We start from the raw sequence: 72,089 nt of genomic DNA on the forward strand, positions 1-72,089 counted from the left end.
CTTTTATCTTTTCAGTTCAAATTTTGTTCCTACCTGTCAAACCAACTCTATCTATTGAAGTTTTGTATCTATCTATGCAAATTACATACATACATACATTCATACATATATATAGACTATGTTATGTTGAAACCCTAATCATCAAAACCAGCAACCCCAATCCTACATGCGAACATTATGCAAATCATCTTTAGAGGACAGTATAGCCTTGATTATTTTCAAGTTCCATTTTTTGCTGCTCCTTCATTTCCTCAACAAAAAATTAGAGAACCACAAAATAGACAATTGAAACTAAAATAACTAAATCCAAATAAGCAAAGCCTAATCCCATACTCAATAAATGAATGAAGTTGAAATAAACAAAACTAGTCACAAAACCTAGTTGCCCCTCTACTTTCTCCCCCCTCACTCCGCCACTCCCACTACCACTTTACTCTCTGACAGTTTGGACCAATGGTGGAATAGATCTGAGGTCAAAACTTCAAAAAAAAAAGAGGGTAAATTATGTAAATAGTCCATGTATTTTACACGATGGGTTAATTTGGTCCCTGTAATTTTAATTTGCTCGATTTTATCCCTTAATTTAACGGATTGTGTCATTTTAGTCCAATAAATAACAGTTGTTAAATTAATTTAACAAAATGTCAAATAATGTATCAATTTGGTCCATGTAGTTTACACGATATGTCAATTTGGTCCCTATAGTTTCAATTTTCTCAATTTTGACAGGGACTAAATTGGCACATTGTGGAAAATAGAGGGACCAAATTGACACATTGTTTGAATTTCCGTTAAATTAACTTAACAATCGTTATTTATTGGACTAAAATGACACAATCTGTTAAATTAAGGGGCAAAATCGAGCAAATTGAAACTATAGGAACCAAATTGACACATCGTGTAAAGTACAGGAACTACTTGCATAATTTTCCCCCCCCCAAAAAAAAAAGATTTGAGGCGGAGAAGGGAGATTGATGGAAGAGGGACGACTGACGCATATTGATTTTAATAGGAGTCTATTTTTGACTGACGCACTATGATTTTCGACAGATATCAATTGACATCCATTTTCGTACAGTAAAATCGCAACTTCAACAGTTTTGAGATGGAATCATCAATCAAAAAGGTCTGTCTCTAAGAGTGGAGGTGATCGATGACAGAGTCACGACGGTAACAGTGGGACTCATGGGCGGAGTGAGCAAGCGAGAGAGAGAGAGAGAGAGAGAGATAAAGAGATTGGAGGCATGAGAGTGAAAGTGAGAAAGAGATACACACAGCGACGGCAACAAGGCCAGAGGTGGTGCAGTTGTGAGTGGATCAACAACCACCGTGGCTACAGATTTGGATATCATGGAAAAGGCAGAGTCGCGACGGCACTGATACAAGCAATGATAGAGGAGAACGACGGTGGAAAAGAGAGAGTGATTGTTTGGAAATGAGAAAGTGTCATGTGTATGATATATATATATATATATAAAGGGATATTTTGGTCATTTTACTTAAACTTGTATTTTTTGACAAAGTGTTTAAACACCTGAACTTTTAACTAAACAATATTAAAATTTAGACTTTTGAACCAAATGCCTTTATTAAATTTGTTAGAACAATTTGGGGTCCAAACAAATATTTTTGGAAAAATTATGCAAATAGTCCCTATAGTTTACATAATGTGTCAATTTGGTCCCTATAGTTTCAATTTGTTCAATTTTGCCCCTTAATTTAATGGATTGTGTCATTTTAGTCCAATAAATAACGGCTGTTAAGTTAATTTAACGAAAAGTCAAATAATGTGTCAATTTAGTCCATATATTTTTCATAATGTGTCAATTTAGTTCTTCTCAAAATTGAGAAAATTAAAACTACAGGGACCAAATTGACACATCGTGTAAAGTACAAGGACCAAATCAATATATTATTTGACCTTCAGTTAAATTAACTTAACAACCATTATTTATTGGATTAAAATGACACAATCCGTTAAATTAAGAGACAAAATCGAGCAAATTAAAACTACAGAGATCAAATTAACATATCGTATAAATTACAGAGACTATTTATATAATTTCCCCAATATTTTTTTTTCTCATGCAAAAGACACAACCAAAGGTGTCATATATACAACTCTATTACATGATTAAAATCAATCAAAATATGATAGATTGTTAAGCTTTGTACCCACTCAAGTTTGGGTCCCATATAAAAATATATATATATAAATACAAAAAATCATAATAGATATAATATTTGTAACAGAAAAATCATGAATATAGGCTATATATGTTGCCGACATGGCACGCATAAAAGAATTGTTAGAAAAAGTCAAAATTGGTTTTATACCACTTGGGGTTGTGTAAGGTGTTTTGTATAGTTGGCGGCCAATAGCTTTACACATGTTTTGTTTTCTTCTGCTGCAGATAAGCATTTATCTTTTCTTCACTAGTCAATCCCTATCTGCCCAATTATTACTACTCCTAGTAAAATAAGGTTAATTACACTAATATTGCCTTTAAATATTAGAGAACTCGATCCATAAATTTAATTATAGAATTTTTTTCATTACAATAAAAATGAATTTTTATGGTTTTATATCAACGACATACAGTAAATACAAGCTATAATTTTTTACTTTTACGATTTATTCTTTTTGCATATCATAAATAATTTCATAATCACGACATGTCTATTACGTAGGTTGTAAGTGCTAATAACGATAATTTTTTTATAACTTGTAATGTTAGCCGTAAATAATAAAATTTTATATGATGTGCATATTGCATGTCGTCAATACATCAATTATACACAACAGGCATACATCAACTGTTAAAAATATTAAACATTTCACGGCGCACAAAAGGCCAACTATTAAAAATTACACTTTGCACGACGCACAAAAAGTCAACCATTTAAAATATTACACTTTCCACGACATGCAATTGCTATCATAAAAGATAGGACTTAAAAGAAAGAAAAAAAAAGTAGCGCCAAAATGAAAATTTCAAACGCCAAACACCAAAAAAATCATATTAAAATAAAACTAAATATATCAAAACCACCACCACCAAAAAAAAAAAAAACATATTAAAAAAAAAAACAAGTATCCCTCTATTTCTCTCTCTCTCTCTAGCTCTCCATATGTTTCTCTTTTTCTCTAACACTCACACAAGCTCAAACCCTAGGCCACCATTCAAACCACATAGTCTTCAACTACTCCGAACGCGAAGCCCAAAACCTCGAAGATGGTCTCCAAACCCTAAAGCAAATGCGCTCTAATCTCGAATGCCCCATTGCCGATTCTCTCTCTTCCCGCCATGACCTCTTACAAAACTATTTCAAAGCTCTCTACACCGTCAAATCTCGATTCCTTATCTAAGCCAACAAGGACCATGTCAACATCATGAATTTCACCTGGTACGACGCTTTCAAGACCAAATTGAAGGCTTTGCAGCAAAACATCTACCTCGAGAAGGCCTCTGTGTTGTTCAATTTGAGGGTTGTGCAGAGTCAGATTGGATTAACGTTCAATCGGTCCTTAATTGAAGGGAGGAGACAAGGTTCGCATGTGTTTAATATTGTGGCTGGGGCATTCGCATTTTTGAGAGATAATGAGTCCGTGAAGGCGTCGATTGGGGGTTTAGCGACCGTAGATGTGTTGGTGGAGTGTGCCGAGATGTTGGAGAGGCTTATGCTGGCTCAAGCTCAGGAATGTGTTTTTGAGAACTCTATTGCTAAGGGAAGTACTTTTGGGATTCGTGCTAAAATCTCTAGACAGGTTAGTGCTTGTTTAGCTTTCCTGAATTGCTACTATTTGAGTTTTAAGTATTGCAATTGTGATTATATTTCAGTTCAGTGAAATGGTTTTAGATTTAGTGGAAATGTAACCAATATTTCATGGGTTTAATAGCAAATGTGATGGAATTTACTTGGAATTGTAGTAAGTATGCTATAGTTTCAGAATACATAATATAACTAGACTGTTTGCACACTTGATAAGTGATCTATGAAAAGCAACTAATTGAATGAGGAAGGAGGGGGGAATAAAAAAAACACGTGAAAAGTTATTACAATTTGAAATTCAAAATCAAAATATGAGGTAGTTATTATTGTTACTGTTGAAACAATCTTCTGTGTAAAATAAATAACTTAAAACAAATCAAACAAATAAAAATAAATTACTTACAGAATTTATTTTACTGAAATGTAAAAGTACAAAAAGATCAAGTCGAGTGTGCGACACTTTATCCTTAAGACAGATTCGCCTCGCTACAGTGCTTACGGATAAATTGTGTCTATCTCCCAGGATACAATGATCTTCAGAAATTGTAGTAGTACTCCAAACAATTTGTACGGCGAACAAAAGCTTACGTTCTATACTCTCCAAATTCCCTAAAATGATATGAAAAATAAGTTGATGCATGAGAGCAAAAACTGGAAAAAAACCAAGACAATTTCAGATTTTTCAGGATGTTTTGACTGCTGGAAATGGATCTCTATTTATAGGCAACTTGGTAACCATTCAATCTGTCCGAACAGGTACAAATTAAAGTGAACAGGTGCAGAATTCAAACTGGACAGATTTGCTAGCAGTTTTGAATCTGTTCGGTAGTTTTGAACCTATCCAAATTGCTGGCAATTTTATAACTGTTATGAACAGTTTGAATTGGCTGGAATTGGATTGGAAAGGCACTGTTATGAATAGTTTGAAATTGAATTCAAATTTGAATTAATTTTGTCTAGGAAAATTAACTTTTCCGCAAGAATATTTTTAGAAAAAATTCAAATAAATTTTGTCCAAAAAATTAATGTTAGAACCGACCCGACCCAACTCACATCCATAACTCACACCCGACACGGCTCGGCTCAGCTGGGCCGGACAGCAATGGCGCGTACGTAGTGGTTTGAGCCAATATTCAATTTGTCCATAACTCCTCCCTTCTACAAACTTAGGGTGCCCCTTGGGGCCCAATCCAAGTGTTGCCACCTAGAACTTATATACATACACAAGCTCTCTTAAAGTTTCAATGTGGGACAAGCCTTATAAGAAAACTCACATTTTATTCTTTAATTGTCCATTCCATGAACTCGAAAACGACGTCAACTTCCCATTCACTTATAAATGGTTTTGACGAACCGTTTGCACCGTGTGACTTGTCATGCGACAAGAAACACGTCATCTCCCACCCCAAAAGACGAGTGGACCCCATCTAAATTTGGGCTCAAAGTTGGCCCAAAGTAAACGTATAAAAACCAAAATTTCTAACAATTCCCCACATGAATGGAACTTGACGGAGAGAAAATGTAACAACATGATCTAATTACAAAGAGTACAGATATTGAAAATATTCTGCAAATGATAGGTAGCTTTTGACTTTGAACCTTCCCTTGTGAGACACTGTCGGATTTACTAGCTAACCAGTGAACATGATGTCATGAACTGTTTAGCCATTTGTGTAAACCAAGACAACAAAACTCACACAGTATATTACCAGACACAGTTTAGTTCTCACTATTGTGTTCATTTTGGCCCTGAACAACCTGGGTTTCATGAGTACTCTAAAGAATTGTAGCCCTCCACAAATCTCATAGAACCGGCCCAGTTCATACTCATATAGGTGATCCTATTTCGAGTTTTTTAAATACTCCTCTTGAAAGATACCCCTTTAGGTTTTTTCAAGATATAAGTGATCATTAAAAGCATAACTTACCTGAAGTCCCCTGCATACAACACATGTTGCAGATATCACTCTAATCATAGGAATGGATAGAAGATAGACTCCTTTAGTGATTTCTGGCGAGCCACACATAACTTAGTTGTCCCTTTGAACTTTTAGTTCTTGGGATCTCCAGTCATCTAAGTAGGGTTACCCTTATGATGACTCTGATGTAATAGGCTTTAATCACATTCCCTTCGATGAACTTTCCCTCATTTGCTCTCTGGTCAAACTTTTTGTTTAGCGGCCGTTATTTTTCAATTGACCTTCTCAATTAGATATCATTGAGTAGTTAGTGGATCCATTATATTATCTTTTGACAATATTCACAACTAAAAGCAAATGTCTTATGGTGTTAAGTCTTTAATTACATCGAGACTTACTATTACTCTATGTCCCTCCCATTTTCAATTGTAAATAACAACATAGAGTTGTTCCTTAGGAGTTAATAAAACCATTTTTGCTTCTACTCCAACTTTGTCCTATAGAAAGAATTGAGATTCTTTGTAGACCTGTTATCGAAACCGTTATTTTGGTAAAAACCTCCAAGCACCCCCACATTTGAAGCATTCTAGGGAAACTTAATTTCTCTTGTTGATGTATAATAACACAAAAATATTAATACACCCCCACAATTCTGAGGTAAACCAGAATATATTAATTGGCATGCTTGAACTAAATAACAATATGTAAATTGCTTTGTGAATATAATCACAATACTAATTTGTCTAGAATACAATTAAACTTCATAACTTTTTTTGAAATACAAAGGAAAAATGGCTAACATCGGTTGTGGCCACAACACTTTCAAATAATATTTCTTTAGCCATGCATTATTTCTTTTTGGTTTACTGCAACCCTTAATTCCAATCTCAACATGGAATAAAAATATCACTGTATAATGACATTTACATCTTATTTGTCTTATCCAATATTGGTGACTACGTCGACAATCACCAAAGCGTCTTTCACCTATGAAATATTTTAACTGAAGCTATGAAAGATGTGGTTAAAAGACTTCTACTTCTCAGGAAGTTGGAGTTAACTCTACTTTTCCTCCCAAAAATGGCCTGGATAAGATTGTGGATGCTACTCCTGAAATTCCTTCTGCTGATGAAAGTTGAAGTGACCTTTGGAACGATTTGAAGTTTTTTCTTTTCACATTTTGCTTCTTCTCTCTATCTTTTTTTTTCTTTTTTTTTTATTACTTTTCTGTTGTACTGGGGCTCAGTCTTCCTGACGAGCTACCCCCTTAAGTTGGTCAAGATAATTTCTCTTTCTTCTTGCTACTATTTTGTGGGGCCAATTGTGCATTTAATAGAATTTTACTTCTGATATTGCAGTCTGATATGTTTTCCTTCATACTTGTGTTGCTCATATTGTTTGCCCCCGACCGAGCACTGTTGGGTTCATGAGGTCGAATAGATGATCGGTCTTCATGGTTACACTGATCTTTGTAATTAAATGAGAGTGACTTACTTAGGTCCAGGTTGACTTCAAGAAAAACAATTGTTTGCCCCCACTTGGAGCTAAGTAAGATTGGTACTGAAGAACTCGCTCTCTGGAAGAGCTTCTTAAGTTGATGTTGATAGCATAAGTGCCTTTGAATAGGATGGAAAGATGTCATACTCAGGTCCAGGTTGGTACCAAGAAAACAATTGTTTGCCTCCACCTGGAGCTGAGTAAGACTACTGTTGAAAGCTTGATCTTTGAAGGATGTATCCAAGTCTATCCCAACTTTGTTTGGGTGCAGCAGTACTTAGGTGTTGATGTGATGATACTTAAGAAATTCTGTGATTGCCAAGAAAAAAAAGAATTGGGTATCAAAAAATTTGTTAGGGCGGTTTCCACCAAGCAGTTCCACTTGGCTAAGGTCCATTTAGAGGCCGAACATAACTCTACCAAGCAATCCCACGTGGCATGTTCGAATGCTGACCAAAACTAAGTTTCGCTCGGTCGTTCCGAAACTTTTTCCGTGTGGTTAAAACCAAAGCTAAATCTGTTTGGTAAACACCAAAGCTAATTACGTTTATGTTGAAATATGCCCCTGGGGCTTAAGTTATAAAGTCCAAGTTAAGTAATAATCTATTCTGATCACTAAGCTTGTACAAGTACTTGGAAATAAAAGTTCAGAGAAATGGGAAGGCATTCTCATTAAACGAAAGATGGATGCTTTTACACTTGAGAGATAAATGTGAGGTTGATTCTATTGATAGTATTTTTTGAGGTTTGCTACATTCCAAGGTCGAGGTATGGCCTTGCCCTTGATATCCTTCAACTAGTATGCTCCGTTTCCAGCGACGACTGTAACCTTATATGGACCTTTCCAATTAGGTCCTAATTTTCCTTCGCCAAGCACCCTTTTGTGATCCATAACTTTCCTCAAAACCAGTTCTCCAGGTGTGAATTGCCTTGGGAAAACTTTTTGGTTAAAACTCTTGATGAGCTGCTGCTGATATGCTACAAGTCTAATCAGTGCTGCTTCTCTTCAGCTTTCTGCCATATCCAATGCTTGTGCAATAGCTTCCTCATTACTTGCACTTTCAAACAACTCTGATCGGATGGTTGGGAGACCAACTTCAAGTGGGATAACAGTCTCCATTCCATAAGTTAGGGAGTAAGGTGTTTCCCCCGTTAAGCATCGTGCCATGGTTTAGTAAGCCCATAACACATAGGGTAACTCTTCAACCCACTTCCCTTTTGCACTTTCAAGCCGCTTCTTACTCCGTTTATGATGGTTTTGTTCAACGCTTTTGCCTACCCATTACTCTGTGGGTAGCCCGGAGAGGAGTTCCCATATTTGATCCTGAGGTCGGCACAAAATTTTCTGACGATCTTTCCGTCAAACTGTGTTCCATTGTCTACAATCTGTACCCGTGGGATGCCGAAACAAACTGTAGACACCTCATTTTTGACCGCCTTTAAGACTTGGACGCGACTGATGGTTTTGGAAGTTATGCAGTGCAAAGGGTCGATTTCTTCGGCAAGAGGAGAGTCAAATCTCAACTTCATACCCCTTTTGGACCAAAACAATCTTGATCAAAAAATTTTAGACCTTAAAACCCTCTCTTTCAAAAAGTTTTTGAAATAAAGTTTTTACGATGTTCCGAGGCTCGCATTTTGTCAAATGTTGCGCTTTTCGGTAAACCGAGCAAGGACAAAGTGGAAATGAATGAAAGAGAGATGAAATCTTTGAAAAATCTTTCAAAACACCTTGTCTAGGGGTTTGGAGTTGAAGAAAAGAGGAGAAGAGAAACCAAAACTAGTTTGGGAGAAGTTCGGCATGAATCTGGATATGACCAAATCTGTGCGGCTTCACCGAAACGGGCATAACTCTTTGCACAGAAGGAATTTTAATGCGAGGTTGGTGCCATTGGAAAGCTAACTTCTGGGGCTTCAATGTGGTCACATGGAAAACCAGAAAATCAGATGGCCGACCAGCTTTTCTGGTCAAAAGTGGTTCAGCATGAATTTGGGAAGGAGAGAAAACATCTGCGCGGCTTCACCGAAACGGGCATAACTCTTTGCACAAGAGTAATTAAGATATGAGGTCACCACCGTTGGAAAGCTTACTTCCGGAGCTTCATTGTTCACTCAAGAATCTCCTAAGGACAAGTCCGGGTGGGGGAGATATGGTTGGTTGAAGTCCGTTTGGACCAAATCTGCGCGGCTTCACCAAAACTGGCATAACTTTTTGCACAGGAGGAATTTTAATGCAAGGTTTACGGCATTGGAAAGCTAACTTCAAGGGCTTCATGGAAAACCAGTTTTGGGGCTTGAACCTTTTGACCCCTGGTCGGCCGACCAGGGGGAGTGGCCGGCCGGCCACTTGAACTGGCCGGCTTGCTTCTTGCTTTTTGCCCTCTCTGAATACTTTATAGCTGTGCCAGCTGGGGGGCATTTGGTGCATCCTCCTTACACGTATGGAGGATCTTTGAAGATTCCAAGAGAAGCTTTGGCCTCTCTTAGAGAAGAGAGGCCCTCCTATTCATATCTAAGGGTTAGACATTTTTGCTTAAGGCTTATAACCTCCCTCCTCTATTGTCACTATTCCAAGCTCCAAAACCCTAATTTCCTTGGTCCATTTGCACTACAACCCTTAGCACCACACCTCCATCATCCATTCCAGCACCTTGGAAGTCATTTGCAGAGGTTGAAAGCTCACCAACTTGGTCCAAAAGCTGCTAAAGGTCAACTCTTCAAGGGTAAGTATATATTTCCCTTAAACTTGCATTTTTTTACTTCATTACTTAGCTTCACTTGCAAGTATTTATGGGCTTTTTCATAAACTAAAAAGTGTCATATTTTGAGCTCCTCTTCAACTTTGTTTAAGGGCACTTTGCTGTTTGAGGTTATCTACTGCCCCTTACCCTCTATCTCTCTTTTAGGGCTATTTTTGCATCATACTTTAGCCTTACTTGTGAACATTTTCAAATTTGTTATAAACTGGAAAAAGCTTTTTTTTGACCTCCTCTTTAAGTTTTCTTGAGGTCACTTTTATGTTTGGAGTCATCTCCTTCCTTACATGCTTCATTCCTTCATATTTAGGGCTATGCATTAGAGCATTTGCAATGGAGCTGTTTTGGCTTCTTAGCCACTGAAATCCAGAGGATTTTTAGTGGCTTTGATGAGGTTTTGAGCTTTGAAATCATAGAGGGGTGACCCTTTCACCCCTCATTTTCTTTACTAGCATCATTGGCTTTCCAAAGAGGCTCTATTTTGCATATATTGAAGTCACTTTTTGGGCCCAATTTTGTGGGTTTTAAGGTCTGTCCGGGGCCCTTTTGATCATATTTTATGTCTATAATGCATGTGTAGAACAATTCCATTCAAGGCCTTTTGGGGGGGGGCTTTCATCGTATGCTTCCTTGACTGATTTCAGGGCCAATTTTGTGAGTTTTAGGGCTGTCATAATCCATTTCCAGAGTTGGTTTTTCCATGCTTCATGTCTATCTTATATGTGCTTAACAACCCCTTGAATGGCCTTCCAAAGAAGCCCCTCATTTTTGCATGCATTGGCTGCATTTCAGTGATTATTTGGGCATATTTTGGCATGTTTTATTCACTGTTTTTGGCTGGTTTGATGAGTTCTCATTTGTTTCATATACATGCCATGTAAACCATGCTTGCTAGCAGAATTTGCATGCCATTTTAGTCCATCATGTCAGCACTTTTTGACCATGCTCTAAACTAGAAATGTGCATATTTTGGGACTGCCTTGGCTCTGTCTTTTGACTTCATGATCAAATAATGCTTGCTTTGTATACTTGTGGTTCAATGCATGTGCCTAGTATTGAGTTTCGGGGCTTATTCCAAGCATCGAGTGCCATATTTCCATGTTTCAGGATCATTTAGCATCATGTTTTAGTGCTGGAAATTACATGTTCATAGGCCATCTCTCATCCCTTACCATGCTTTGGTAGAGTGGCATTTGATGCCTTAGGTTCGGTCCTCGGTATGCGTGCATATGTGCACGCATTTCGGTCATCTCATTTTCATCTTATGGCCACTGATGTGAGTGTGGCTGAGGTCCACTCATGATTGGTGTAAGTCCATTATGCATTGTGTATGCCTTTCAATTCATAGCATTGCGTATGCTAGGTTGCGTGTTGTAGCTTTGTGTATACCATGTTACATCGTGCATTGTGTATGCCTTTCAATTCATAGCATTGTGTATGCTAGGTTGTATGTTAGCAGCTTTGTGTATGCCATCTCATTTGCATTATGCTTGGGATAGGAGTTAGCCCGAGCACGGGAAACGAGGGACGTTTCGTACTCCGAGTAACGGAACGTGTCTCAATTCCCTGTCGCCGACACTCCGGATTACCCATGATGGAGTTTAGGTCTTGTTGTGTTTATATCTGCATTCATTTCACATCGAGTCGTGCAATTCGACTCCTCGGCCATCATGCATCGATATGCGTGATTGGTGGCACGAGGATCGAGGACTACACTCCCTGAAGAGTAGTCATGCATACATATGTGAAATACTTTGCCATGCCCCTTTGTTGCTCTCTGTTGCAGTAAATCAGAAATCAGCGGCCTTCTGGAGCGTTGCGCAATCTTCCGAAAACAATTGCAAATAGAGGCAAACCGGGGCATCGCAATGGATTTCCACGCCAAGCAACTCAAGCATGCATCTCCCATCATTCGGAACAGAGCTGAGGCAGTCCATAGGCTTGCATGCTAATTTACTCGTTTTCCTAGATTAATTTGTTAATTAATTAGGGTTTTGTAATATTTAATTATTCATTTCGGACTGTACTATTTATTCGAACTGTATTATTCTTTCGAACCCTCCGAGTGAGGGCACAATTGTAATAAGTGTGCGTGAGTGTGATGTATGTCTTCCAACCCCACGTCTTTCTCCCTTTTATTTACCAGCTTATGATTGTTAGATTAGGGCATGTTTCAATTAGCATACAGTATGATAGCATGTTTGCATCCATTCATCTGCCTTCAATACACCGGGCTCGGCGCATCATACTAATTGCATCGTATTTTAGCCTACTTGCGAGTAGCAAACCGTTTTTTAAAACAAACATGAGATGTTTCGTTCCAATTCAGGCGACCCAGTCTATACTTGTATGCTGTGTGCATCACATAATAAATCTAGGCTAATAACCGGAATAAGAACGCATAATGTTTTCAAAACTCGATATCATGGTTAGTAGAGGCCGATCTTTGATCGGGCGAGCGGGGGTGCTCACGAAGTGACCTTCCCCAATCGTACCCAAGTTCCCGAGCCGAGGCAACTTTGGTGATGACGGACACGTGGCCTTAGGCAACGAGTTAGGGTTTCCTAAATTTTCCAAAAATAAAATATTTAGGTGGCGACTCTGTATCTGGCAAAACAGTCCATGTTTGGCACTTTTTTCAAAAAATCTATTTTTTAAAAAAAATGATTTGCCGGATTTGGACTCTTTGACGATTCATCGGTCTTGCATTGCACTCTGCGAGATTAGATACAGGACCGTGATATTGAGTCCTGAACTGTTGTGAGCCCAATGAACAAAACGAGGGGGGGAATTTCCTCCTGGGGCGTTCGGGGACGTCTACACAGACCACAACGTTCCTCATGACAAACTACTTTGTGTTTGTTTCTTTGATGCTTGCCAGTGCTTCAACTTTAACCCACTTGGTGAAATAGTCTGTTGAAGCAATGAAGAACTATCTATTCCCAATGTCCTGTGCCAAAGGTCCAACGATATCCAGACTCCACTAGGCAAAGGGCCATGGGCTGGTGAGTGGAGTAAGAGTTTTGGTTGGCTGATGAATTAGTGGAGCGAACCTTTGACACTTGTCACACTTCTGAACGTACTGCTATACATCTTGTTGCATCTGTGGCCACCAGTACCCATGAGTGAGGGCTCAGTGCGCCAATGACCTTCTACCAACGGGGCACCCACAAATCCCATTGTGAATTTTGTAAAAAACATTTTCGACTAGATTTGGGTGCACACACAACAGATAAGGACTGAGATAAGAGCGTTGGTATAGCTTCCCAAATGGTGAGACCTAAAACCGAGCTGATCTATGTCAAATTTTGGTGGCTTCCTTCTTATCTTCGGGGAGAGTGCCAGATTTCAAAAAAAAATAAATATTAGATCCATCCAGCTCGGCTCTAGGTTATTGTAGAGGACTGGAGATGCAATGCTTGGTTCTGGCACAAATTCAACCCAAACTTTTCTAGCATCTTTGGCATCTATTGATGAGCCGAGGCAGGCCAGAGCATCAGCGTAGATGTTTCTGTCCTGACTGATTCGTTCCACTCGTATGGATTGGAATTTTTTAAGTAGATCCCTTGCCTTGTCTGCATACATGGTCATTCTTTCGTCTCGTGTTTCATAAACCCTAGTGAGTTGGTTAACAACCAACTGAGAATTGCTGAAAACCAAAAGTTGTTCTGCACTAAAGTGTTCGACACTTCGTAAACCAACTAACAGTGCTTCGTATTCCGCTTCATTGCTAGAAGCCTTCCAATCAAGCCTAAGAGCTTGCTCCCAGATAAATCCTTCTAAGGATATAAGTACTACCCCTATCCCCGAGCCTCAGTTATTGGATGATCCGTCGACGTAGAGCTGCCAGATGTTACCAATGAAGAGTTTTCATGCTTCTGAAGTGCATTGCTTTCCTAGTTCGATGGTGCGTGGCACCTGTATCGAGCTGGAGTTTTGATGTTTGGGTGGGAGTGAATTCGGCAACAAAATCAGCCAAGACTTGGGCCTTGGTTACTGTTCTGGGTTGATATCGAATGTCAAACTCACCAAACTCAACTGCCCATTTCACTGTTTAGCTGGAGAAATCAGCTCAGCTGAAAACAGATTTTATGGGGAATTCAGTGAGGACATTTATGGTGTAACCCTGAAAGTAATGTTGTAGGTTCCTTGAGGCAATAAGTAGTGCGTAAGCCAACTTCTCCAAGGGTAGGTACCGTGTCTCGGCGTCTAAGAGAGTCTTGTTAACGTAGTACACCGACCTCTGTTCCTTTTCAACCTCTCGAATCAGCACTGCACTTACGGCGTGATCTAAAACTGCCAAATACATGTACAGTTCTTCTTCTAGCTCTGGAGTGGACATGAGGGGTGGTGTACTGAGATACTTCTTGAGGTTTTGCAGTGCCTCAGTACATTCAACACCCCATTCGAATGTGGCCTTTTTCCTTAGCAGCTGAAAGAAATGTTTCATTCGATCTGAAGACTTACTAATGAACCGATTCACGACGACTGCCATTCCGACTAGCTTCTGTAGCTCCTTAGTCTTTGTTGTTACTTCAAGCTCTTGTATTGCTTTGATTTGGTCCGGATTTTCCTCGATTCCTCTACGAGTCACCATGTACCCCAAGAATTTCCCTATTCCTACCCCGAAAGCACATTTCGAGGCATTAAGGCGAAGCTGATGGTTTTTCAGGATACTAAAAAATTCTCTCAAGTCTATAAGGTGGTTCATAGCAAGCTTGCTTTTTACTACCATGTCATCCATGTAAGCCTCCATAGTCATTCCGAGTTGCTCCTTGAACATTCGAGTGATCATTCGTTGGTAGGTTGCTTCGGCATTCTTGAGGCCGAACGGCATTACTTTATAGCAGTAAGTGCCTCTTGGAGTAATGAATGTTGTTTTCTCTTGATCTGGACCGCACAGTGATATTTGATGATAGCCGCTATAAGCGTCCAGAAAGCTCATACGCTCATGTCCTGCAGTTGAATCTACTAGTTGATCAATACGAGGCAGAGATAAGCTATCCTTGGGACAAGCTCTGTCAAGACAAGTAAAGTCAATGAAGACTCTCCATTTTTCATTCTTCTTTTTTACTACAACTGTGTTGGACAGCCATTGTGGATACTGAATCTCTCGAATTGCCCCCGATGATAGGAGCTTGTCGACCTCGGCAATAACTGCTTCGGTATGCTTAACTAAGGATCTTCGGCTTTTCTGCACAATAGGTCGAGCAGAAGGGTTGATGTTGAGTTTATAGCAAGCAAAATCTGGATCCAACCCTGGAGTATCATACGCTGACCAAGTGAATACCTCCATATTTTCCCTCAACAAATCCAGCAACTGAAGTTTCTCATCAGCGCCTAGCGAGGTACCGATAAGGAAATACTTTTCTGGGTCATCTTCCTTTACTAGGACTTTTTCCAAATCCTCTACTATCTTTTCCGCTAGGGTTCTTCTGATAACCTCCAAGACTGGTTGTTCGACTACTTTAACTGTCTATACTCGATTGCAGAGTTGTTTAGCCTTCATGGCTGTCATGAAATAATGTTTTGATACAACTTCGTCCCCTGAGATCTGCTCTACTCTATGTTCCGTTGGAAAGTGGATAAGCTGGTGGTAGGTTGAGGGGATTGCTTCCATTTGACGAATCCAAGGACGACCTAGTATGGCATTGTAAGGAAAAGGTGTATTGATAACCAGGAATTCTATCTGTAGGGTCTTTGTCCCAGGCACAACTGGCAACACTATCTTGCCAAGTGGCCATTTAGGCTGTGAATTGAAGCCGACCAATAGAGCTGCCGTTGGGGTGAGGTGCTACTCAGAGAGACCAAGCTTCCTGAACAAGTTATAATACAATATATCTGCTACACTACCCTGATCTACCAGGACTCGTTTTACGTCAAATCGTTTCCCAATTCCTACAGTTATAATCAGTGTGTCAGTATGTGGGTGTTGAATACCTTCTAAATCCTTCCTAGTAAATGAAACAGTGCATAAGGTGGACTTTGGTACTGGTTGTACCTTTTTCGGTAGAGGCCCTGCTGACATGACTTGCTGAATCTGCACAGCTTTAGCAATTTCTTCTTGAAGTGCCTCATCGCGCTTGTGGCTGGTTATTCCATGAATTACATTTATCACCAACCGAGGAGGATGCTCAATGTTCAATTCTAGTAGAGGGTTCCCTTGTTCGGCCACTACTTTATCCTGATCAATGTAGTCTCAGAGGTGCCCAGCAGCTACCAAGTCCTCCAGGTGTTGCTTCAATACTCTGCAATTCTGAGTCATATGCCCCATGTCTTGGTGATAGGTGCATCTGAGCTTCTGATTGTGCCGAGTTAGATCTCCTAACAATTTTGGCAACCAAGTAAGGAATGGCTCTCTTTTGATCTTTTCCATAATTCGATAAATTGGTTCCTTGAATACTAGAGATGGCAATCGGAACCCGGCCCAATGGGGACCCGACCCTGAATTGAGCGGTTATTTCCCAAAAAATACCCCCGACGGGCCGAGGACGGTATTAAAAAATATATCCCCGGTGATGTTCGGGCCAAGGACGGGGATACATGTTTCAGTCCCAGACCCGGCCCGACCCCGACCCCGACCCCGATCCCCACCCCGTATAAACCCTGATGTGAAATTACTATTTTGCCCCTCATTATATATAATGCCGTGTAGGGTTTGGTGTAGAAACACTCTGCTTAGTGCTCTCACACACAAAACACGATGTTCTCTCTCTCTCTCTCTCTACGCTGTTGCCAAGAGCTAGGGTTTCGCCTCCACTTCTCTCACACAACAATCAACGGCTGCCGCTCCTCCATCACCGCCGATCCTCCCTCACCGCTGTTCGTACCTCGCCGCCGATTATCCTCTCTCACTGCCGCTCTCTCTCTCTCACACAATGAACGACGTTGCTGCTCTTCCGTCACCACCGATCTGAAGCCACCACCACCACCGATCCCTCCGTTGCCACTGATCTGAAGCCAGGACCATGACCAGGGCAAATCGTGATGCAACCCCCTCTCTCTCTCTGTATATATATATACATATCTGTTGTTGATTGATGCACACATTTTTTTTTCCAAGTTGTTATTTATATTATATATGTTGTTGTCTGTTGTTGATGAACAATATATCTGTTGTGTGTGTGTGTGTGTGTGTTGAACAGATTCGTAATGTATACATACAGATTATTTTTTTTTTTTTTTTGTTCTTGTGTTTGTATGTGTGTTGAACAGATTTTTTGGAGATTTTTCAGGGCCGAGGAAACCCAATCCCCGTTAAGAGACGGGGACATAGGAGGTAAACGGTTCCCCGCCGAGGATCGGGGATGGGGCCAGGGATTTTTTTACTGTCGGGAATCGGGGACGGGGAGGGTCATCCCCGGCCCCGCCCTGCCTCGTTGCCATTTCTATTGAATATAGTCACAATTGTTTCATGGGATTTAGACTTGTCTACTTCATTCACCGTGAGTCCTCGATGTTCCCTTCAATCTGTTCTTTTTTTGTGCCAAGCTGTTTGTTCAGTTGATGCTACCTCGATGGGGATCGGATCATCTTCGAGTCAAGCGTACTGCTCAATCCTGGCACGTAAGTCCATCAGTGCTATGGATGGGCGCTTGGTAAGTGACTGTTTCAGCTTACTTTACGGGCGCAGGCCGTGTTTAAAAGACATTACAGCATCTATTCACTGCAAATGTTTTCCTCTAGATCATTATACTCCTCCCAATACCTTCTAGCATAATTACGCAGCGTTTCCACCTATTCCTTTCGGAGACCGAACAGTGTATTTGGCTCTTTTGGGATCTTAGTGTTGAAGACAAATCTGGCCAAGAAGTCTTCAGAGAGCTGTTTCTAGTCGTAAATTGATCCAGGGAGGAGATGATCGAACCACCGAAGTCCGAATTCTCCCAAGCTGAACGAAAAGACTTTGCACATCAGTGCCTCGTCTTGGCTCTATAAGGACATCATCTACCGATAATGGCTGATATGTGTTAGTGGGTCTGACTTCCCATCGTATGACGTGAACTTTGGCGAAGTGAATTTTTTAGGAGCTCTCATAGCTTGGATTTCTGAGGAGAAAGGAGAGGAGATGAGCCGATCCAATGCTCGATGCTCTCTCTGATGGACAGTACGGTCAAGATGATCCCGCCGTTGCTCATTTTGTCTGTTGCCAATCAACCAAGTATGGAGATCCTGAGGAGGATATTCTGTTTGCTGGTTAGCTGCTTTTTGCCTCTTAGCCCTTCTCCGGCGTGAACCACGGGTGTGGCTGCTCGCTACTTCACTTTGTATCAGGATTGGCAGGCTTTGCTGCCCAGATTCATTTCTGAGGGCCTTCTTCACTAGTGGTTCACGATATGGGCTCTTCTAGCACAAGCGTGAGGGCTCTGCGTCGATCCTCTTCTTCGTCGGGTCGTCTATCATCCTTTTGAGTTGTGCTTTCATTTCCTGTATCTCCATTTCCATGGAATTAATGATTCAATCTCTATAATCCTTCTCTAATAGGAAATTGTGAGAAGAACCTCCAGTGAAGGGCAGTCGATGCTCAACAGATTCAGGAGTTCGGTTGTTGTTTTCGGTCTGTTCTTCCAGAACTATCGAGAGTACCAAGCATTTGTCCTTCGTATTCTCCGTTTGTGGAGTCAATACCGAGAGTGGAATTGTGACAACCCTCGCCACTGTTTACTGATAACACCACTAATTACTGCTAAACTGAGACTGATCATGATAAGTAATTGAATTAATTGAAATTTTGAGTTAATTGATTGAGTGTATTAGTTTAAATGCATGTCTATCTGTTTGTCTGCTAAACTATATGTTCATATGATATGTTTAAACTACAAATTGAAGGCCTTATCGGCGGCCGAATCTAAAATTGATGGATGTTTTATACTAACTGGAATTTATGTGATCTTATGCTATATTTAATTGAAATTTTATTGGGTATGATTAAATTAGATTTAATAATGGTAAATTACAAGAGTTGGCCTTAATCACCAAATTGCCATCTAGTGGATTTATCTAGGCAACCCCTCTCCACTTCATACATGTTGATATAACATTTATTCAGCTCATTTCCTAGAGCAAAACCAACTAGAGAGAGAGAAAATTGGGAGAAAATAGAATTCATCAAAGATTACTTGGAGAATTTGAAGGAGAATTGCATATTGAGCTTCTACATCTTGAACTTAAGACATAAGGTAAAGAATTTCCCTTCTTGATCATGAAATTTAGTAGATTCTTGCATGGTACATGGTAATTGAGTGAGTTGAGTCAAGAATTGGATTAAATTGTTGAATTGGAGCTTGATTCATGCATGCATGTGCATATCTTGAAATTTAGAGTTGTTTTCATGGAAATTATTACATGCATGTCCATATTATTGTTATAATCCATGAATTCATCATGTTTTTGGAAGTTTAGACTCAATTGAGCTTGCATTGAAGCTTTGAATTTGGTTGAGCACTTGCATGTTACATTTGAGTCATGTTCTTGATGTTTATTTGGAAATTGTGTTTAATTAAACTACCTTTGGGCTTTGATTTCTCAAATTGATCTTTGAAACATGTCATATTATGGGTTTAAGGTGTTTTTCCAGAAAATGGGCCCAAGAGGTTGAGTTTTGATGCATTAGAGTTGAGTTTTGAGCTTGAGGTTCAAATCTGGGATTTCCAGAATTTGGACTCACGCTCGAGCGGGGGACTCCACGCTCGAGCGTACAACCTGTGTTCATGCAGTCCGCTCGAGCGGGTAAAGTGATGCTCCAGCGAGAAATGCGTGTATCCAGTACTTTGCATGTGTTTACAGTCCGCTCGAGCGGGAAAATGCACGCTCGAGCAAGGACTTGTGTCTCACGCTCGAGCGGGTATCGAGCGCCCATCAAGCATGAATTTCGTGCATCCAGTACTTTTGTCATGTTTTGCAATCCACTCGAGCGTGGAAAGTGACGCTCGAGCGGGGATCCTTTGTTTGCATGTCCGCTTGAGCGTAGAAACCCACGCTCGAGCGGGACCCCTGTTTTCTAGAAATTCTGAAAAGTGTTTTACAGTGCATCTTTGCATCCTCATTCCATCCTAGGTATTCCTAGGCCTAGTTTAAGGCATCTTAATGAGGATATTGATGTAGAACCACACCGAGGTAATTTAGGGATTAAGTTATTATTTTCCCAACTGTGTAGCTTAGTGTGTGTTCACTCTGTAACTGTGTAGGGTTAGCATCCGAGGACGCGTACTAGCTTATCTGTAGCCCAGAACTCTGTGAGTAACAATGTTGTAAAGATATGTTCAATTGAGATTATTTTCTGAACAATGACTGTACTGCTTTATGAAATGACATTGTTTACTGAATGAATGTTTGTCCTATTTGTGAACTGTATTCGTGGCATCCATAGCAATTTACTGTTACTGAACTGTTACTGCTACTGTTACAGAGATCTCTGTCGGTTCCCATGTTTGGAACTATTACTGATGGCCATCGTTGACTGCTCAGTCTGTTAAGACCTACTGTACTGTTTTGCTATTGGATGTACCACATATGACTATTATAGTTTCTGAATGACTGTTATGGCATGAATTATGAGTCACAAACTGAATGACTGTTATACTGATAAATAACTGTTTTCAATACTGAAAGGACATTCATTCTTAACCTCTTTACGCATTTTTTATTCACTGGATTTTAGCTTACTGTTTATATACATATGTAGGTGTTCATGCACCAGACCGGAGTTAGGAGTGTCGGATTAGCTCTTATTTTGTCAAGCCAACCATCGTGCCTCACCTTGAGGTTCCAAGTGCTGCCAAGCTAAGGCTGCTTCGGGGTGTTTTAGATCTCCCTTTTCTGTCTCTGTTTTGTATCGACTGTATAGACTGTTATTGTATTGTTATGGTAGGGACTTGGTCCCTAACCTGAATGATTGTGTTTGTATGTATATACTGTTTTGTTTCTGAATGTGAATATATATGAAAAGTCTTTTTGCATACAGGCTGTCACAGCTCATTGGACATTTTTTAATTACTGTTTTGGCTTCCGCCAGCCCCTGCACTCTGTATTACTGTTTTACTGTTAAGTAAGCCTTCGGCAATCTCAGATTACTGGCCGGTTAAGGTGCTAAACCCATAGGGGCGGGTTTGGGTCGTGACAGGAATGTCCTCAATTTCCATCGCCGGAATCAAGTGCAGAACTCAGAGATGAAGCCGCTCCACGCTCACAGCACCAATTGTGCGTACCGAATACCGCACTAGATAATTGTGGATCGGAGCTCTGCACTTGATTGGACTATCCAAGAATTAAGACCCTACAACAAGGAGCACCGTTAGAGCTGCCCGGCCGGGGTTGGCCGGATAACCCCTCCGGTGTGGGAATGAGTAATCGGAGAAGGAGGAAGGTGCTCTCTAAGTGTAGAGAGTTGTGTTTTTAGTGAGTAGGGTTTAGTTTAGATCAGTTACCTTCAGTATAAAATGAGTGCAGTTTATATAGGACTCCTTACTTGTTGCCCAAGATGGTTTCATAAAGCTTTAGTACTGTCAAGTTTCCTCTAGCATTGCTCAAGATAGGGGACCGTCTGGTAGTTGATAAAGGGTGTATATACTCATTGTAGTCATGCTGATAACAAACCACATTCTTTTGATTAATCATTTCTGTAATTCTAGGTGTAGGGGACTAGCTGAAATGGCAACTTGCACATGCATGCGTTCACTGCTTCCACGTTTCTCTGATAAGTCCCTTTGGCTCGGTACCGTCATGCCTCAGTTCGGCCCTCTACGAGATTGCTTGCAGAGATGGGCTGGTCTAGTAGGACATCTTTGTATGAGCTCAGCCAATTTTGGTTTGGTCCAAGGATCAAGTCCTCAAGCTCGGCCCAACCCAACATCGTTACTAGACTGACCTTTCCACTGCGAGTTCGGCCCAAGTACTTAAGGACTTGGGTGGATTTTTGATGATGTAATTAGGCCTAACTAGCTAGTCCATTTGTTTACCCAGCTCCTCTGGACTTGAGTCTAATGGATTGAGCTGGCCCAAGGCTTGGATCCGACCCATTTCATATTTAATCCATTCAAACTAGTTCCATTTGAATAATAAAATACATATCACATCAGCAAATATAAAATTATAAGATTTATTAGTTTGTAAAGCGTTGCTCATAATATATACATATATATTGTGTGAGTGATTTTCCGACCACACTGCCAATCAAGCACCCAGCTGGAGAACACTGGCAGAATAGACTAAGCCTGAGCGACCTGCAACAGAAAGAAGAGATCCCGGCAGTGGCTCATCCACCCGGGGGCACTCCGACGATCAAGTCAGTTATCTCTCAAAGATATCAGAAGTGCTCAACTCACTATTTTGAATACAAATTGCATACCTTAGACCCATGGGGGTGCCTCTCTTTTATAGCAAACTCAATCCCAGTCCCAATAGAAGCCTAGCTCTAATGGACTTAGGATTACTGCTAATCTTGGACTCTCAGTAGGATTAGGATAAACTCTCTAAGAGTCTTATCTTAATCCAAACTGAAGTCTTCTCCTATTCTAGGACTCTTGTCCCTTATCCGCTTATCTCGGATTCTGGTATTGCCACAGAATACCTCGGCAGTGCCCCAAATATCTCGGCAAACATGATCTACCCACGTAGCACCTCGACTAACAACCTCGGCCACGTGGACTACCCCAAAAAATATGTCCCCACACATGCAAAACATGATCTGCCCACATATGGGGACATATTTTTTGGGGTAGTCCACGTGGCCGAGGTTGTTAGCCGAGGTGCTACGTGGGCAGATCATGTTTACCGAGATATTTGGGGCACTGCCGAGGTATTCTGCGGCAATACCAGAATCCGAGATAAGCGGATAAGGGACAAGAGTCCTAGAATGGGAGAAGACTTCAGTTTGGATTAAGATAAGACTCTTAGAGAGTTTATCCTAATCCTACTGAGAGTCCAAGATTAGCAGTAATCCTAAGTCCATTAGAGCTAGGCTTCTATTAGGACAAGGATTGAGTTTGCTATAAAAGAGAGGCACTCCCATGGGTCTAAGGTATGCAATTTGTATTCAGAATAGTGAGTTGAGCACTTCTGATATCTTTAAGTGATAACTGACTTGATCGTCGGAGTGCCCCCGGGTGGATAAGCCACCACTGGGATCTCTTCTTTCTGTTGCAGGTCGCTCGGGCTTAATCTATTCTGCCAGTGTTCTCCAGCTGGGTGCTTGATTGGTATCGTGGTCGGAAAATCACTTACACATATATATATATAATTTTATAAACATAAAATTAATATATGATAAGACACCATTTTAAGGATTGTTTTAAAATGCTAGAAATCATATGAAATGACTGAAAAGCACAAAAAACACGAGAACGATATAAAAAGAGAAGATTATTTTGAATTTTTATTATTCAAAAATACTCATCAGTCTCAAAAATAAAATACTAAACATTGTTGGGTGACCAAGTAACAAATTGTGCACGAAATCTGTTAGAAATTGGGCGCCCATGTGGCATGATCCTTAGAACCTTTTGAACCTGAACCTTTTGAACCTTATCCATGTAAGTTTGAATTTGAATTCAAAACTTATTTGGATAACCATTCAGGATATCTATATCTATCATATCAATAGATATGGATAGATGGATAGATAGATATTGGTTATATATCAGATTATATGGTTAATCTAAAGATATACATATATCAGATATACGTTATGTGGTTTTTACCCATAACCTTTTTTTCCCAAACTCTCTCTCTGACTCTCTCCCAGAAAACAACGATCAAGCCATTTTGCACTTTGACTTGTGTGGGTGATACTCATTTTGTAGTATCACTCCACTGTTGGGTTCGTTGACTGATCAGATTTTGGAAACACGTGATTTACCCACGAGGTTGTGTCATTAAGGTATGATCCGAATTATTTTTATCGGCTGCGTTAATTTATAATACTTTATGATTTACATTGGTATCAAAGCCTATATGGGTTTTTTCGTGCTTATTTTTTATACATTAAAATATGTGTATTTTTTTTTATATAAATATATACACATTATATGCATGAAAATTAATGGAGGAGGAAGATGAAGTGCACGGTTTTTTGCATTTCAACTCTCATTGATTGAGAATGTGATACATTTCATTTTTATGTTCATTAAATGTTATTTTTAATGCCATAAATGTTTTTATTGTGAAAAATGGAGTCCGACAGTACAAAAATCGAACCAGAAAACACCGTCGAAGGCGGAGCGTGGGCCTCACGCGCCACCTGACGCCGTGGGAGGCTTCCACGCGCCTCCACGCACTGTCACGCGCTCTCACATGCCTCCACCCGCCTCCACGCGCGCGTTGTTCCGTGCTTTCCACTCACGCGCCCTCCGCGCCACACACGCGCGCCGCGTGCTGAGCCGCGAGCCGAGCCGCGCGCTGAGCCGCGTCGTTTTTCCTCTGCCGGCTTGGCTACTGATGTAAGGGTCTGTTTGTTTTGTTTTTAAATTCAGAATTACGTTAAATGGTCATAATTAATTCGTTATAGCTTTGTTTTAAGCGTGGTTAGTACCGTTAGACTCAGAATTATATTTTCTATCTTTTGTAAAATTTTGAAAATTTTATGAAAATAAAAAGTATTTTTCCTGTGATTATAATTCATTATTTATGCTTTAAAATGCTTCTGGTATTGCATAAATTATTTTCTGGGGTTGAATTTTTTATTGTAGACTTCTGAAATGTTTTTCTATTTACTGGAATAATTTTTTCAGTTTATCAGATTCTGAAATTTTTTATTTCTAATTTAATGTGTGTTTATTAGTTATTTAGAATTTCAAAAAATTTCAGAAGTGATACAGTTTCTGTTATGGCATAATTTGAATATTAAATATAGCATATTATTTTTTTTTAGGGTTTGTAATATGTTGTGATTAGAATAGAATGATTAATTATTTTTTATTTTAATTATGTTATTAAATGTAACATAGCATGTATTGATTGTGAATCTACATTATGATGTTATTGTACGGAATTAGAATTTTTTATCATGCTTTTAGACATGCCATAGTTAGTGGGAGGTTATTCGGTTGAGAGAAATCTTGGTAGATTAACTCCCGAAAACTAATTTTTTGCGCAGAAATTAAATTAAATTTTAGATAATTGTCACCTGTGGCGCAAGAGATGATTACGAGCATAGCAGATTTTCGATCTTGCGACTTGTGTAATATTGTCACTATTTAATTTAGATTTTTGTTGCAAAATTATATTATGCTAATCAAATTAATCCCAATGCGAATTTCTGTCTAAATTGACTTAGCTTATGGAAGTTAATTAGTTGACCTAGACTTAGTAAAGATGTTCAAATGTGAACAATGTAATCCCATTCTTTAGATGAGCAAAAGTCTTGGAGACCTTAGGTCAAGTCTTAATTGAGCCAAAGTAAGGAAACATGACTCAAAGTCGCCGTGGTTTTGTTGCCTTGTTTGGCATAATAAAAACTAATGTGTGCGCTATGGTTAGCGGCACGCTACGTAGTTTTGGTTGGCGAGTTTTGGAGTTATGAAATTAGTAAGCCCTCAATAGATTTGTATATGATCTTGACTATTAAGCTGCACGGATTGACTTTGTAATTTGACTTGTAAATAATGTTACATCATTAGATGAAGTAACATTCAAGAGTCACGTCATCCAAGAAATGCGAGCTTAAATAAATTAGTCATTAAGTGTAAGACGAGTAGCCAGTATGAGCAGTGTTTTGCTCTCTACCCAATTATTGGGAGTGGATGGAGCAAAATTTCATGCACTATAATAGTGTGCGTTGAAATATCACGTGAAGTTAAAAGATTAGCGCTTAGAAGCTGCAAAATCTATTAACACTAAGTGAAAAAATTAGCGCTTAGAAGTTGCAAAATCTATTAACACTATGTGATAAGATTAGCGCTTAGTGACTGCAAAATCTATTAGCATTGCCAACTTGTCTAAGTCTGGACACTTACTGTTTCCACACTTGAGTGTGAGACATGAGGAGGGGCTTCTTTGTATGATTCCTTAGCTAGGCTAACGTTTTTTAATAACGTTTACCACTAAGCGCAAATGTTGCAGCATAATAATGAAAAGGTCAAGGCCGACAAGGTTGTTATGACTCTAAGAATTGACGCATGACTCGTGAGAGCATTGTGTTGAATTAGACTCTTTAGCCTAATTCGGGCTTAAGTTACTTCAGGAGCTGTCATAGTTGATAGCTTATTCTCTCCTTCTTGTGGATAGTAGAATTAATTGCAAGTAACTATGAAGCAAGAAATAGATATGGCAAGAGGAGTATCGTCATCTTTCAACTAGATGCAGTAAAGTGTATGGAGAATAAAATTGACTTGAAGGTGTAGGGGATTAGCACTTACTAATTAAATTTGCGACTTAGGCGCACTTGATATCTCCATGACATCCTTTTTATGATCTAGTGAATAAAATTAGTCGTGAGTCATTACCTAGTTAGGCCTAAATCTTTAAAACTTGTCTTCGAGAACTCACACATTAAGATGATTGGAATTAGTTTATGACATTGGTCATGAACCAATAGCTTATTATACTTAATCACATTAATGAGATGATGACAAGATGGTTTGAGTAGGCCTTCTCGGGCCCACTCGCTTATGACATCCTGCTCTCATGTGAATGTGTAACTTTGTTCGCAATGGGTGCGCACAAGTAAGTAGGAAAGCCGTAGAAGGTCATTTGTTTTGGCGCATTTAGTCCACTATGATATTTGTGACTAGATATGTGTAAGGGTATGATAGCTAAGCCTCAATATTGACACATTTATAGATTACGATACGCATCTGAGTCAAGACTATTTGATCTCCCATAAGTCAAAAGTTTTGAGATGTTTTTTGACATTGCACATATGAGGTTGAGGTTGAGATCAATTAGATAACAGCTTTCGTGCTTTTAGTTTTGACCAAGGTGACGAGTATCTATTTGAGTTATTTTTAGAAAACTCTGTGAAGAGAGATGGATGCTTAGAAAATTGATTATTCCTAGTACTCAACAACACAATGGTGTAGTAGAGATAAGGAATTAAATATTGTTAATGTTAGGTGGATAATGGCGCAAAATGTTTCCCAATTGAAAATTGCACTAGTTTGTTGCCTATATACCTAACTAAGTGCCCTCCATATCAGATTTTACACTCCATTTGAGTAATAGGTTAGCGGAGAGCCATCTATGGGCGATCTGTAACCGTTAAGCAGCTTATCTTTATTTTACTTCTCATAAGATTGCGAAGTTAAGACCTAGGGTTCTATTGCACATTATTGTATGCTGTCTTGTAAACACAAAGGGACGTGTGGCGCATTATTGTATACGGTCATGCAAACCGTCCGGGTCATGTGCATATAGGTAAGCAGCTTTGTGGTAGTGTAACTAAGTCACATAAAGTTTTATTAGTAAAGGTGATGTGAATAGAGTTTTTGGAACTCTATAAGATAGAGAATTCTAAGCATAGCGCTCTATGTAGCCTAGTTGAGAATGGAAAGAAATTTTCAATATCCTAGGGACAGTGGGAGTGATGTGCCTACTAATGGATTACTCCGTTAGAGAAGAATACTCTACATTCTTAGTTGCGTGGTAGCGAATGTGAAAATTTTCCACGTCATCACTGGGTAATTGAGAGGGAAACATTCATGATTGCTCCACAAAATGATAAAGAGCCTAGGATAATGCCTAAGGCTCTAGTCCCCTATTTTTAGAAAGTGGATCAATGTTGCGCAGTTTAAGACAAAGTCTTTGAGGATTAACCATTTTTATAATTTGGCTGACTTTCCATTATGACGCAAAACTGTTATAAAGTTATGCGTAATTTGGATAGTTATTGTTGAGGTATAAGGCTAGCTAGATACCGAAAAGTCGCACCATTGAGGAAAGTGTAGACCATGAAAAGACTTCCTCCTGGGGAGTGAGGTTATTTTGACATAGGCTATGATTGACATAAGTTCGGAACATTCATTTGTGGACATTGTAACCCAACTTTCTCGTTAGAGAATTGGATAAGTAGATCCGTAGGGATTTACCTTCTGCTTTTATGGTCAAAAGTTAGAAGCGCAAAAAGGTTGCTAGTTCCAATAAATCTTTTGCAGCCTAAAATAGTTATCCAAATAGTGGTTCTTAGAATTCGTCAAGCCATGATAGGCCAACGATGATCGATGAAGACCACTGAGGCATGATTAATGGTCCAAAAGAATTTTTTCCTTACTTAGTCATTATGAGCCAGGAATTTATAAGGTTGTCGCCACCTAGGATGGGCAGTCCTCTATTTTAGATATGATGGACATGGGTGATGTAATTTATATGCTCGAATATACGATCCTTAGGGATTGCTTTTGGAGAACTCATGTTTTGTCTTCGATGACTTACATAAGGAATATCCTAGAACGATTCTAGATGCAAAATTGTAAACCCATTGACTTACCTATCGGTAAAAGCCAGAGCCTTAGCTATTGAGTGAATCCTCAGATTGTCTTTGGGAGAAACAAATGACCTATATTCCTTGATCTTTTCTTTGTTGTGGAAGCCTAAAGTACGCTATGTGGGCGTATTCGGCATGATAAGTGTTATCTTTGGTAAATGGTCAACTGAATTGTTTAGACATTGACCGTGCTCATTAGACTGTGGATAAAATGTTTTACTAGTAGTATATTAATTAGCTCCTTGTAAGATTTAATGCGCTAGTTGGGTGCATATGTGCTAGTTGGGCGCATCAAGAATGAACGCAAATTGGTCACCAAAATATCTTTAGAGAGGTTATTGCGCAAGAGGTAGTGATCTTAAATCACTTCATGTGAGGCGCACATGGTGGATTCCGTTGTATATACTTATCGCAAGAGATGCTGATAAGGCTTATATTTGGAATCTAGAATTGCGCAAGCAGTGGTCAAATTTTTTTTTAATCTATCACTTATTTTGAGATGATGGGATGTTGACACTATTATGGTTTGTGTCATAATGATTAGCAGATGATAATGTCAGTAGGCAAGATTGGCTTACTCACACGAGCAATCGCCCTTGGCGCTTGGGAGCGAGCAAGGATGAGACTAGTGGTTTATTTTTATTTGGAGCCAAGAGAGGCTTAAATAATCCACTATATATATCGCCTTGGTTACAACCAAGATGAGGTCGTGTTAAGGATCAAACATGGATATTAGTACTCACTTTCCATGTTGTGCCTGTTATGATTAGCCAAATGCGAGATCTCATTTGGCGCCAAGAAGGCGAGCAAATAGAGAATTTGGGTTAGGCGCTAGAAAGCGACTAGACTTATATCTATACGGTGTATCGAGGATGACGTCACTCTTTTGGAAGAGTTACTCTACCGTAACATGTATTCATACTATATGTGCTTGGCGGCTGAGTAATGAGGTGAGAGAATGGATCCCTGTTTTCTCACCGTGTGAGTCTTACGTGTCATTATTGATATGACTTTCATTTATGTACCCTTTTGTGACTTTTGACTATGTCATAAGGTAAGGGGTTGATGTTCTGCTACTTTGGTATGTTGCCTGAGGTCATGTATGATTCGGCCTTAAAGGACATCACTCGGAAAGCGGTCAATCCTAAACTAAATGGCATGAGGGCAAAGGGAAGATCATCTAGTATTACACCACTGTTGTATATTCACTGCCGGCAACTCACATCGCTCTATATGAGAGGCGGATTGAGTGTGAATATATTACAAGAATTGAGAAGGTCAAACATGCTCTTTGAGGGATTAGAAATGTTTTTTAGACCGGTGTAATTAGATGGGTCTGGGGTATATGAGACACTATTTCTGTTCTTTTTGAGTTGATGTCTCTATGCTGGCTCATTTTGAGTTTCTAGTATAGAGCTCCCACATGCAGGTGTTCTTAGCAGTCGCACGGTGCAGTGGCTAGTATGAGATTGTTTATTTTTTAGAGGAGATTGACATAGAGATGTGGCAGTGTCATGCCAACTCATGTCCGAGTGGGAGATGTTAGAAATTGGGCGCTCATGTGGCATGATCCTTAGAACCTTTTGAACCTGAACCTGAACCTTTTGAACCTTATCCGTGTAAGTTCGAATTTGAATTCAAAACTTATTTGGATAACCATTCAGGATATCTATATCTATCATATCAATAGATATGGATAGATGGATAGATAGATATTGGTTATATATCAGATTATATGATTAATCTAAAGATATACGTATATCAGATATACGTTATGTGGTTTTTACCCATAACCTTTTTTTCCCAGACTCTCTCTCTGACTCTCTCCCAGAAAACAACGATCAATCCATTTTGCACTGTGACTTGTGTGGGTGATACTCATTTTGTAGTATCACTCCACTGCTGGGTTCATTGACTGATCAGATTTTGGAAGCACGTGATTTACCCACGAGGTTGTGTCATTAAGGTATGATCCGAATTATTTTTATCCGCTGCGTTAATTTATAATGCTTTATGATTTACAAAATCAGATTAAAGGCCAAAATTGCAAAAAATTGTAAATTTAAGTTATGTTCAAATAAAAAATCTAGAATATAAAAGAAATTTCTTAGAAAATGCATGACTCAAAACATATTTATATAGATCCCAAAATTAAGCAATCATATACATTTTTTTTAACTATAATTATATTTTTATTAAGAGGCCTAAACGGCAATATTCGCTCAAAATCTAGCATAGGTCACTCCTAGTTGTGAGTTGAACTTGTTGAATCATTTCCAATCAAATATGAGTGTTTCAGACTTGATCCCTTGAAAATTTATCAAATTTATCAAATTCATCAAAGGGTCAAATTGCTCCATGAATTTATTGTCAATTACTACTTCATCGTCAACTTGTTTTATTTATAGTTTTTGTTATTGATATTGTTATCATAAAATTATGGGAAATTATATATATATATATATATATATGGAATGTAATGATATATGCAAATAGAAAATTTGTACCAAAAAAATTTATATAGAATAGCATGACATATTTGTGTCCATTAATTTCATAAAAAAAATAAAAATAAAAAAGTTATGATTTTCTATGATGAACGTTATGATTGTTTATGATGTGTATTATGATATTTTGTAGTAAAATTATAAATAACGAATTTATGATGTGCACCTTAAAGCTCGGGATGATAATGTTATGATAATTTGTGATTTTTGTTATGACACCTTAGGGTTTTGTTCTGATATTTTTCATTGAAACAAAAAAAGTAAGTTGTAGTGCAAAAGTTATGATATTTTGTGTTTAAGTTATGAAATTTTGTGAAAAAATTATGAAAAACATACTATATATACTTTTTGAGGGTGTATATTATAATATCTCTCTTAAAATAAATTACAATTTCTAAAATGTTACTACCATATATTCTTATAAAAAATTTCATATGAAATTTTTATTTATAAATCATTTTATATATATATACTATTATATATGTGAACAATTCACTTTAGTTTCTTGAAACCTATTACTTCCTTTTGCCAAGTGAATTTTTTTATATCAAAAAAAGAAAAAAAAAATTATAAAGTAAAGTGTACAAAATTTGAACCTAAAGTCTTGGATTTGAAAAACATCCTTCTCACTTGATCAACAAATACTATATCAGTTCCACAAAAAAAAAAAAAAAAACACTATATATATTTCTAATTCAAAATCAAAATTTATATTTTACATATCTAATAACATACCCATTAAGTAGGCTTATGCCAATAATATATATATATATATATATGAGTAAAATTACAGTCATACTTTTTTATAACATTTTATGTGATAGCATAGAATTCACTCCCATCATGGTTAGACGGTGGAAATCAGGAATGTATTTAGGATTATGTTTTTGAGGGGTTATTTTATAATTTAAAAAATTAGAAATTACTTTATATAATTTTAAAATTATTTATAAAAAATTTAAGAGTATGAACTCTTATAATTTTTAATTATTTTAAATTTTTAATATAATATATAATATTTTTTAAATTTTTGAGGTGCGGCCGCCCCTAACCCCCTAATCCATCATTGGTGAAAACTACTATAAAAAAAATTGTGGAACTGTAATATGACTCATATATATATATATATATATATATATGTGTGTGCATGCATTACGAGATGGGGAAGGTGAAGAAAGTGATGTGTTTTGTGGAGAAGGAGACTTGTTACGTATATCGAGGTCAATCAAAGTCAAGTAAATGCCAAAATAGTAAATATATTCCTCTCTCTTTCTCTCCTCTTACAAAAAAAACCACGCGTTTACAGCGTTCATTGGTTTTGAAAAGTAAGCGCAGTCCTGCGTTTGTTGTTTTGTACACGGAAAAAGTTGAAAAAAACTTGCTGTCCTTTTTTATTTAACAGTAAGGTCGAATTTTCATGATTGAAATAGTTTGATTTAGTTACAAATTTTTTGAGTTGTTTGTCCACCTCTAACCAGGACAGTGGCTGGCTCACCGGAATAGAAATAATATAATTACACCAATTTTACATCCAAACATACATTTATAGATATAATGAATAAGGATAAACATTGAAAAATTACTAAAAGTCAGCGGTGACTAGTGACCGGTGATAATGAGATGAATAGATAAGTAATATTAAACAAATAAGTAAATAAATAACTGATACTTAAATCATAGTTAAATATTTGAATAGATAGATTATACGTACGTAGATATATGACATTTGAACAGATAGATAAATAGGTAAATTTTGAACATATAGATGTCGTTTTGGATAAGTAATATCATTTTGATCCCAAAAAATTTAAGTTTATTGGCTCAAAAGTTTCAAAAATAGACGTTTCGCCTGAGTGTCCTATTTATTAATATAAATCCCGTTACCTTTGTGTCCAGCAATAAAAAGAATTTAAAAAATTGTTTATGTATAAAATCACTCAAATCTAAAACAGGACAGGAGCACAACCATCCCAGACCAAAAAAAAAGCAAAAACAAAAAATGCCCAGAATTTTATTTCAATGGTTAAGGTTTACTTGAAGGATGGATCCCACACCAAAAATCTAAAATATGGACCATATATCTCAAATAAAAATTGTTGAGTTAATAATATAATAAGTTTTAGTCAAGCAAATTAAACTAGCATTTATTGTTTCATTTTCAAATCTGAACAATACAAAAGGGGGCTAAAAAGCCTTCAAACACAACCAAACTTCCTCTAATATAATACACACTGCAAACGTGTTATTATTTATTAAACAAAACACTAAACTAATTAATAAATTATTATAAGTTGCTTTACCCACTGATTATACGTAGTCTATTTATTAAGTGAAACACTAAACTAATTTGACTATATTATAATATATGTTGCTTAACCCACACATTACAACATGCAAACTCTATCACACTACACTAGAATTTTTTGAAACCTCGTTTTTTTTTTTTTTTTCATGTTGGTAATTTGAATATTCAAATTTGGCTTTAAGCTATAGAAAAATAAATCAAACCAAGCCTTAAGTCCCATCAAATGGAGTCGGCTGCATGAAGCCTTCTTCTTCACTCGATTCTGTCTAAGACCATTTCGTTAGTTAAATTAAAGATATTCATATCTCTATTTACTATATATAGTATATACAAAAATGTCATACATAATTCTTTTTTTTTTCAATTTTTTTTACTACTACTACACAAATAATAGGTCTTAACATTATTTATTAATGTGGGTTTTACTGTATTTATTAGTGATTAAAATTAATAAAAAATTATTTTATATATAATATTACACCTAAACGTAATAGTCAAAAGGCAGAATCAGAATTACAGCTGGAAGTGGAAATGTCGCCCAATAAGACAGGAAAGGAATATTTAATAATGGGTGAGAAAGTCATTGTCTTGTTTTAAATTTCTCAGAAATCTTTATACACATCCATTCAAATTGGGCTCATATATTGAAAAAATTACACATAAGTGCACATGATAAAAAAATAATTTTTAATGGGGGAATTTTTTTTTATGATACTTGTTATTAATATTTATAAGATAAGATAAAACTTTTTAATATTTCTACAGAGAAAATTTGATTCTGAAAAATTTTAAGAAAATTGAAATTTCTTTAAGTAAGGTGAAATTTCTCAAATTTTCAAAGAGAAATTTAAAAATTTCTCTACGATCATATTATAGAAATTTAAAAATTTCTCTGAGTCGGGTGAAATTTTTCTAAATTAAATTTTCTCTGTGAAAATGTTAAGGGACTTTAGCCCATAAAAAAACATCTTGGACCTCTCCTACTACACAAAGTTAGAGAGTGATATTTCACTAATTTTCTCTTTAAAATGTATGGGGGTGTTAGAAAAAAAAGGGCAAAAAAAAAAACATAGCAGAAGTTACGTCTCAAGAAATTCTTCACCCTTGGGTAAATAATTATCCTAGTTCTCAATGGTAATTTTCCCTTTATAGATTGCATTCACATAGAATAATATCTTCCGCACCATTCTCTATTTTGAAATTTGGAACATTATAAATCAGTGTATATAATCAAAAAAAATTATCAATCTATAGTTGTATAAATCTTTTTCTGCGTACACAAAAAAGTTGAACCTCAAAATATTATGACACTTCTGTAATAATGTGACCCGCTCCTTACTGATATGTAATTTTCTTTTAGAATTTTCGATTCTTTCATTTCATTGTATTTCTTTTAAGTCATGAGATCATATTTGGTAATTCTTATTTGATGGGTTTAATTTACGACTAAAAATAAAATGGAACCCAAAAAAAATAAAATCATAGAAATTGAAAGACAGAAATAATCACAATGTGAGACGGTCAGAAACTCTTCTAAAACTTCGTTTAGATTGACTTTTTTAACCTTGTTTGGTTTTTGTTTTTGAATTTTTTTGACTTTTATGAAATAGAAAGTGTAATGATTACGGTTTGAATGTAATATTCTATCTTATTAACTTATATAATCTATTTTGTTTTTTATGTTTTTTCTTAATCCTAAAATATTTACCAAATGAGGACTTATTAATGTGGCTTAGAATATTAATACGACAAAACCCATACAGTAGTTGGCTAGGTTGATCAGCTTTATTCAGTGGGACAATGTTCTCACCAAAACTGTCCCATGGACCTAGTCTTCTCTTCTCTCTCTCTCTCTCTCTCTCTCTAGTTGAGAAATTAGTTGGAAGGTGCATGGAAATAGAGACAAACAAGTGAGGTTGACTGGTGTAGAAGATATGATAGCCATTCTATCCATAGAGATTCTCAATTTGTTTTCAACAATGAGAACTGGTCAACATGTATAGAATGATATATTTGTATCTTCAAAGTTTTGCTGCTAGCTTTGAAGTTATTGACATTTCAGCTCATCAAATGGGAAACAATAGAGATTCTTTTTTCAGTGAGTGGATATCATAGAGCAAAACTTTAGTAATTTGCATGTAATTCTCACAATCTTTTGACCTTGGCATTTTTATCAACCATACCCCCAAAAAAATAATAGTAATTAAATAGAATTTTGATAACGAAAATGTGACGAAAATAAGGGCATTTTTATCAAACCATTTATGACATTAAATAAGTTAAGAACTAAATTGACACAATTGAAAACATCAAGGATCAAAATGTAACAAATCACATTCTTTGTAGACTTTTTTTTCTCATTTTGTTAATTTTTAAATGTGGTTTAACAAAAATTCCCATACTTCTGTTATCAGTTGCAGAGAGAAATGGAGGTATGAGACTATTTAGTAACAAAATTAATAAATCGGAGACTGAATTGACACATTTGAAACATCAGGACTAAAATTTAACCGCCACATCATTTTGAATCCACTTTTTATCTCATTTTTATGTAAGAATATACTTCTCCATTTTCTTAAGAATATACATTATGCAGTTGAGAAATTCATTTGAAGTACTATTTTTCCATCCAAAAAAGAATTTTGTTGGATTCGAAATAGGAAATAATAAAATATATTGTTCTGCCAAGTTTCAAAACTCAGAAATCAAAATTTTAAAAATAAATAAATTCAAACATAGCACAAGAGTATTTAATGTGTTTAGATTAACACTAACACAAGCAATTAAGGTATATTAAACAGCTTTACGATGATTTTTGTTACAGTAAAATGCAAAAATATACAGCAGTATACAAATAATGATTAATTCCAAGCTCAACCAGTCAGTGTCAAGGCATTGAGACAAGGATCTGCAAGACCTCATGCAGTGATAATGTCCTGGGGGCCGCTTGGAACCACCACGGGGCAATCGTCTCCATGCATGAAATTTGAAATATTCACATATTATATTCATCAAATGCCCGAAAATTGGGTATGATACATTGGGAGGCATATGGTTTTTGTTCAGTTTGATTTATGAATGAGATACAATGCATCCTACAAACCATGTGGTTTCAAGACCCCATATCAGTGCGAATTGTTGGGGAAAAAAAAGAGTTGAAAACCCAAAAGTCAGATCTTTTTGGAGCATCGGTGTCATTCCTCACTTCACATGATGTGTAATTTCTATAAATACATTCGAGGTCCTCTCTTGACACCCTCTTGGCACGTGGGACGTTGATCAAAATCAGTATTCTCCTTTTCAAGAAGACTCCTTTAATTTGAGTTCAAATTTGATATGAAGCCTTTAGCATGTTGGCTCTCCATTTCAAGAGTCATCAATGATTTCTGCCTATGATATCTGTTTCTCTTTGCAGAAAGCGCTGAAAGCAGAAACATAAACAATATATTAAGTTAAATGTCATTGTGTCAAAACAAAATTGGAAAACTAAAATTAAGGAAAACTTTTAAAAGAAACAGAGTATGAATTGCAAATTCAATCAAATGCTTTTAATTTCAATTGTTATGAATCTCAAAGCAATCCAATAGATTGATTGAGTCCTAAATCTGTAATATTTTGATTATACAAAGAATTAATGATTTCATGTTTCAGATTTTCTTAATGTTGATTAATCTAACTCGGCCCACATAACCTTCATGGAAAAAGTGCTACCTATCGTTTCACCATCGTGCCCTAAAACTATTGACAAATGTCATTAACATTCCAGACATTCAGGAAATGACAATTTCTATCCTAACAAACAACTAAAATGCAGCAGATGGTTCCATAATCACAAGATAAGAAAAACATGCTAGCTTCAAACAGATAAAGAAACTAAAATAAAATCAGAAAATGGTAAACATGTAAATTTTTAAAATGCACTTACCCATCAATTCTTGAGGTAGAGCAAAGTCATAATCGTGATGCCCCCTCCTGATACAGCACATGTATATCACTAACCAAAGAATGCAAAACATAACCACAGCTGATATGCCTATTGCAATTTTGCCACCAGTAGACAAGCTGTACCTTCGCCAGAATAGTGGACATTCTGGCAAAGAAGGTACACCACACAAGCCTTTATTGCCTGAGAGACTGAAACAAATATTGAACTCATCAGATGAGTATAAAAAAACAAAGAAAAGTGATCCAGAAGATATCTTAGCCAACCACTTGAAAAAAAAACAAGACGTTATTAAGCAAGTAATTAAATTTGAATAGCCATGGACACTGATGTACAAAAGAAAGTGATCTGGCAGTTCATGATTTAAAAGTACATGGTTTTAGACTCCTAGAATTTGCAAAAATTGAAGTTTTCAATGTTCAATAATATTTTGGTGATTCTACAAACTAGGATTGTTGTTATATTTTAAGGAAGTTCAAAATAAGCAGTCAGTTAAATATCTAGCGTAATGTGCTTTTCACCACTAGCACTGGCATTCTAATCATCCTTTTATGCTAGCAATTATAAGCGCATTACTCTGCCATATGACATTTCACAGCCAACATTTTACATGATAATCCCACTTCTCTCAAGGCTCAATTTCTTTATATTAGTAGCAAACAGCAGGGAAGACAAAATTGGAACCAAACAAGAAACAAGCCAAATCCACTGCAAAGGTATGGATTCACTATCAAAACTGACCGCATTTGCGGTCAAAGTTTCGAGGAAAACACTTCAACATCTCCGATATTGCATTTTGCATACTAATGAGCCATGCTTTACCACTGCTGAAATATGTGAATTAAAAGAGCTCTGAATCAAATGAAACACCACCACATAAATGATGGCCCTGAGAAGTATCAAGAGTGCATAAAGAAGAAAGGAGAAGATAAGGAACGACAATATTTAAAATAAAATAAAAAAAAAAGAGAAGAAGCAGAAAACAACTGCAGCAAAATTTATTGACTGCAACAACTGCAGTCAATAAAACTTGTGTAAATATAACCCCTTAGTACTAAGTTACAAGAACTACATGTAGATTCCAAGATGCTATAAATTCATCAAAACTGTGGGTACGTATCTGAACCTCCTACATTGCATAGTCACGCTATCTCTATGATAATGCCTCCGAAGATTGTGGTGCCATGCGTCAACCTCATGAAGTGACACATTGACCAATGAGAAACCTCCATGTGACCCCCTCTACAGGCCGAACTATAATAGCTAAGACAGGTGTGCATGGTACCCTTGTTCTGAGACATTAAAACACGTCCTAAATTGATCAAGCATTCCTTGGGTTGGTGTCACATGTTGCCTTGCAACGTCAACTCCATGACATTTTGCTCGTGATGGTGTGACCATTTGAGTGCTCAAGAGTGGCCCTTGGAAGTGCCTAGGTGATGGAAATCGAGATTCCAAGTCAGCGGTTCGGTGCCTCAATGTGGCCCCAAGATTGGCCCCAAGCAGCCCAAGGCATACATGCCACCATGCAGCCAGCAGCATGCCCAAGAAGCAAGGCCGCAGCAATGCCACAGCACAGGCCGCAGCCCATGCCAGCAGCCAGTCGCAGACAGGCCGTAGCTCAGGCCGCCTGCCAGTCTTGCCAGCCACAGCCCAGGCCACAACTCAGGCCGCAGCCCAGCAGCAGCGGCCAATAGTGCAGGGTTTTGGCGCGTTGTTTGGGCATCTAAATGAAAGAGTTTTTGGCTGAAATTTTTATTGGAAAGAGATCTTGGGGGAAGTGTTTTCCCGACCAAGTTTCGCAATTTTTCTCAATTTGTGGAATTTTTGAAAAATCATTAAGACTCCTCGTACATAGGGCATGTTTCCTCTTGCTAGTTTGTCAAAGGCTTAACAAGCATATATAAGGGGGCATGGTGTGCTACCTACTTGCCTCCCCGCCCAAACTAGGCTTGAAGTGAACAACCTTGAGGCAACTCAGGACGGGCTTTAGGCATCCAGAGGAGTGTCTAGAGTCTCCACACAAGTTTGGGAGCCCTGTGGATGGTGCGAAAATATAAGCACTGCGCAAGGTTTAACACGTTTCCATTATGCCACGCATTATGGCAACTTGGGAACTTGTTTTAGGCCGAATGAGCTATCGAGGCACCACCAAAGGCCTCGTGTGCCAACTCAAATGCTTGGTTTGGGCTCAACCTTGCATGTGGGGATCCCGTGGCTTAAGCTAAGCGGTTGGAAAGCAATACCACATATGTGGGCTATTGAACAAAAGCATCAAACTATGCATTGACTAAATCCATTGAGAGATGGCATTATACTACAAGCAAGCTACGGATTGAAACATTACCTTACTCGAGCAACACGTTGGTGCAATGCTAAGGTGCGCAATGGCCTTAGGCAGAATCTAACACCCGTGTTGGCACGAGGAATACGCCGTGGGCAAGAGATTGACCCTTAGTGTCTTGTGGGCTTTACATGACCATGTGGCCATCCAATATGCATCAATTAAGGCATGCTTGACCCTATGACACTTTGCGATGTTGTCAAAGACCCAACATGCGCTATGTTGGCTTGTCGGCTAAGTCGAGGGCCTTCGATAGCACATTGTTGTGTGGCTAGGCACCTTGATGACAAGAACCTAAGTTGGGCGAGCACCTTGCTTGAGATAAGCTTGGCGTTATGAAGCGACTTATGCCGTGCTTGGTGCACTTGAGGCGTCAAGTCTACTTGTGGCATCTGGGTGAAAACGAAACTTCCTTGTGGAGTTGTTTTGCTTAACAAAGCATTGGGCCCTAATGTTCAAAACGGGTGAGATCGTTAACACTCGATTTGTCAATGAGCTATGCAGGCTTAAACTTGGTGGAGTTTGAGCACCACACGGGAAAAAAAATTGATCCGTTGTGCCTTTAAAGGAGTCGGCCCGTGACACTTGGCCAAGGATTCTCCACCTGAGCAGTCTCCTCCGCTTTGACATCCTCAATGCTCTCTAATTCAGTCAAGCAGCTCCCTACTATTCCCACTCTCTAGCTGAGCATGCTCCCTATCATACCCGTTTGGTCCTCATCTTCAAATCAATCAAACATTCCCTATAGAGCAGTGTCTCACCAAGTCTCCCTATAGCTGGATTCAAAACTTTGATATGACCACATTAGATAGGTTAGGAAAGGATATGAGCAAGACCACCAAAAAACTTGCGACTCAAGGGTCCACCAAGGCACCCCCCTCCGTTCAAGGAATCTGTAACAAACCTTCCGAGGCTTAACATGCCTACCTACTATATCGCGTTAATACAACCCTGAGGGGGTCTTATTGTTAACAAAATGAACAGTAGCAAAACCTCCAGATAGTTGGACAAGGGGGGTGGAGCCACCTACCCATGACCAAGCTGGCCCCCAATGATTTGATCCTCCTATAAATTGAGACCTCCATGCAATTGATCAACTCCTTCCAACAAGCTCAAGAGCCCACTCCACCTCTCTCTATCTAGGTGTAGGTACCTAGTTACCTACCACATGTCAAATACACAAATGGAATTATGTGTCTTGCACGTCGGTAATTAGACATACATGTCTTAGCTTTCAATCTACTGTCTGCATGTTCATGCTGACATTGTTGGTGCCTAAGTTCTGAACTCCATCACAATGAAACTTGCCTACTTGACATCCCAAAGGATTCAAGATTTTAAGTCATCTCATGATTATGGTGTTCTTACCACGGGGTTTGAACCACGACACTCGTCTACCTAGGTCAAGCGGTAGGCTCTAGGTACGCTTCGGCATGACCCACAGGACTCTGGAGTCTTGTGGCTTGGTGGTTGAAGATGAAGTTTCACCGTGACACTGAGCTGCATTTGGCCAATCCGCTAAGCGAAAGATCATATCATTGGGACCATGTAAGGAATCTTACAAATCAAGGTAAATCGTAACAGAATGGTACACTTTGGCATATTTTTTCTAGCACATTCTAACAGAATTCCATAATATTCCCAGGCATATTCACGTGACCAAAACTCTACAAACAAAAAGTTCTACAACTTGTACATCAAACTAGGAATACTCATTTTCTTCTGGAGGCTTTGCTTTTTCTCAGAGATCCCAAGGCTCTTCACTGCCCCTCTCTCTCTTTATGGTCTACTTCATATCTTAACCCAGGTATCCCCTTTAGTCTCTGGTGCCATTGATGTGTTCTTCCACTTTCTGATGAACCTGATCTCCAGTCTATAATTCCAACACTAGGATTATCTTGACTCTCTCCTCGTCCACCTTGGGCGGAAAGGCCAACTCAACCATGAAGCCACCAAAGCCTTTGCTTTAGGCCCTCAATGTAATAAGGCCTCAAAATTTTGAAAGCTTAAGGCCGACGCTACTTATTTTCATAAAAGGCGGCCCAGTTTAGATGGAAAAAATCTACTACAAAATATACGCCCATTTTTTTGAAAGTCTACCTATTATAGTTAAGACCCTATATAGTTTCTTTTTTCTTTTTATTTTTTTATTTTTTGAAAAGGAAAGCACCAATCCAAATTAAGAAAACACTCCAATTAACATAATAAATTATATAAAGCATAAGGTTTATGAAGCACATATAGAAGTAAAAGGGAGTCATATCCATATCTATAAGCTATTATGAAATTGAAATTGTAATAATTCTTGCATAGTATTAAAGTATAATTGCTAGAATAAACACAATAAAAGTTTTTCAACATTTTCTTATTTTTTACCGAAGAAAAAAAAATAGTGAGATTAAAGCAGTCCCGTATTATCGAAATCAACGTATCCACTAAAAAAGAAGAGGGGGGGGGGGGGGGTGGACTGACTATTGGCTCTTCAATTAATATCTAATTCCTAAATAATGGTTTCTCACTATTCTTTGATCTCATGGATAATATAATCCTAAAAATTATAATTTTTTTTTAACTTATCCTATTTATACCTGTATTCTATTTTTTTATCCCGTATCCATAGAGTATAAGATTCTTTTTCAATGCATGCATTCCTCACAGAATATTATTGGCAATACATGTAGAAGTTTTTTTTCTACAAAAAGAAGTTTTCTATCATTAAAACTGATAAAATCTTACCTAAGATTGTCACAATAAATTTTAAGTGAATTAGCTATACTATAAAAAAGAAATTAAAAAAAAACTACAAATATTGAAAAATGTAAAAAGCAACATTTAAAGTAGTCGCTTTAGATCTCAAACTGTCAGCCAACTCTGTTTGGTGGTCCCCAGCCAGCTATAACTTACAAGCCTATCATCTTTCCAAATCACCTCCTGCCATCCCAAGACCCTCGTTCCACACTCAGTATAAGAAAACTAAATAGAAAATAAGTAAATCAAGCAATTACAGAACTACATACTCAATAGCTCCACCATGGACACCAATTGAATAAAGACCTTCTGGCACTTGTCCTTCCAGTGAGTTGTCATTCAGTATCCTGCAATATATGTTAATGTACGTCACTGAAAAGTATCGACATGGAAATCTCACAAAATTTAACACTCAAGTAAAATGATTAACAGCATATGTATCATTTAAGTTCAAGATCAATTGGATAAATTCATCTTCTAATTTTCTGCTTTTAGCATTTTCTTTTTAGCAATTAGGTAGTTCAAAATTTGTTGGGAAAAAATAATTAACTTTATGTTAATCCATAGCAAATTACTGGAGATGATAAGTAATGGCATCTTTGATTAATTGTTTAAAAATTACTACTACACAAGCGGAATAAGCATAAAACTTACACAAGCTGCAAATTTGAAGAAACAAGACTATCTGGTATGGACCCAGTAAATCGATTGTTAGACAAATCCCTGTATCAAAAGATGTGAAAACAATAAGTAATGACAGCAGAAAAATGAGAAAACATGGACCTAGTAGTTGTGTCACCGCTTGGTATAATATTAGATAAATAGCATATTTAGAAGACCACGAAAAGATGAAAAAAAAGAGGTAGCTAGAATCAGAATGAAAAAGACAGCAAACATAACAAAGTATCTGATGGAAGGCTTGACATATATGCCACGGAAATAAATGAAAACAACAGAAAAGGCACCTTCTTTGTGGAGTGATTCAAATATACGGTGGACACTGAAGCTGATTTTTTTTTTTTTTAAAAAATGAGATGAGAAGTACAAGTAAATAAACATGATAGTTTTAAGCCAAGTAACTACAAGGAAAGTTGTGTACCTAAGGCACAGTAACACGTGTGAAAGAGAGAAGATTCTAAAGCATACATTTATCAATCAGCCAATGAAAGGTAATTCTCAAAATGCTGCTGGACAGCAGAAATGATACAGGGTAAGTTCTAAGATGACATAAGAAGACTTTGTATAGAGTAAGGAACAATGCTACCCCAGTGTACTGATGGTTTGTAACCTTACAGCTTTTTAAGAGAATTAAGACCCAGGCCTGAGGGTAGAGAACTTCCCAACGAATTAGAACTCAGGTTCCTGCAATTGAAAAGAATGTTTCCAAATGGTTAAAGCCGTCCAGAAGTGCACAAAATTAACATCCAGAGAAGCAAAGGAGCATGCAATTGAATAAAATTGACATAGAAAACAAAGAAATATAGCTGCAAATCAAGGAAATCAATAAAAAAATATATTTATTAAAAAAATACAAATGAATAAAAACAATATTACATGGACGTTCAAATAAGATATGGAACTATAGAAAGAAAAGAAACAACTACTAAGATGAGCATGCAAAACCAAACAGAGCTTTCAGTTGAGTCAATGTTGAAATCTCAACAGTAACTCAGATTTGTTTTCACTCAGTATAAAGATAATTGTCATTTTTTTCAAATTTGTGATTCTTTTTTGACAGTTAAATAACTGGAACAAATTGTCTAACTGAGGGATCACAGATCACCAGTTTCAAACATGGTTAAATTAGTGCGACTTGGAATCCAATTTCAAGTAATGAGAATTCACATTCACAAGCATATCCTTCTATGTGCCACTGAGAATAAGAAAGCACAGAGAGATGAAACACCATGGATAAGGTTTTCTTTGTTTCTTTTTCTTCTTTTCCCCACTATAGAGGAATTCAAGGAATGGTTGAATTCCTTTACAACACTTCAACATTACTGTAGTTTGCAGATAATTTTACTGAAATTGAAACTTTTTTTAAGTTACTTTTGACCAATCACGGAAGTAAGGAGTGGAGTAAATTATCTGCATGGCCCAACTGTGGATAATATGTTTTGCTCATGTTGGTGAAGTAAATTAATAAGTTATACTAGTTCTCCATCAGCTTAAGCCTTTTCAATAATAGACTGCTAAAATGTGACATACTAGATACTATTCATGGAATGTGTGTTAAGCAACCACAAAGGCACAAACTAGCTCCTAAGCAAAAGAAGCCAATACTTGCTGCTAGGCAATTTTGCCACTACATTTTAACGAATGACGTAAGAGCAATAGGTTGGCAAAGTTGTTCAACAAGATTATAGAATAAAAAATATTAAATTAACACTAAAAAAACATATACAAGGGACGAGCATTTAATACTTAAGAAGCATGAACACTTGTTGTGTTCGTATCGAACACATGTGACACGCATCACCAGTTTGAAGAAAATAATTTGTGGACCAAAGATTGAAAGTAAAATATTGATAATTCATACATATTAATTTTTCTTCCTTCAGGCTTTTTAATCTAGGAACCTAATGTTAGAATAGTTATTTTTGTTCTTTTGTTCTCTTACTAATATTTACTTAAGTTGAGGATACGATGGTCATATTGCTATTTTAGGATTTTTATATATATTTGACTGATGTAAAATTGAGGTAGAACAATTATTTCAATATATACAAAAGTTCTCTCTCTTCTTCTTCTTCCTCCTAACTTTCAACCCTAATTTCTTCATTTTACATTCTAACTTGGTATCAGAGCAATCTCTTCTTCATCAGAAAGGTTTCTACAGATTCTAGAGATCGATCTGAGGTGACCAAAACGTGCTGATGTCATCAGTCGTACGATGACGTCAGCATGACGTAAGCACTGTACGGACGGTCCTTCACCCCTAGACTCGAAATTGCCTCCTGAGATTTATGGTGATTTTTGTGAAATTTTTTTATCATTCCTGATGTGAGTTTTCGATTTTTTAAAGTATTTCGTGTTTTTGGGATTGTTTTTTTAAATCTGCCTTTGGGACTATTTTTTTCTAGTTTTTCTTGCTGGTCTCACTTCCCTAGGAGCCAAAAATCACCACTCTAAGGGTCCTTGATCTTAATTTGTAGTTTTACTACTGTTGGGTTGATATTTTGTTCGATTATTGCCTGTTTTTGGTCCAGTAACCCTATTTTCTTCGGTTCTACCTATTGAAGGCTCCTATATAAGGGCTGAAATCCTTCTAGCAAAGGATATTTGTCCTCTCTTTATTGATTGCTACTGTTGAGTTGATGTGTTGGTCTAATTTGGGTCCAAAATTGGTTGGCAGACCTGTATTCTCCTCTCTTTTGCCTGTTTTTTTGTAGATTTTTGGTTTTTGAGCTAGTTCTGTGTCTATATTGGTGATTATTGGTGTGGGTATTAGCTGTTTGAAAGTATTTTGCCCTTTCGTGCTCGTGTTGAGAATTTTGTGTGGTTGATCATTATGGTTGAGATTGAGGCTAAGGCTATAACTATGGGTAAGGATGATGACATGCATAAATCTATCACTACAAAGAAATTGAATGGTGCTAATTATTTGGCTTGGGCCCACGTTGTCAAAATTTTCTTACGAGGTAAGAAGAAGTCCCGCTTTATTAGTGAGCTCCCTCCTCCTACTGATGATAAAGATTGTGATGATTGGTGTCGTGAGGATTCTTGTGTTATGGGTTGGATTTGGTATAGTCTGGAACCACAGGTTGCTACTACCGTGGAATTTTGTGATACCTCTAAGGCCATTTGGGACTCCCTTGCTGAGTCATTTTCAAATCAAAGTAATGTCCCTCAGGTCTACGAGTTATATGAATAGATTTTTGCTATGCGTCAATATGGCCGGTCTCTCCCTGATTATTATAGTAGTCTCAAGACTTTGTGGGATCAGTTACTGCAGCATCGACCTTTCACTACTGATGTGAACAAGCAGAAACAAACATTGGGAGGAGTTTATGATGGCTTATTTACTTTCTGGCTTAGATCCTGAGTTACGAGGGTTCAAAGATCAGATTCTTGCCAGTGACACTCTACCTTAAGCTGCCAATGCCTATTCTAGGCTGTTACGCTCTTCATTAGGACAAGCACAATCCACTTCTAGGTCCTCTTCTTTATCATCTTCTGCATTGGTTTCTAGTAGTAGTGATCATAGGTTTACTCGTGGGGGTTTTCATAGTTCTTCTGGTTCCCGGAGCTCTTCTTCTGGTTCACGGGGCTCTCGTGGAGGTGGTTCTCGTAGTGGCGGCTCACATTGTGGTTTCCGTGGTAGAGGTAGTAGTGGACCTGGTTCTCGTACACGTGGAGATCGTAAGTGTACTCATTGTGGTTCCCAAGGTCATACTGAACCTTGGTGTTGGCAGAAGTATGGCAAACCTGATCATGTCCATCAGGTTATGGATGTCCCATCCTCATAGTCTTCCTTGTTGTCCATTGGCTCGGATGCTTCTCCTGTTACTTCGCGTGAGACACTCACTACTCAAATTAGTGAGCTTACTGCCCTTGTTCAGTCTCTCCAGCCTAGTCTACCTCCATCCTCTACTGCTACCATGGCTAGCTCAGGTAATATTGCATGTGTGGCTAAGTCCTCTCAGCCTTGGCTCCTAGACATTGGTGCTAGTTCTCATGTCTCTGGTAATTCCTCTCTTTTTGATACTCTTAGACCTGTTGATCATACTATTATACTTGCTGATGGATCTTCTCGGCCTGTCTGTGGTCAAGGTCCTCTTCATCCCACTCCATCCCTGTCCTTACCTTCTGGTTTTTATGTTCCTAAATTTTCATTTAATTTGCTTTCTGTTAGCCAATTGACTCAAGCTCTCCATTGTTCGATAACCTTTTCTCCTACTTCATGTGTTTTGCAGGACCTCCAGACCAAGAGGATGATTGGTTCAGGGCATGAGAAAGATGGCTTATACCTTTTGGACGCTAAGACTTCTCCTCATCCTCCATCTGTTGTGTTAAGTGCTAGTGTATCTCCTCTTCAGTGGCATTTTCGCTTGGGTCATCCCTCCTTGGCCAAGCTCAAGTTAGCTGTTCTGGGTTTGAGTCATGTTTCTCAGATTGAGTGTGAAGCCTGTCAATTTGGGAAGCATCATCATAGTTCTTTTCCTCGTCGTAGTGTTAGTTGTGTGTCTGAGTCTTTTGCTCTTGTCCATACAGATATTTGGGGCCCTTCTAGAACTCCCACTGTTAATAGGTTCTTTTATTTTGTTATTTTTGTGGATGATTACTCTCGGATGACTCGGTTGTTTTTAATGAAACAAAGATCTGATTTGCCTTCCATCATCTCTAAGTTTTATAACGAAATCTTTACTCAATTTGGCAAACGTATTAAGATATTTCGGTCTGATAATGCCTTAGAATATGTGCAATCTATTATAACTACCTTTTGTGATGCTCATGGTATTATTCATCAAACTAGTTGTTCTCATACATCCCCGCAAAATGGTGTTGCAGAGCGGAAACACCGCCATTTGCTAGATGTTGCTCGCACCCTGATGTTTAATATGCATGTCCCCAAACAGTTTTGGGGCGACGCCGTTCTCACCGCTTGTTTACTTATCAATCGCATGCCCTCTAGTGTTGTACACACATCTCCCTATTCTCTGTTATATCCCACCACATCTCCTTTTCCCTTGCCTCCTCGCATTTTTGGGTATGTGGCCTTTGTCCATGTTTTTGACCCTGGGTTGGACAAGTTATCTCCTCGTGCACGCAAGTGCGTTCTTAGGTTATTCTCCCACTAAAAAAGGGTATCGGTGTTATCATCCTGAGTCTCGTCGCTACTTTGTCAGTGCTGATGTAACTTTTTTGAGTCTACTCCATTTTTTTCTTCCTCTAGGCAACAGTTATCTACTGATCTTCTCTCTTCTCGTAAGGGGGAGCCAGCCTCTCTCACTCCTACTCTTCCCTCTTATGCTCCTTCCACATCTACTCCAATATCCTCTCCATCTCCTCTCACTTCTACCCCTCTTTTACAAGTTTATCAACGGTCTCAAGCTCATCGCATTGTGTCTTATGGCCCGACCAGTTCATCTCCTTCGTCTGAGGCCCATATTCCACCTGCTGCTCTACCATCTGATGACCTTCCTATTGCACTCTGCAAAGGTAAACGCACTTGCACTCAATATCCTCTTTGCTTATTTCGTTTTTTATGATCGCCTCTCTCCTGGTCTTCACTCTTTTGCTTGTAGCTTGTCTAGTATTTCCATTCCTTGCACCTATCTGGAGGCTATGTCCATCTCTAGTTGGAAGTCTGCCGTGGATGAGGAAATGCATGCTCTTCATCAAAATCAGACCTAGGGCCTTACCCCTCTGCCATCTGGCAAATCTATTGTGGGTTGTCGTTGGATTTATACTGTTAAGTATCTTCCTGATGGAACTGTTGAGCGACTTAAAGTTCGCCTGGTAGCTAAAGGCTACACCCAACCTATGGTATTGATTACTTGGAGACCTTTTCTCCTATGGCCCGTCTTAACTCTGTTCGGATTCTCCTCTCTGTTGCAGTTGATCAGTCTTGGCCTTTATATCAACTGGATATCAAGAATGCCTTTCTCCATGGTGATCTCCACGAGGAGGTCTATATGGATCAGCCCCCTGGCTATGTTGTTCCCGGCAAAGAGCATCTTGTTTGTCGATTACGGAAGGCCTTGTGTGGTCTTAAGCAATCCCCACGTGCCTGGTTTGATCGCTTCAGTGATGTTGTGCTTTCCTATGGATTTCACCGTTCCACCTTTGATCACTCTGTTTTTGTTCGCCACTCGTCTACTGAGCGTATTGTTCTTATTGTTTATGTGGATGACATCATCATTTCAGGGAGTGACTCCAATGGTATTGCTGCTTTGAAGCAATATTTGGGACAACAATTTCACACCAAAGACTTGGGCCATCTTTGGTATTTTCTTAGGATTAAAGTTGCTCGCTCTTCTCAGAGCTTGTTTCTTTCTCAACGGAAGTATGTTCTTGATCTTCTTACCGAGACTGGCCTCTTAGGCCCTCGCCCCAGTGATACTCCCATGGATTCTAGCATCAAGCTTGATGGTGACACTGGCGACTTCTTTCCTGATGTTGGTCGTTATCGTCGGTTGGTTGGCAAGTTAATATATCTCATTGTCACTCGTCCAGATATTACCTATGCCGTGGGTGTGGTCAGTCAGTTTATGCATGCTCCCCGCCAACCCCATTTTGTGGCTGTGTGTCGCATCTTGCAATACTTAAAGCGTGCTCCAGGCCGGGAGTTGCTCTATCACCCATCTTCCTTTTTGTCTGTCACTGGCTTCAGTGATGCTGATTGGGCTAGTAATAAGACTGACCGCCGTTCCACCTCGGACTATTGTACTTTTGTTGGTGGTAATCTTGTCACTTGGCATAGCAAGAAACAGACTGTCGTTACTCGTTCTAGTGTCGAGGTTGAGTATCGTGCCATGGCTTATACTGCTTCTGAGATGCTCTGGGTTCAGTCTCTTCTCCAAGATTTTGGCTTTTCTGTTTCCACTCCTATGAGCATGTTTGTGACAATCAGGCTGCTATCTTCATTGCCAATAATCCTGTGTTTCATGAACGCACCAAACATATCAAAGTTGATTGCCATTTTATTCGTGATCTCTTACTCTGCAAGCATCTAGTGACTCCTTATGTTCGTTCTGAGGATCAATTTGGTGATATTCTAACCAAACCTTTGGCTCGGCATTCGTTTCTTCGTTTGTCTGCCAAGCTGGGCATATTCGATCTCTATGCTCCGGCTTGAGGGGGAGTGTTAGGGGAGTGTTAGAATAGTTATTTTAGTTATTTTTGTTCTTTTGTTCTCTTGTTAATATTTACTTAAGTTGAGGGTACGATGGTCATATTGCTATTTTAGGGTTTTTATATATATTTGACTGATGTAAAATTGAGGTAGAACAAGTATTTCAATATGCACAAAAGTTCTCTCTCTTCTTCTTCTTCCTCCTAACTTTCAACCCTAATTACTTCATTTTACATTCTAACTCCTAACAACCTAAAACTTTCAATTTGTTTGGTAATAGATCTTTTTTAAATAGATATTAGGGCTTTCTCTCACACCTTTTTTTTTCCCCCTAATATATAAAATGTGAAAAATAATTCTCAATATTTTGCTATAATAAAATATATAATTTCAATACAATTGTAACATAAAACAAATGAAAATCGAGTTTACATATGGCCTTTTGCTACTTGGGGAATAACACACCAACCAGTCCTCTTGCTGAGAATGCAATTAAGATCTAGAAATGAAAAGGGAAGTCGAGTGATAAATTATCAAGGACTAGTATGAACAATACATGGTATGCTCAAAGCTACTGAATGTCTAATAATAAGAGGCCAGACAAACACTTTTCATTGAGCCATGCCATGCTTATTTGGGTTACAAAACACAATGTAAAATGCTTTAGAATGGAATGACTTAGGATTAGATGGGATAGAACAAGAAAATCAATGGAAGTTCAATGCAACTTTAAGCAAACAAGGGAAGAATGAACATTGATAATAGGTAATACCCAAAGGCAACCGCCTTCACTAATCCTTCACCATGGAAGAGTTGAAGAGAAACTGAAGATACCATTTTACCAGAAATTAGGGTGAAGCATGGATTGGTAGGCTGGCCATGATTTCTGAACAGAATGTTGTGTACAGAAACATGCTACCAAAAATGTAGTAGTTCAAATTAGAACAAGGAGAATGACAAGCAATAAGGATGGAAGTTAGAGACAGCATTGATTGAAGGCAAATGAAAGCAAACCAAACAAGACAGTTAGGTTATGTGCTACTAGAACAAATGGCAGCATCTGACCGAGTGATATACTTTCTGTTGAAGGTTCTGAAAGAACAGGAGAAAGCCAAAAGTAAGATTGGAGAGCCTTTAGGAAGAACACTGCCACAGAGACCCTTGATTTACATAAAGAAAAATGGAAAATGGCTTTTATTCAGCTTACTCCAAAAGTCCAACAGATTGAATAAGGCTTTTCTCAGTTGACTTGTATGACACATAAGTTTATTAGACTCGGCATGTTCATTGAAATCATCATCAAGCAACTATATGCAAAGAGTCATCAACAGATCATGGTCATACCACCATATTGTGAGGGCCAATTAACCATCATCAAGGTAAGAAACCCACCCAGCACTTTAATGCACCAAGTCCTCATAAAACCTGAGTTTGGTATAGAGGCACCACGCACAACATACTTGCATTTTGCTCGACTCTGCCCTCCATATATATGGACATAATATCACTAACATAAAAGAATTTATCTCACAGTATGTAGCAGATGAGTGTTAATACAGACCCAAAATTATCTTTAAATATTATCAAAAGCATGACAAGTTGATAGATGGTACTTACAAGCTTACCAAGTTTGTCAAAAGACCAATCTGGTCACTAATATACCCTTTCAAGCCTTGACTCCCAAGATCTCTGCGAAAAAAAAAGAAAAATCAAAGGAAAACATCAAAATACTGGCAATAATTTCATCAAATTCTTCAATAACATCTATTTTGAATCATTGTGTCCAATGTATTTATCCTGTGGAAAACATGAGATCACAAAGACCAGATTGTGTTTATGAAGGCCAAAAATAACCTAATTAAATTTATTAAATAAGATACCAATATTGTTTTTATCATTTCTAAACAACAAGAAGGCCACTAAAACTATTGTAGGAAGAGAATGAATATTCAACTAATGTCAAATTTTCTTTCTACGTGTCAAAGTAAGATCAATATCAAGGAATCCCAAAGCATTTCAACAATCCCAAGTCCAAAAGCTTTCTGTTTGGCATTGTTTTCAAATTTTGTTTCCTTGTTCCCAAAAACAAAAACCAAAAAATACAAATAATAAAAAATAAAAATTGAAAACAATACAAAAACTGTGGTTGGCAGAACTGAAAAAAATGAAAAAGAGTAATGTATTCAAACTTCTTTTTTTTATATAGAAGCGCGTATTCAAACCTTGGCCTAATAACCTTGAGATTATGGGTTCAAGTCTCGCGACAACCACTTTGTGCACTATGCCAAAGGTTAGATATGTACCAAATCTTTCCCTCCCCAAACACACATTAACATGTACTATTTGGACATTTCACAACAAGGATACGGGAAATGATGCCAAATGAGCACCTAACTTTTGTCGAAACATGGGAAAGAAAAGTAGCATCAGGAAATAATGAGATACTGTGAAGACAAAAAATCTGATGTGGAGCAGCAGCCGACGTTTGGAATTCCAACTTTCCAACCCCACCCCCCAAGTCCCACAACACCCAAATAAATATATATTTAAAAAAAAAAGGTGTTAGTTAGAGCCTTAAGAGATGGCTACATTGAGCATCTAGCATAGCATTGGAGATTCCATGTAGTTATAGGAAAAACAAACACCCATGGAATATGATCCCTAATTAAAATCAGCAGGTCCTTGGTCCAGGAATTAGATCCAGTTAGCCCTTGCAACAAGCTAACAGGGTAGCTGATGGACAGATAAATCTTGCCATAATTGTACAACTATGTGCATGGTGATTCAAGGATACGCTTGAGGTCTCAGGAGGCATATGGCTAAGATAAAAAAAATAGATGATTCATGATGCTGGTGTTTCAGTGACTGCACCAATGCATGTCATATCTAAACAATGTGTTCAGAACTATAGGTATTCCTGAATTCCAATTCATCTAGCTTTCACATAATCATGCCAGTTACCATCTAAAATTCATCCCCTATAAGTTCAGGATGATCTGACCATGCCTGTCTGCCAAAAAATGCAAATCATACCAAAACAATGATGATTAATCTACTCTTTTTCATTTGTTAAAAAAATATATACCATTTCTAGATTTCCCAGTCTAATTAACCAGACTTATCAAATGAAAATAACCAGGTAACGTAACTCTCAACTCCCAAATGCTGCCATAGTTCCACACAAGTTGCCTTCATAGACAAAAACCCAACCATATATTCAAAGTCTCGGCGTTTACCAAATGAGCACACATATATAACAATGGACATGGGAAGTGCTTACATTTGGAAGATCACAAGAGCAGTTTCATCCTTATTAGGATGGCAAGTAACACCTTCCCAAGCATCCCAATTAGTAGGAGCACAAGGGTCTCCATTCCAACCCATTCTATCTGGAACACGAAGAGACTCTTTCAAAGCCCTCATAGCAACCACTGCATAAACATGACCGATTACACACATAACAAATTAAAGAAACGCATATCTATGCTAAGATTTTTATTATCCTCCATGTTCCCTATTAAGCATAAAGATCATTGGTAAGAAAGAAAAGACAACAAAAAAGTTGAGTACCCATATTTTCTATTGCTCAAACTATGTTTTCTATAGCCTCTTTTTTTTCTTTTATTTATTTATTTTTATTTATTTTTTTTTTTTGGTTTAATTCATCTCAGAAAAACTATTACTTTTATGCGAAGTGCTAGAGACCCGCAATTTGGACTCCTAAATTTACCCATAATGATATGGCAAGGGAGATAGGCCCTACACAATTCAGTGTGTGACAAATCAAAAGCTAACATATATCTTGCCACATCATTATGGGTCAAATTGTGAAAAGTTTTTTGTGGGTCTTAAAAATTTCCTACTTTTATTTGTCTCAATTAAGGTTTTTTTTTTTTTTTTTTTTGAAGTTCATACAATTCAATTGGAGACAGTTCATCCATGGCACTGGTGGAAACCTAACTTAATGGGCAAAAATATAATTTTACAATTTGAACAACTTAAATCATACAACGAAACACCCATTTTCTTCTCCACTACTCATTCCAAAATAGTGAATAAAAAAAATTGAGGTTCAATTGTATGATTTAAGTTGTTCAAATTTCAAAATGACATTTTTACCTATTAAACCATCTCCTATTGGATCGAAATAGCTCAAATTAAATAACTGATTGAAGGACTACATATATGAAATTAATAGTTTAATGATGAACTAGAAAAATGTTGATAGGTTAGGGGATAAAATAAAAGTGAAATTAGCCTCTCTTTTTTCTTTTTCTTTTTTGTTATCTTAGATAACAAATATTCTAAGATTTAAAACTTTCATTCTCTTGTTTTCCTAAATTTCCCAACAACCAAACAGGCCATAAAACAAAAGCAAATGCATATGTGAGTATTGTTTTCTATTCCATAATAATTCAAAAGCCCCAGAGCAAAATTCTAATTTTATAAAAGTGCATACATACACACAGACATATACCTTGATCAGGAACAGTAGAGAGATCCGCCGGGACGATCGCATAATTCTCGAGCCCACAAATTATAGGTACACCAACAACAGGGACAAGCTTCACACTCAAAATGGTACTACTCAAATTCTTCACTGTACAATACCAATCATACGCAGCAAAACTCCCAACCTGTTTGAATATATCAACCCTACTCATATTCTCACCATTTACCACCACATCAAACACTCTCTGCCCTTGCCTGTTCACACTCACATCAATCTCCGCAAAATGAAACCACAACAAGTAATCCAGCTTCGCATCCACAGGCAATTCGTACTCCAAAGCACCATTTCCAGTCCCCATAAGCGCCGTCTGATACAATTTCACCGGAAAATAGTTCGGACTCTGATCCGTATTCACCACATTCTTTATCGCCGACACGGCCTTGACTTCGACCGAGTTCGGAGACCGAAATTCCGCGTCCGACTGCCAAGTCCGGCCGAAGAGATCGACGTCGTTGCTGAACCCCGGGCCCCACTGTTCCGAACCGGAGCTCAACCGACCGTAATTAACCAAAACCGAACCGTTTCCGATCGAGGCCGAATCATACGACGCCGGATCGATCTGGATGAGCTCGAGAGAAGCGATGATTGGTGAATCGGTGGCAATGCTGTAGAAACAAATGTCGGCTTCGCCGTCGGAGACGAAGGCGAAGAGATCGGAGTATGCGCCGATGCGGCTAACCTGCTCCGGCCAAGGGGAGCGCCAGCTGAAGACGAGAGTGCCTTCGACGGAGAGGTCGAAGCTGGGAGAGTGGGACTTGCCATCGTAATTGTCGTAGACGGTGAAAGTTCGGATGTAGAACCGGCCGGTCGGGAGCGGGACGATGTAGCAGTTCTTCTTGCCGGAGGAGATTGGGAAGAACCGAAGGGTCTTCTCTTGGAGGCTTCTGAACCGGAGTGGTTCGGAGACTAGACCGGAGGAGCCGGAGGTGAAGAAGCGGTCAGATAGCCAGGTGGTGTTGAAGGTGTCGGTGGAGTCGGTGGATCCGCCGCAGTCTATGTGGTAGACAGTGTCTGTGAGGAGTGTAAGAGAAACAGTTAGTGAGAGTTACAAATATATATACATATATAGATATAACATAGATATATATATATATATATAGAGAGAGAGAGAGAGAGAGAGAGAGAGAGAGAGAAATAGGGAGCTTACTGAAAAGATAGGGGAGACAAAGGGAAGGGAAGCAGAAGAAGAAGAAGAAGAAGGGGAGGAGGGAGAGAGGAGACATGTTTTGTGGTGGTGTTTGGACACGGTGATGAGGAGGGAAGAGATATGACGGAAAACGAGTAGAAAAGATTAGAGAGACGGATGAGGGAAATAAACGAACTGATGAGGACTGGGTGAGAGATAATTCGATTACATGTTATAACTCACTTTCCGAATTATAAGTCACTTTCCCTCCAATAAAAAAAATTATTTAAGAAACTTATAAGTAATTTTTAACTAAAAAATTAATTATAATTATTTTTTTAAAATAATTCATGAGTAATGTTATATGTATTGATTAATATATTAATTAATGTATTAATTGATAATATAATATTATTTAAAATATTTTTATATTTATAATAATATCATAATTAATATTAATATTCTAATTAATATATTAATTAATACATACAGAGCCTTCCTACATAAAATTTTTAAAATTACCAACTTTACTACTGATTATTGGATGCGCTTCATTGACGTGGGGTCCGTTAGTTTGGCGGGTCCAATTAAGGTCAAGTTTGACAATCTTAATATAATTTATCTTTTTATTTTTTTTTCATCACATCATCTTTTTATTTTTCTGTATATCTTTTTATAAAAAAATAAAAAATGTATTTATTTAAATCATTTCAAACAACTCCTAAATATTTTGTTCATTGATTGATGCCTACCTCACGAGCGTACTTTTGGTAGAATCGCTTTGGCAGATTTTTTTTTTTTTTTTAAATTTTAATTTCACTTTTATTTCGTAAACTGCCACTAATTTTTATTTTATTTTTTAATTATTAATTTCAGAAAAATATATTAAAATTTTATTTTTCAAGTGTTTATATCTCAATTAATTTATAAGATATTTTTTTATTTCAATAAGTCCTATTATTTGAATATTTGATCTACCAAATCTTAATTCTCATATTTAAAGTATTTTATGGTTATTTCTACCCTTACAAATATTTTGTGAGCATTCATGTTTTACAATGTAAATATTTATATTGACGGTGCGAATATTCACATCACGGAACATTCACATTATAAATGTAAATATTATTAGGAGTATTTTGATAACTATATTATTCATAAGATTTATTGAAATATAAAAAATAATGTGAACTAAATAAAACATAAATAGATAAAAAAAAATTATGAAAAAGTGTCTCTTAATTTTATCTATTTAGGCTTCGTTTGGGAAGCCATGGTTTGGACTTTTTTGGCTATTTTAGTCCCAAAAAACAAAATAGGTTATTTTAGCCATAACAAACAAAACATCACATCTAACCCATAATCATTACATTCTTCTCTCACAAAAAAACTTTAAAAAGTCAAAAAACCAAAAAGTCTTTCCCAAACTAAGCTTTTAAACCCAGGTTAAAATAGCCAAAAAAACTTAAAAAGTCAACCCACTTTCCAAACGGAGGCTTAGTTTTAAATTTTTTTTTTATTTATAGGTTAACGTAGCCCAATTGGAAATCATTGGAAAAATCAGAAACTGATGACGTCTTTTTATTTTTTATTTTATGTGATGAGATATAATTTAGGACAAGGTCTATTAGATCATCTCTAACGGTTCATTAAAGTTGACATCAAATTTAAAATTTGATAAAAAAAGTTATTGTTTGGTGCTTCAACGGTTGCACCAAATCGATATCAAAATGAGATTTTACCAAACAATTCATCAAACTGAGGGCAAAATACTAATTTCATGAAAACACTATTTGTGACCGTTGGGGAGACCAACCGGTCAACCAGCCGGTTGCCCGCCCAGTTGACCAACCGGTCGACCATCAAAAGGTTCAAATTGTTCCAATAAAAGGTTCAAACAGTAATAAAAAAAAAATTTGCTTTACCGGTCGACCAGCCGGTCGACCACTAAAAGGTTCAAAAAGTTCAAAAAAAAATTCAAAAAAAAATTCAAAAAAAAAAAAATTTCGCCTAACCGGTCGACCAACCGATTGTCCCGGCGCAAATTTGATGAAAGTTCACCGTTGAAGCGAGTAATATCAGATTTGGTAAAATGAATCATTTTTTGTTCAGATTTGATGAAAAAAAAAATACACCGTTGAAAATGCTCTTATACAATCAAACCTATACTGTGGGATGTAATTTATTTGATGAAAGTTCACCGTTGAAGCGAGTAATATCAAATTTGATAAAATAAATCATTTTTTATTCAAATTTGATGAAAAAAAAATACACAGTTAAAAATGCTCTTATACAATCAAACCTATACTGTGGGATGTAATTTATTAAAAATAGTGAGAGAAGTGATTGTTATAACTTTTCGTTTTTCTTTTTAAATTGGGCATCAACCTTTATTGGTTGGCATAATTGTCTTCAATTGAGTATGGGACACTCTAAATGGTTAATTAATTTTAATATCACATTAATATTAATTAAAAATATATATATATAATATGTTTAATTTAATATTATATATGCTAAAATATAATTTAATTAGGAGGTCATCATTGTAACTTATCAAAAATATAGTATATAATTATGATATTATTTGGGTCAAGATGTAACTAGACTAAAGTAATAAGTTGAGCTTAAAGATAAGTATTTGTGTGTAAAAGTCTCGAGGATTTTTTTTTTTTTTTCTGTAACTTTATTGAATATTTTGATTATTTATTTACCTATTTAATTATTTATCTCATCTTTGTCTGCTCCATTTAATTTATTAAAATTAAAATTATTTAGCTAGTTGCGATCCAGTCCTAAGCACTCGGGGTTAAGTCATGATAGAACCACATGAACTGAAATAAAAAACTTTAAAAAGTATACAGATAAAATCATAAAGAAATCACGATCCAATGTATTATTTTTTAAAAAAAGAATTCAATTCAATGATAAATCTTACAAATTTTAATAATTAAATTTATTAACTTTTTCATTAATATGTAAATATTTGTGAAAGTCTCGTTGCAGTGTAATTTCCCCTAAAATCATTAGCTTGGAGATGAAATAGAAAAATTAGTGATAATTTAATCCAACCCTAAGCACTCGGGGTTAAGTCGTGACAGAACCACATGAACTGAAATCAAACACTTTAAAAAGTAAATAGATAAAATCATAAAGAAATCGCGATCCAGTGTATTATTTTTTTAAAAAAGAGCTCAGTTCAATGATAAATCTTACAAATTTTAATAATTAAATTTATTAACTTTTTCATTAATATGTAAATATTTGTGAAAGTCTCGTGGCTGTGTAATTTCCCCTAAAATCATTAGCTTGGAGATGAAATAGAAAAATTAGTGATAATTTAAGGGATAAAAGTAAAATTAACCTTTTTTTAACTACAAATATTTGGTCTTAGAATATTTTAAATTTGTAGATAATTAAATTAATTTGAAAACTTATGTGACACTTTGGTATATGGCTCCCATCAATACTCCTCTATACTTTATTTTGTGGGTTCCACTCTAAACTTATGTTGATAATTTAAACCATTATTCTCGTAATTCCAACAATTTAGATAAGTTATGCAAAAAATTAATTTGTGATATATGAACAAATTACATATTGTTTGTTAAAATGGACAGTAATTGTTAGTTTAAACTTAAACCTTTCATTCTATAAAACAAAAAATAATTTGTTTATATATTCATCAATATCTGATGAAACTGATTTTTTACAGATACGGTCTTCGTTGTGAAATTTACAACATGCTCGATTTATATTGTTATTGTGGGCCTAGAATGAAATCCAAAAAATGAAATATGGAGAAATATGAAAGATAAGAGTATGAAAGTGAGCCATTTCTGACAATTTGATATTTTAAAATTTGGATTTTGATAGTTAAAAACAAAAGTAAAATGATGATCAACCTTTTTTTGATTGAGATCTCAAACACTATGTTTGGTTAGGGGATTTTGAGAGAGCTTTTGAAATAAAAAATCTCTTTCCAAATCCTAAATCCTAAATTTTTGATAAGTCAAGTAGTGTTTTGATAATTCAAGTAGTGATTTGTTGTCTCCAAAATTAACTTTTTCACTATTAGGTAAGATTTGAAGAATCAAATGAAGATGTTATTACCATATTTTTTTTTAGATTGATGATGCTCTTTCCATATTAACACAGACAATAAAAGGATTTGTATTGAATGGTTTGAAATTTATCTAAATTATTGCCTAAATTTGATATTATTGGCTTTATGTTATATGTTTGGATAAATTATAAATACATTTCATGAGATTTATTTAAAATACAGATTATTCCTATAAATTTGGAAATTACATCCCGCCCTTCAAGTTTATAAATATATAACAAATGATCCCTTTTATTAATAAATCATAAAGTGAATTAATTGTTTTTAATAATACCAGAAATTTATTTCAATAACAAGTCAAGAAATTTTATTATTGTAGAGCAAGTAGTTAGATTTTTTTTTTTTATTAATTTGTTAAATAAAAAATTTTAAGAAGGAGATTTTTATAATTTCTAAGACAACCTATACTTTAAGTAAATCTCAAAATGTGTATTTGTATGTGTTGTTGGACTATGAATTTTTTAAGAGATTTGTAAAAATATAAATAAATAAAAAGACACAATAAGGAGAAGAAAAAAGAAAAAATTAAAAGAACCTAAATTTAGTTGTTTTATTTTCATTTATTTTAATAAATTTAAGTTCCAAGCAAGCATACCACAAGAGATTTTGATATAGGGGTAGATTTGTCTATTCGCAAAAAAATGCCATGCAATGGCTAAGGGTGCCTTAGAAATTAGACCACCCTTGATATGGATTTCAATTTTCAATAACAGGATTTAACACAATTTTTTTTTTTTTTTTTTTGAAAAAGAAATTTTGTTTTTGGAAAAATCATAAATTAATCTGATAAAAGTAAACATAAAAAAAATATTTTTAATATTTTAAAAATTATTTTCACTTGAAAAATAAAAATCATATAAAATTAACAAGTAATATTTATTTATTTATTCACTAGTTTTATTATTGAATTTTTTTATAAAAATAAATTATAAATATTCAACCATACAAATTACTTTTTTTTTTTTTTGTTATAGGAAAATCCTCCTCCTCTCTCACAAGTTCAAAGCAACACTTTTTGCAGAAATTCCCAAAGTGCCCTATTGTCCATTAAAATCAGAGAGTATAACTTGAAAATTTGTCCTAAACTTTCAAAATAAATTCTACTTAAATCAGCACTCGCACAACAAGGAGTATTGAACTTACATCAAATATTGTGATAATAACAACTTCAAACTAATCTCATAACCAATTACGTTACGTCCAAAAAATTAGCCCAAAAAATTTTAAACTTAGAGACATGAAATCTTAATCTCCGACCTTTACCAAGGGCGCTAGATGCCTTGGGTTGAAGCAGATCACTTCCGACTCGCCTCTTATACAAGGTAGCATAACAAAATAAAATAAAATTTGTCTAAGAGTAATTTATATGGAGAAAGTTCTATTCTCGAGACTTGCACTTGGCACCATACCCGATTATTATGATTTAGTAATTTCATGCAATTGAAGTTGGTGGGCCATTGTGTTTGTTTGTTGGGTATAAAAATTGGATATGAATGTGAAATTGGATATAATATAAGGTAAGTTTTATATATTTTTTGTCTCTTTATATTTTGTATTTGGTCACTTTAGATATAGAGAGTCTGAATAGTATATAATGCAAAAAGAGGATATGCAATATCACTTTCATGGTATTATATATCCTCACCGTCAGATATAACTCATCTTTCATCAAAATGTCAAAAATAATTACTCTCCTTTTATCACATCCTATATCATATATTAATAAAACATAATATAAATGACCTTATAGTATATATAATCTATCTCATATCCTATAACATATTATATCACAAGTTTATCTTTAAATATTAACCCTTAGGCCCTGTTTGATTGTTCGGATTAGATATAAGGGTTTGCGTATGTAATACCTAAGGATAAATATTATAAAATGGATTATATATAAACTATGTGGTCACTTATATTATGTTTAATTAAGATATGATATATGACATATGATTAGATAAGAGGAGAGTAATTATTTTTGATTTTTAAATAAAAATACGTTAAAAATTATATTGATGATGTAAATATTTACATATTAGAGAATTAAGACAGTTTCTAAAATTATAATAAGAGACAACTAGTATTAATCAAACCTTGAGGGTGCAATTTGTAATTTATCCTAATATGAAAAACAAAATGCAACCTGTCGTTGTCGATGGTGGAAGTAGGTTGAAGTAAGTTGTCACCCCCGTGACATGCACACGTCAATTATGGCTATTTTTAGAATGATTTATTTTTTTCAATTAAAAAAATAAGTTCAATTTTTTATGATTTTAAATCCCATTTATCTGGTATGAATTGTGATCAATGTGATGTCTCAACAGAGAATTATTCTCCACAAATAGACACATTAATAAGTTAAAACAATTTACAAATAAAGCATAAAAAATAGGACCAACGAGTCCAATTTAAAAGATGTCTAGCATGAAAAGTAAAAATTTGAACATTCTAAATAATTGTTTTGATAATGCGCTTAAACTTATCTTATACACATGGTTCGATTCTCAAAATTTATGTATTTACACTGTATAAAATCTATAACCTTATGAGTAAATTTTAAATATTATTTTTGTATTTGCATAACCAATTAAAAAATAAATACAAAATATAAGTAAAAAGGTGGAGTCAACAATTTTGCAAATCCATTCATTTCCTATGCACATAAAAGTCATTTTTTTGCTAAATGAATTGTTATTTAAAAAGTTGGTTGATTCTAACTTTTTCACTTTAAAGTACAAATGAAAATGCATTGGGCGTGAGCTGCTTTTTGGTGTTCTTTCAAAACTGGTTATGGCTTACTCATGTCTAATTAATTAGTTAGTTTTATTATTATTATATCGTCATGTAAAATGACTAATACGGATATTAGTACACAACAAATCTGTTTTTTTTGGTAATTCATATTCAAACCATAATGTTTTGATTGTTACTAAATTTCCAAACAATGATTCAAAATTTTAAAATGCATGAATTGTACAAAATTAATACACCTTTTGAGTCTAGCGAGTGAGAAGATTTCAAATAAGTGGTTATATTTATAGTTAACCATTCAATCAATCCTCTGAGCATATTATTTAGTCATATTGAGATAATGTTAATAGAACTATGATACTTCGATCGTAAAATTGGATTTCTTGAGAATTATTCCAAATTTTTTTAAAGAAAATTAGTCTAAGGTCCCTTTTCCACTTTTAGTGATGGAAGAGATCCACAATATTATTTTGTGATGTTTAAGATCCCTTAATCCTAGACCCATATATCCAGAGAAATTCCAATCTCTCGCTTTCGCCTTCTACAGACATAAACACATTTCTAAGCTTTTCGACACAATGTGAACATGTATAAACGAGGATTATAGGATATTAACAAATTTTAATATATACTTTCTACATATCTCCATGTGTCTGTTTGTACATACACGAGCTGGGTTGTACTACTTCATTGCCAAGTCCATCGTCGAAGAGACGTCGCGCAGAGAGATCTCTGTTCACTCAAATCCAAGCAGAGAAGGTTATTACCAGCAAGGTATGGTTGATCGAAGCCGTCCTTTCTGTGTCATATCTGACCGGAGGTATGACTTTCTGCCTGCGTGGTGCGGCGTTCCAGTGGCTGCCCTTTGCTAGTATATGAGTTTGGTGAAGATGTCAAGGCATTCATTGGCCATGTATATATACATATATATATATGTAATGTAGAGGCTTCATTGCATTTTTCCCCCTTTGTATTTATCTTCTTGATGTATACAAAGCTGCCCATGATGTTAAGCAGAGAAATTTCCCTTTATCTCTAGCATCCCAATCACAGAAAATGGAATTTCTCTGGATTGGGTTGAAGAGGGAGATTTCTCTGGGTTGAGTTTATTTCAAATTTCAAATCTTTATTACTTCTTCACTCAAACCCAAAGAAAAATAAACTCTATTCACTAGTCTTAAAGAGAAAGAATGGAGTACTCTGTTTCTTCAGGTGATAAAGAGAAGACAATTGACCAAAAGAAGAAAATCCCAGTTACTTGGCATTTCAATTTCTGGGTATGCAAATCAAAATAACCCTCTATCTTGTGGGGTTTAATTTTCTTTCTCTTGTATGTTTATTTGAGATAAAAACATGGAATAGAAGAAAGAAACAGAGAAATTCAAAGGGTAAACAGAGAGGGACAACACTGATGCGTGAAAGTAATACTAGGAGAGTCTGATATGTTTTTTAGAACAAGACAATGTAGGAGACAAAGAAAAAGAGAGAGAGAGAGAGAGTGTGTGTGTGTGTGTGTGTGTGTGTGTGTGTGTGTGTGTGTGAGAGAGAGAGAGAGAGTGTGTGTGTGTGTAGGTGATGGTTGAGAACTACACTTTCAAGAAAGGTATCTAATTCTTTTTCAATCAATGCATTCATAAAGAACACATTAGGCTATCTTATGGTTTCAATACTTCTCTCATGTTTCTATTTTTTCCTTGTTTTTTCTCTTTCTGTTTTAAACTGTTGAACTATTTATCTTTTAATAAGCTTTTGACTTCTTAGTTGCATCAACTAAGGTGTGCATAATACCGCCGAAACCGCCAAAACCGCACCGAACCGCACCGCCAAGGCAAATTTGTTATTATTTGCCAATCAAACCGCCGGTTTTTGGTAAGAAAAATGGTAAATTCTAGTGACACTTTTATCAATCTACCGGTTTCTAATTTTCTTCCAAACCACACCGACCCGCACCGCTATTAATCATGTTTTATAAGATTCTAAAAATTCTTTTTTACTTAAATTTGCTTGTTGTTCTATACCTTAGAATATGGTATTACATTACTGTTTGAGGGGAATTCAAGATGTTAATAATCCAAAAATAAAGTGGGATTCCAATTCACTTTTCAATCTAAATACTTTTCAACGGTAAACATTTTCAATATATTGTAAACCCTGAATGATATTAATTTTATGTATTGTATTTGATCATTGTAGCTTCCACAGATGCTTGTAATGAACTGATGGCATAGTCGTTGATATTATCATGTTGTTGCTACACTTGCTGCATCAGAAGAAAGCTTCGCAAGATGCTTAACATCACGATATCTCTCGTCTTTTTTTTACTCTTTGATTTAAGTTTTGTAATTTGAATTATATTTTTTATAAACCGCCAATCCGCCCAAACCGCCAAGGCAAATCCGCCATTATTTGCCAATCGAGCCGCCGGTTTTTGATAAGGAAAATGGCAAATTCTAGTGACATTTTTATCAATCCGCCACCCGCCATACGGTTTCTATTTTTCTCTCAAACCGCATCAACCGGCACCGCGCACACCCCTAGCATCAACAATGGTCATTTTGGCAGGTATTTATCTGGGTTCATTTTGACCAATTTTCTCTGGGTTTTCAACTTTCTCTGGATTCATTTTGACCAATTTAAGGCCGGTAAAGTCAGAGAAATTTTCAAATTTCTCTAGAGTGTTGAGTCTAGGAGAGGCAGGGAGGGCAGAGAAATTTAAAATTTCTCTGGAGATGTAATTTTGTGGAAAGATAGAGAAATTTCTCTGAGAGAGTGGGAAATATATGGAAGGCAGAGAAATTTGGAGAATGTAAGGGCAGAGAAATTTTCAATGGGAAGTTTAGGGAAGGTCAGAGAAATTTTGGACCAATTTTCTCTGTGACGTGAATTTTCTCTAGATGAACTTGAGGGACCTTAAACATTATTAAAATATTGAATGTCCTTTATGCTATAAAATCTTATTACTAGGGACCTTAAAAAAAATCCTCATTTTTTTTAATGGTTATGGAATTGTAATAAACTTTTGGGGCTTGTGAGAGTTTCAAACTCACTACCCATGCAATATAAAAAAAATTAAATTTAAAGTTTTAGAAACCAAAATTTAAGGATAAAATTATTTTGTAGGGACCAAATAATTTTGTTGCGAAAAGTATCGTTATTATATTTTTAAAAACAAAAATTAGACATTAGTGATGAATTATTATCTTTTTGAGACCAAATTTTTTGTCTCAAAAAATAAATCATTTTGAAACTAAATTATTTTGTCCCTAAAAAAGTCTATTTATTAGTGACATTTTCAAAATTTTGTTGCTAAATGCCTTGTTTTTTACTTTTCGAGACGAGCTTTTAGCGACTATCCTCATGATGATAGAAATTGGTCTCTAAATGTCTTTTGTAACAAAATTTTCACTTTTAAAGACCAAAATATTTAATCTTTAAAATTCTTATATGTTATAGTAATATATAAAAGACTCCATATTTTTCATATCCAACCAAACTATACCTACACCCAAAAAAAAAAAATGGTACAATCATTGACGCTATATTACAAAAGAAAATATTTTATGTAATAAGTATGTCACATGACTAAAATGATGTGGCGTCATTATTTCACTCATTAATTAATATTTAGTAAAACATGGACCAAGGTTCGAGTGCACAAATTTTGAGTGCTAATTTTGCATAAAATGACAAACAAAAAGACAAAATTTGTCCCCCCACCATTTTAATGTCATGAAAAGATACTTTTGAACCCAAAATTTTGGGCCAAAAAACAAAGAAATTAAATTTAGCATAAAACATAAATGATATCATTTGTATATAATGGGACCTCACGCATCATTGAGATTTAGAAAGTCAAAAAAATAATATGTGCAATTAGGCAGAAGATATTCTCAGTATGAGGAATGTCGGTCCAAAATGTAACCACTATCCCCATATGATCTCAGCATATGTATTATTGGTTCTATTTTCATGTCTGTTATGTATTCGTATGTAAATAGGAGTTATTTTTTATTTTTAATGTAAAATATATGTTGCACACCACACCAAAATAATCTACACATATGTACAACTACAAGACAGAGCCAAAGATGAGACGTTAAAAAAAAATTAGTACATCGTTTGGAAAGCAATTTGGTACAATTGCAAGAATTGAAATAAAAATGGAATCAATTAGCTTGAATGCATAGAAAAGGGGAATTACAAATTCAGGCTATAAGACTAAAAAACTATTGACAAAATATGGTAGTTACAACTCACAAGAAGGTGGGGGTGCAACTCAAGATAAATTATTAGTTGATTTTGGAACATCACGTAATCATGTCTCAAGTCAATCACAAATCTTCATATTTTCTTATGTTTCTCAATCACCCAACATAAAATCGTGAGTCTCATCACTTCCATCAATCACAATACATATGGAGCGCCGTGTGATGCTACCTCTGGACCAACCAATAACTTCTTGCAACTCATACCCTATACACCTTCTATGTTTGTGTATTAATATTATTATTTTTTGGTTTGTTTCATTGAACTATAATTCCCTCCATAAAAAAAAGACTGTACAAGAGGTATCATACAAGAAAGCATGGAAAGTTAGACTCAATTTCATAAAATTTAAGGTCATCATACAGTTTGAAGGCCGGTGGTGCAACCCAAGCATGCAGTTCGGTGTAGGCTAGGTCAGCTCAAATGAGATTTAGGCTGGGCCTTGGCTTGGGGTTTGAAGCTCGGTCTGTTTGTAAGCCTATGAAAGACGATCAATTGACCCGTCAACGAGCACCTAAGAAAGACGATCAATTGACCCGTCAACGAGCCTAATGTAACATATAAAATAAAATAATTATATATATACATATATATAGCAATTAACCTTGACCCGTTGGCTTGCTCGCAAGCTCGTTGGGTAGGGTTAGGCCTAAAATTTTACATACGACTCGACGGAACGCATACAAAAAGCACGCAGAGACTTGGACATCATTTTCTCTATCCAACTTGATTTCTTTAATAAAAAAAAAATCAATACATTGGAATCCACAAGGTCGTTTGCAATAATATGGTTCAAATGTAAACATCCTATGCCAAGGATCCCGTGTCATTATTATTTTCTTTCCTATAGTCAAAAACAATTCAGAGAAGGGTGGGGGCACTAGTTGGAAAGCTATAGACCTAACAACACCATAACCATAATTCATGTCTCCACCATGTGAATATCAAAGCTGCCCACCTGCAAAAAGTCAGACTCATTATGGTTGCCTTTTACAAGCATTCACTTTGAGTATAGAACAGTTGACTTCGCTCTCATTCAGACTTGTGAGTTGTAACCCTCAAATTGAGTTCTCCCTCATAATTTTTTAATATACATTTTTTCAATCAAATTTTAACAAGTAAGATTGTGTTGATTATGAGAAATATTATTTATACAAAAAAATTTGTCTACATTAATCTGTAAAAACTCTCACACACGAAGGTGAGTCTTACATAAATTTTACGCGTGTAGCCTCTATCTTCATTTGAGAGCTTAGATTTTTTATACATCTTAAATTATGTGGGTTATTTGTATCCCTAATACTAGTAAGCAATGTCTAATAGAAAGTATATAATTTTGGATCGTTAACAACAATTTCCAACTACTACTCACCCTTTGTATTGTACCTTTCAATTTAAGTTTATACAATAAACAAAAATATTTAATTCGACTTGTGTTTGAATTAATAAGAATTTGTTTGGGATTTCACTTGTTATAAACAAGTCATGATAAATAAATTTTTACATTCATTTAAGTTTTCAAGTAAAATTTAAGTAACTTATTATTCGATTAAATAAATTCATATGCACTAATCTCATTTAGGATTAGCTTAAATGGCAAACAGACTAATTGGCTTATTCTTGAATATCATCAAATTTGAAAGCCAAGTTTGAGCTGCAGCTTATAATCGGCTTATTCTTTTAAATTTAGCTAATTTTTGTATGTTTTCCTCACTTTGTGTCAATATTCACTACAATAAATTAAATTTTTAAAAATAAAAATTTAGGGATAAATCACCTTTTAGACACGAATTATTTTTGTTGCCAAAAGTATAATTATTACATTTGTAGCAATAAAATTGAATATCTAGTAATGAATTACTATCATTTTGGGATCAAAATTTTTATCTAAAAAAATAAATATTTTTTTAATCAAATTATTTTGCCGCTAAAAATACATTTTATTTTGGAGGCATGGGATTGAACTCTATATGCAACAGATTTATTAGTTGGTTGTTTGGTTACAAAAGTAAAAGTTGGACTAATAATCAAATATACATCATTTATAGCTAAATAATTCAAGAACTATTTATCCAAAAAACTAACAATACATTGCATTACAATTCTCTCTATCTAATCTATCCAAACTTTTTTTTTTCTTCTTTTTAGATGGAACAAACCTATATTATTAGTGTGCAATTTTTCATTTTTCCTGAGCATATTTTGCCGAAGCTCTGGTTTTGGAACAAGTGTGTGGCCCATTATGTGACTTCAGATTCCATTTGAAAATTAGGGCCTGAACCACTATCATCTGCATGCATGGATGAATTTTTTTTTTAAAACAAAAAATTCTTTCTACAAGTTCCATGTCATTTTTTTTTCATTAGTTAATTAAGATTGTTCTACACCTAAATTAAATTATGAACGCAGATTGATAAATAATTAAGAAAAATTATTCATGCACACAATTTGTTCCCCTCAAAACCCTCCAATGACCGGGCAAACAAAATTTAAAAAGTTGACCTACACTCTAATATTTTCTCAAATCTCATCTTATATACATTCTGTCTTGCCACCTCATTCGGTAGACTTTGGGGAGAAAAAAATTATACGAATACAGCACTGCTAAATAATTAAATTGTAGTTTAGCAGTTTTAATTTGCTAGTTGATTGAACAATAATTTTAAACATTTATCAAATATTTTACATAATCAATAATACTAATTTGCATAATATTATATACATATATATATATATATATATATATATGTCTTAATTATAACAGAGTGAAACAATTTCAAAAGAAGATTATAAATTTTAAATCATAGATCAAATTAACCCACACCTAATTAACGAATCAATGCAAATTAAGTGATTTTAACGAATTAGAAGATATTTTACAATGCACTATACAACACCATAGTACTCTTCCCTGCAACTATTTAGGGGTCTTCAAATTACTCAGTCAACCAAAGAACAAAATGGGAAATTGGTTAAAAGTCAACTTTTTGACTTTTCAGTTTTTTTTAATCCCATTATCTCTCTATTTTTTTACACATTTTTTCAAAATAAGTTTAAAAAAAAAAAGGTCAACTTTTAACATACTTTTCAAAATACACTACAACAAAAAAGACCTTTGATGACAAACTGATCTTGTCTCCAAACATCAAATTTTCGTCACCAAAGTCATCTATGATGAAAAAATTTTGTCATCACGTTCGTCATCTATTTGTCGTCGTAGGAAGTATCTGGTAACGAAAAATTATTTTGTTGCCTATTCTTCATTTTTGGGGACGAAATTTTTCGTCTTAGAATGTTGAAATTTTCGTCCTCTATAACATCCATTTCATCACTATAATTAAATATTATTTTATTTGTAATTGTTTTGGTGACGAAATATTTCGTCACAAAATATTAAGATAAAGGTTTTAGTGACAAAATTTATCCTCACCAATGATATAGATTAAGGTGACAAAAAAATTCGTCACTAAAATGAGCACAAAACAAAATTCTTCAATGACAAAAACAATTTTGTCACCAAATATTTTAAGTTAGTGACGAAATATTCAGCAAACATGACGAAATTATTTGTTGGAACTATATCATTAGTGACAAAATTATTCGTCAAGAAAAGTTGTTTGAAAACTAATAGCGACGGTTTTTTACTTTGTCGCTAATAATAATTAACATTTTTAAAAATAGGGGTAATATTTTAAATTTTAAATTTTTTTTTTCACTAAAAATTCCCTGCACATTTTAATAACATGTTTAATAAAATATCTATTACAGATCAATACAAAAACTTGTTCATCTTCATAACTACCACAGTTGAAATATACCGCATAATATCCACAAAAATACAATATCACTTGTGGATTACAAAACATGTCTCCTAATATCCACAAAAATATAATATCAAGTGCAAATTACCAAACATGTCTCCTAATATATAGAAAAATATAAACTTTACAACGCAACCAAAATACATGTAAGGTGATATTAACAAAAACACAAAATGAGCAAGTTATTGTTCTCTAGATTACCAAACACGTCCATCTCTAATCTCCAATCTGTAACAAAACAAAACAAAAAAAAAAAAGAAAAAAGAAAAAAAAAAGAGGAAGACAATTACTATCTTATCAATAAAATATACAATTTAACATTTTTTGAAAAGTGCATTTTTCGACTTAATTTTCAAACCGGGAGTCCCGTGCTAGTTCCATAGGTTTCCACAACTTACATTGATCCCTCCCGAGGTGTTCGAGGTGTTTCCCGGGCCTTTTCGTGGCTGTTTCACGATTTTGACCTCCAATAGTCTATTTTCAAGCCTAAATGTTGGAAAAAGTGCATTTTTCGACTTAGTTTTCAAACCAAAAGTCTCATGCTAGTTCCATAAGTTTCCACAACTTACATTTGTTCCTCTCGAGGTGTTCGGGGTGTTTCTTGGGCCTTCTCATAATTGTTTCACGATTTTGGCCCCTAATAACCTATTTTCAAGCCTAAGTGTTGGAAAAAAAATGCATTTTTGGACTTAGTTTTCAAACTGAGAGTCCCGTGCTAGTTCCGTAAGTTTTCACAACTTACATTGGTCCCTCCCGAGGTGTTCGGGGTGTTCTCCGGGCCTTATTGTGGTTGTTTTATGATTTTGGCCCCCCCGATGGCCTATTCTCAAGCTTAAGTGTTAAAAAAATGTATTTTTCTACTTAGATTTCAAACCAGGAGTCCCGTGTTAGTTCTGTAAGTTTTCACAACTTACATTGGTTACTATAAGTTTGGAATACAATGGTAAATTTTTTGGAGTCTCGTGCTTGTTCTATAAGTTTTCACAATTTACATTGGTTCCTCTCGCGGTGTTCATGATATTTCCCGAGTCTTTTCATGCCTATTTGAAGCTTTCCCCTCCTCCCCAAGACTTATTTTCGTGCCTAAGCATTGGAATAGTGCAAATTTCAAAGTAGTTTTCAAATCAAGAGCCACGTGTGTAACGCCCTCAAAAAAATAACATTAAACCCATCAAATAAGACATGCACTGATATAAAAAAGTTCCACATTCTTCCATTTATCAGAATTCCATTACATAAGTATTACATGTTAACAACAAAAGCAAATGCCCTATGGGCTTACAGCTTTCCAAGTTAACACTTGGTTACAACAAAAGAGTGCTAACTCATTTACACATTAAGCCCTTGGCTTGAATTTACATGTAATACATAAAAAATAAAGCGACAAAAGTATGTCCGCCTCTAGCCTCCCAAGCTATGTCCTTGGAGGTGGCATGCTACTTGTACCTAAAAATGATATTCCCATATAGGGTGAGCC

General features: G+C 36.1%; 2 protein-coding genes across 4 annotated transcripts in view; both read right to left on the reverse strand.

Moving 5' to 3' along the window:
- Positions 1 to 35,922: 35,922 nt before the first annotated feature.
- LOC114288599 (receptor-like protein 4) lies at positions 35,923 to 55,900 on the reverse strand. Its single transcript, XM_028232117.2, has 9 exons — positions 55,667 to 55,900; positions 54,484 to 55,530; positions 53,287 to 53,437; positions 51,624 to 51,695; positions 43,502 to 43,570; positions 42,863 to 42,931; positions 42,478 to 42,555; positions 37,099 to 37,307; positions 35,923 to 36,594 (listed from the first exon to the last, which is right to left on the reverse strand). Exons 1-9 carry the CDS (start codon positions 55,740 to 55,742, stop codon positions 36,488 to 36,490), a joined length of 1,878 nt encoding a protein of 625 aa, XP_028087918.2. The 5' UTR covers positions 55,743 to 55,900; the 3' UTR covers positions 35,923 to 36,487.
- Positions 55,901 to 70,564: 14,664 nt separating this feature from the next.
- The window catches only part of LOC114288603 (uncharacterized), a 16,354-nt gene continuing 14,829 nt past the window's right edge, over positions 70,565 to 72,089 (reverse strand). For all 3 annotated transcript variants that reach the window (XR_014330744.1, XM_082870962.1, XM_082870960.1), the window contains one exon: positions 70,565 to 70,840. The gene's annotated coding sequence lies outside the window, so the exon portion shown is untranslated. The remainder of the gene's footprint in view (positions 70,841 to 72,089) is intronic.

The sequence above is a fragment of the Camellia sinensis genome, chromosome 5 (genome assembly GCF_055761805.1).
Source record: "Camellia sinensis isolate YWXY chromosome 5, ASM5576180v1, whole genome shotgun sequence".
In the NCBI taxonomy this organism is placed as follows: Eukaryota; Viridiplantae; Streptophyta; class Magnoliopsida; order Ericales; family Theaceae; genus Camellia; species Camellia sinensis.

Coding starts and splice junctions, on each gene's coding strand:
- LOC114288599 (XM_028232117.2), bottom strand. CDS start 55,742: ATGTCTCCTCTCTCCCTCCTCCCCTTCTTCTTCTTCTTCTTCTGCTTC. Junction 55,531..55,666: donor TTGTCTCCCCTATCTTTTCA/GTAAGCTCCCTA, acceptor CACTCCTCACAG/ACACTGTCTACCACATAGAC. Junction 42,932..43,501: donor CTTAATTCTCTTAAAAAGCT/GTAAGGTTACAA, acceptor CTTTTGATACAG/GGATTTGTCTAACAATCGAT.